The sequence below is a fragment of the Pyrus communis genome, chromosome 17 (genome assembly GCF_963583255.1).
Source record: "Pyrus communis chromosome 17, drPyrComm1.1, whole genome shotgun sequence".
Classification (NCBI taxonomy): domain Eukaryota; kingdom Viridiplantae; phylum Streptophyta; class Magnoliopsida; order Rosales; family Rosaceae; genus Pyrus; species Pyrus communis.
In genome coordinates, this window is record NC_084819.1 from 12,750,235 (window position 1) to 12,822,323 (window position 72,089).

The following is a 72,089-nucleotide window of genomic DNA, read 5'->3' on the forward strand; positions in this document are numbered from 1 at the left end:
CCCCCCTACATAGTACTTTTATTTATAGTAATAAGGGAGAGAAGAAATCCTTCATCCCCAAGTAATACAAGTCCATATAGGAAAGAATAACTAGAATCAAATCTAATCTAGGATTTACACAATCACACTTAAACTAGAAAGTTTACTACACTCCCGCTTGAGTGTGTAAATACTCAAGTAGATTCGGCATCATGTTGAGGAAGTCAACTCGTTGGTACTGATTTTGGGAACGCCCTATTCTCAATGAGGTAGGAACTTTCATAAGGAAGTAAGTCTCACAAAAAACCTATGGCTATGGCAAAAACCCGAGTAGGGACAAAATCCATAGTCTAAGGAAAAATGCGTGAGAAATGCAAAGTCAAATGAAACGTTTACGGGACATTATCAAGGATATGATCAACCCAAGGTGGGTGCCTCGTTAAAACCTAGTTAGGTAGCAAAAACCAGTGGAAAAAGTGCTCCTAATTGTAGGGAAAAAGAGTACATTAAGATCAAGCAAGTATAATTTAGGATACTCCCCCTGAGTTTGACATAATTCAAAGAAAACTAGCAATGTTACAATTTAGAAAGTTTACGCATACCAATTCCATGAACAAGCTTTTGAAACATCACCGGCAGTGATTTGGTGAAGAGGTCTGCCAGATTGTCTTGTGAACGAATTTGCGTGACTTCAATATTCTGATGTTCTTGTTGTTGATGTGAGAAGAAGAACTTCGGCCCAATGCGCTTGGTGTTGTTTCCTTTGATGTAACCCTTCTTGAGTTGTTTGATGCATGCTATGTTATCTTCATTGATCGTCGTTGAGACATCAACGACGGGGTAAAGATCGCAGGAGCTTTAAATATGGCCCACAACTGTGCTAAACCAAAAGCATTTTCGAGTTGCTTTGTGTAAGGCAAGAATTTCAACATGGTTAGACGAAGTGGCAACTAAGGTCTGTTTAGTTGACCTCTAAGAAATTGCGGTGCCTCAAACAGTAAAGACATAACCCATTTAAGAGCATGCCTTGTGTGGATTAGATAAGTATCCTGCATCGGCATAACCAACAAGGCAAGAATTGACTCGAGTTAAGGGGGTGCAGCATCACTCGAGGATCCGTAGGGATAGAACAAGCCCAAATCCATAGTACCCTTAAGGTAACGAAAAATGTCTTTAACGCCAGTCCAATGTTTGCGTGTTGGTGCATTACTGTATCTTGCCAAAAGATTAATAGTAAATGAGATGTCGGGTCTAGTGCATTGAGCTAAGTATAATAAAGTGCCTTTTGTACTTAGATAAGGAACTTCAGGCTCCAAAATCTCTTCATCATCCTCATTCAGATGGAATGGATCTCGTTTTGCATCTAGCGATCGAACAACCATATGAGTACTCGAAGGCTTCTGTTTATCCTCATTAAAGTAGCACAACACCTTCTGGATGTAGTTCGATTGAGGTACTAAGATTCCATCCAAACCGTGCTCTATCTCAAGACTGAGAGAATATTGAGTTTTTCCTAGATCTTTTATCTCAAATTCCGACTTCAGGTGCGCATAAGTTCTAGTGAGCTCTTCAAGAGTTCTGATAAGGTTCATGTCATCGACATATACTGCAACTATCGCAAAACCAGAATGTGACTTCTTAATGAACACACAAGGGCATAGTTCGTTGTTCACATATCCCTGACTAGTCAAATACTCACTCAGACGGTTATACCACATTTTTCCGGACTACTTTAATTTGTAGAGTGAACGCTTCAACTGAATTGAGAGCATGTTCCGGGGTTTAGAAATATTTGATCTAGTCAATGTAAGTCCTTTGGGAACTCTCATATCCGTATTAAGATCCCCATAGAGATACGCAGTTGCTACGTCCATCAGCTGCATACTTAGTTTTTCGGAAACTACCAAACTAATAAGGTAGCGAAAAGTAATCACATCCAAAACGGGTGAATAAGTTTCGTCATAGTCAATCCCAAGGTGTTGTAAGAAGCCTTGCCCAACAAGATGAGCTTTGTAATCCATAAGTTCGTTCTTTCATTACGCTTCTGAATGAAAACCCATTTCTAGCCAATGGGCTTCACATATGGAAGAGTAGGAGCTACAGGTTTAAACACCTTACCTTTTGCAAACGAATCGAGTTCGACTTGCATTGCTTGTTTCCAGTTTGACTAATCAGTTATACGTTGGCATTCATCAACGGAACGAGGTTCAATGTTATCACTCAACATGATCTCAGTAGCTACTGCATATGCTAATGCATCGTTAATAATCATCTCATTTCTACACCACACATCATCTAAGTTAGCATAATAAACCGAAATCTCACGATTCTCAAGAGATGGATTTGTCTTTTTAAGGACGCTTCTGTGATCTAGAATTTCCTTATGAGTTGGACAGAATGAGTAAGCGACAATCGGATTCACAGTAGGCTTTTTTGGTGTCTCTGTCATGGGTTTCCTCTTTTGGGGTGTGAATCATTTAAACATAGAGGTCTGTCACGCTTTTGTGTAGGGGCAGATGATTAGCTAGCTGCTAATGTATGTGGATTGGCCAAAATGGCGTCCCGGGCCTCCAGGAAGGAAGTCCGTCGTACATTTGGTATATCCATCTTTGCAAGCACATTCACAGCTGGAATATGTGATGTTGTCACTTGTACTAGATCGGTGGAAGCATTTGACATGCTCTGAAGATTTAATATGCGTTGCACTTTAGTTTCAGATTGAGCAATGCGGGGATCTAAAAGAGACAAAGTAGGAGTCGTCCACGATAATTTGTGTCGTTCATTGGGAACGTTGAAGTTCTTATCTCCCCTTAACGATGGGAAGACTATCTCATAGAAGTGACAATCCGCGAAATGAGCGATAAACAGATCGCCTGTCAAAGGTTCTAAGTAACGAATAATTGAAGGAGAATTATATCCAACATAGATTCCCATCATTTACTGAGGCCTCATTTTTGTACGTAAGGGCGGCGAAATTGGCACATAGATCGCACAACCAAAAACACGCAGATGCAGTATGTTAGGTTCGTATTCGGTAAGCAACTGAAGAACTCTATATGGTTGGGTTACAACAGGCCTCAGGCGGACCAATATGGCTATGTGCAATATTGCATGGCCCTAAGCAGCGATCAGGAGCTTGGTACGTATGACCAATGATCGAGCAATCATTTATAAGCGCTTAATGAATGCCTTAGCCAGACCATTCTAGGTGTGAACATGGGGTACATGATGTTCAACTTCAACCCCAACCGACATGCAATAATCATCAAAAGTTTTAGACGTGAATTCTCCAGCATTATCCAATCGAGTATATTTAATCGTATAATCATGGTAGTGAGCCCTGAGCTTGATAACCTGAGCCAACAGTTTGGAGAATGCAACGTTCCTTGTGGACAACAAGCAGAAGTGTAACCAATGTGTGGAGGCATTAACCAAAACCATAAAATATCTAAATGGTTCGCATTGAGGGTGAATCGGTCCACAAATGTCCCCCTGAATCGTTTGTAGAAAAATAGGAGGATTCGAGGAAATCTTGTCATAAGAAGGCTTAATAATAAACTTTCCCATGGAGCAGGTTTGGCATGCGATTCCTTGAATTGAACCTAAACTTCGGGTTAATGGATGCTCGTGTGAAGATTTGAGGATACAGCGCATCAATGTTCATCCAGGTTATCTCAAACGATTATGCCAAAGTGTAATTTCGTGCGCGATCCCTAGAGGTAAGGCCGGCCACATAATGGCTTTCAATAGGGCATATGGTCATAGTATACAGACCACTCGGGATACGCTCTATCTTCTATAGAATACGTTTTTGGGCATATTCGTAGGAAGGTATGCACATAAATTCAACTCCATTTTCTATATAGGTTTCAGCATGGTAATTATTGTTTTGAATATCTTTAATGCTCAACAACGTTCTTTCGGAATGTAGAGAATAAAGTGCCTCTTGAATGGTTAAAATAGTTCCATTGGACAACATTATACGGGCCTTTCCGTATCCTTTGATCAGGTTGGATAAACCTGAGAGGGTTGTCAGAGGTGCATTCTTAGGTATGAAGTTAGTGAAATAGATGCGTTCACGCAAAATGATGTGTGTGGTTGCACTATTTGCCAAACAACTAACTTTCCCACTAGTCATACGTAGAATAAAAATTAATTTGAATCGGTCACATGCATAAAAGTTTGAAAACTTAAATCCATTCAATTAATTTTGTCGAGAAAAATTTATGAACTTCAGGTTCATAGTACCTACAAACAAATGCATATATATACATAAATATCTAACAAGAAAATATGCAAATAGAACTTCAGGTCTAGAATTATAATTGAATTAATTATTTGGACTTCAGGCCAAATTTAAAGGGTGGGTGAAAAAATATAAAACCCAACTTGCCTAAAAAAAAATAAACAGTTAAACTCGAGGTCCAAAAACAAGGACCATAAACCCATGAGTGGGTTGAGCAAATCTGATTGATTGGTCCAGGCCCAAAAATTGGGCTGGAGTAAGGCATGGGTAATAGGGCTAATCGTGTGCGGTGGGCACGGATGCACCAGAAAAGCTGGGTTCTGGTGTGTAGCAGCGCATGGGGTCCACAACAGCCGTGTAGGTTGGGTTCCACTGCAACGGGGACACGAGGGACACCAAAGCCTAATTGGGCTGGTGTCGTTTGTGGGTCGAGGGAAGTGTCCAAGCCCAAAGGGCTGATACTTGCTGAGAAATAGGCCAAGCCCAATTGGGCTTGGGTTTTTGATCCAGACACCCTAATGCAAGCTGGGTGAACTCGCCGGAGAAGAAGACCGGCGCCACCGCTTTAGGCAGTCCTGTCATGGTGCAAAAAATCACTACGAAGGCCATGGGTTCAACGACAACCCATAAATTTGAATGGAGAATGAAAAACTCTCAACGTTGTAAAACCCTTGAATTTTTTTATTTTAATTTCAAAAAAAATAAAAAATTGAATTTCAAGCAAAGACTCGTCGATGATGACTTCAGGTCGTTGGGGAAGTAGATGGAGATGGTTGGGCATGGTTGTAGGCCATGCTACTCGACGGTTCAAGGGAGGCCACACCGTCTGGGCGTCGGGTTTAGGGTTTGGTCCTGGAGCAATGGCTCCAGGTTCGGGTTCTCGGCTTGGGGGAAAAAGAAGCCCATCGACATGGATGGGTTTTCAACGAAACCCTAAAAAATTCTTTTTAACATTTTTCAATTCCATATTAATTTAATGCATATTCATATAAATAATTTAATACATGAGTAGATATTTGATGCAATTCATGGCAATGTCAAATTCATATAATTCAACGATTATGGATATAATGCATATACAATTTACGTAGAATCTAAAATTCGAAAAACGTAAAGTTATGTCATGCATTATGGTGAACGTTCATGCTATCAAGGCTACAAAAATATCGAGATAAAAACCATTGTTTTGAAAGAAGTTGATTGCATGATGATATTGATGAACTGGTTTGGTGCATAAAATTTTTCTTCAATTTTGGCTTTCCATCTCCATAGCTTATATCACGTTCAACATAAAAAATTCAAATTGAATCGATAAACGTATATGAATCAATAAAACCAAAATTTAATCAATTAAAAACAATTGAAACGTAATACTCCCCTGATTGAAGACGAATAATTTTTACGTTAGATTCCTAAGCGCAGTAGTATGAGCATGCTGGTAACATGTTGTGGGCTATATTTAATTGACAGAGGAAGGGGGCCGGCGGCAGAGAGAGAGATTGGAGAGAGATATGTGTTTGTAGGGTTATGTAGAAGAATGTGTAGAGGATGATATTATTCCCCTACGTAGTGCCTTTATTTATAGTAATAAGGGAAAGAAGAAATCCTTCATCCCCAAGGAATACAAGTCCATATAGGAAAGAATAACTAGAATCGAATCTAATCTAGGATTTACACAATCACACTTAAACTAAAAAGTTTACAACAGTTCATTTATTTTCATAGTAAAATGCACGAAATAAAGAAAGTTAGACAAAAAAGCATAATATCATTAGTTAACATATATAAACATACCTCCAAGGTTTTCAAGTCCATTTTGATCAATGTTTTGTGTAATTGGAATAAACTCCACCTTACAAAGTTAGGTAGTTTGTTCTCTCAACCAATGATGGGGTAAGTAATCTTGTTTTTCCACCAAACCAAAACTATAAACATAAATAGTAGTATAATGCATCAGAATCAACAACTATAGCACTTTTCAACAAAAGAAAAAATAAAACACATTATGAAAAACGTACCAACAAAGTCGGAACAAGTCCTGTTACCAAATGTGGCTTACTGGCATGTACAAGCGATTTGTTCAAACACCCAGCAATCGTTGCTGCCCAATTATATATTTGAATTTGATCCAAGTTTTCACATATACCCACAAGCTTCCATGAAATTTGAGTAGAACTATTGCACAATAAGAGTGTGTTACAGAAATAAATGCACACTAAACGTGTAAGGTTTGCACGCTCTTCATTTGATCTTTCGGCAACTATATTTCTTATGGATGCCTCAATTCTAGTCTTTGTAACACGATCGACCATATCTGATAAATATTTAGACATGAATGTTGTTTTCTTTGTTTTCTCTCCTGCCGTACTGGTGTATTCCAATTTTGTTTCCTTCATTAGGAATGCCGAATATATCAGCAATGTCATTATGTCATTAGCTGTCACCACCCCTTTGATGTCACCAAATACAATGCACCATTGGTCTTTGTCATATTGTTCAATTATCATCTTGATATCATTGTCCAAAGCACTAAAGTGCTTGGTTGTCACAAGCTTATCTCTGTATGCTCGGTATAGTCTCCAAAATGGTGTTGTCTTCATATGAATATCGTGTCCAGCTTTAACATATTCTTCAATTGTACCATACAAACTAGCAAAGTGTAGAAGATTAGATTAGTAGTTCATGCTCCCATTCTTAGCCATTAGTACCGCCATGATGTACCTAAAACATTTTTAGTCAAATAATTTGTACCAATATATATATATATATATATATATATATATTCTAGGCTGCAAGATGTCCACACAAATCATATATATCACTACAAGAAGATGTTTACCAAGATGGCCACACGAATCATATATATAGCACACTACACGAATCATAAATTATAGGCTCCAAACGTACCAAAAGCTAGGTGTCAAACTACGAACATGTTTACCAAGTAAAAATTGGGATCAAAACCTTTGAATTCAAAAGACTATCAAAACCAAACAACATATCATATTCATGTTCAAGCATACTACAAGAAGAGATGTAGTAGCACGCTAACGAATGTACCAATCATAGCCAACACACAAAAGATCAAAACCTTTGACTTCAAAAAACAATAAAAAATGAATGCACCCAACTGATAATTTGAATAAAAATCAATAACTGGAACCTGAATACCAATGTCAACCTTGGTAAGGAAAGAAGGCTTCTGAAACTTATGGTATGTTCATAGGAAGGAAGAAAGTGCCGTTGGAAAATAGAATTCACTAGAGAAAAAAAAAACATTATCCTTAAATTGAAACCCTTCTGATATTCAACAATCAGTATTCTTCTCGGATTAAAACTCTGAGGCATTAGTTAGCAAGAATCAAGGAACCTTCTATCCTTTGGCGTGAAGAAACTGGATACGGGAAACTGATATGTTAAAAGCTATGGCAAAATATGTAATTTAGGTACATTACAATGGGTTAATCAAAATACACATGGCACCAAAATTGTAGGAGAATGTTTAATCAAGGGAGTTATATATATAGAGACAAAAACTTTCATTATATTTTAAGTAACTCCACTAGTTTTTAAATATGTCAATGAGAGACAAAAACATAAAAATAATTAAAGCCCAGCCCAAAAACATGGAAACAATGTTTAAAATACCAGTCATACCCCTAAGGCTTTAGGGCTATTAATAAAACTCAACCTATCCTCGACTATTTCTGCATAATCAGTTTTGAACCTATATGGAGAACCAGTTTGTATCATTTATTACTTGAATCAATTCAACCCATTTTTGTAGAATTAATTCAACCCATCTTCGACTATTTTTGTATAATCACTTCTACATGTTTTCGACCATTTTTGCAGAATTAGTTCAATCCGTCCTCGACCATTTTTGCATAATCACTTCAACACTTCCTCGACCAATTTTGTAGAATCACTTCAACCCTCTTCAACTATTTTTGCAAAATCAATTCAAACCGTCTTCGACCATTTTTGTAGAATCAGAATCACTTCAACCCGTCCTCGACCAATTTTGCAAAATCAATTCAACTCGTTCTCAACCATTTTTGCAAAATCACTTTAACCCGTCCTCGACCATTTTGGCAAAATCACTTCAACCCATTCTCGACCATTTTTGCAGAATCACTTCAACCCGTCCTCGACCACTTTTGCAAAATCAATTCAACCCGTTCGACCATTTCTTTTTTGCAAAATCAATTCAACCCGTCTTCGATTATTTTTTTTGCATAATCAATTCAACCTGTCTTCGACCATTTTATAAAGAATCAGTTCAACTCGTCTTTAACCATTTTTGCAGAATCAGTTTCAAATTCATGTAAAATCAGTTTTGTATACTTTTTTAGTAGAATCTTTTTGTATAGTTTTAGTAGAATTAGTTTGTATATTTTCAATAAAACTACATACATGCCATCAGTCCAACCTCTCGTTGACTATTTTTGCAAAATTAGCTTTAAATATATTTTAAATCAGTTTTGTATAATTTTTAGTATAACCAATTTTGTATATTTTTTGTAAACAAGTTTGGCAATTGGCCATCCACTTAACCTCACTTAACAAATCCAAATCTTTTTTTATTTGAAATCCAACTCTTTTTGTATTAGAAATCCAACTATGTTCTATCGAAAATAAAAATAACTAAAAAAATCAAACAAATATGATACTTCATCAAAATTGTTTCCTTCTCCAAGCATTGTTACTCATCACCGATTGAACAATTTGTTACTCCGACTCACCCAACACAATTAGTTTTCGGTTTGGATGGGCGAGTTAAAGAGGTATTTGTGTTTGAAAATTTTGAATTTCGAAGAGCCATAATGATTGAAGGACGAAGGAGGTTGCAAGCTGGTGCGGCGGCAAAGAAAAAGTAAAAGAACTAGCACCAACAAGGGAGATGAAAAATATGAAAAATAGTAAATGGCTGCTGACTTTTGGGAATAGGAGTGATTCCACGTGGTAAGCATGCCAAGTATGAAAATAAAGTGCAGCCAGTGTAACAAGTGCAGCAATGTGTATATATTGAGTAGGTTATAACAATTAAAAATAAAAAAAAATAGCTCAAACAATTAGTATTTTTAAGTTTGAAGAATTAAAAATCTTCCTATGAACCCACCACCTTAGCCTTGTTAGTAGCTGGCCCTTGGAACTTGGAGGCTCACAACACTTTGGATAATGGTTCCGGCCACCAGGATGGGCTGGACCTATGCCGTTTGGTGCCTGACGCTACGAGCAGCGTTTCGAACCATCTTAGCCTGCACCATAGTCTACACCACCACCCTCTATGGTCCACAGCCTCTCAGGCGTTTAGTAGCCTACCCTGCATACTCTTACCTCACCACAATCCTCATCGTCTCAGAAGCGACGCTGGGGGAGGCACTGAGAGGCTTCTGGCATGCGCTTTACGCTTGTATTCAGGTGTTGATCCTTTCAATCCTGAGCCTCCGGCTAATAAGGCCGGCGCACTTCAGTTACTTTGTATCATCCCTTGCAGTGGCTTTGTGCGCTTTTGTTGTGGCACTGCCGGGAGCAACCAACTTGATGTCAAAGAGGATTGCGTTCGGGCAGATTGTGATTGTGTATGTAGGCACTGCCATTCATTGTGCAGAAGCTGATGAGTTGGTACTTATGCACCCGATTCAGGTGTCGTTGAGTACTATGCTTGGAGCCTCGGCATGTGTTGGGGCTATGTTGTTTCCCAACTTGTTTTTCTATCAGAAGGCATCTCTGGCGGCTGTGTTGTCTCCCTACCTTGCCTACGACGAGGTATTTATACATCTAACTATATGTATACATTTATAACATTTGTTGTTTGTCTTCCATATGTCTGCATCATTTTGTATGGATCCTAAAATTCTTGTAAACGATGAGTGCAAAGTTTTCACAGTTTTTTTGTCGACAAAGTTATCACAGTTCAAACTTCACATAGGTTAGGCCAGTGCGTCCTTGCATGTAAGTTCGAAACTCCTTTGTCGTATATTAGAGTAGTTTAGAATCTCGTATTCTTAAAAGTTCACAATGATTCAACTCATGTGTCCCTATAATCTTTTGGTTTTTTTTTTTTGTTTTCTTGTTTTGGTTATAAAAGGCATTCATGAGGTAAGAAAATGATAAGATACAAACTTATAACAAAACTTCTAAATGAACTGAGTTAAAATTTAGTTAAAAATTGGGAAGTTTAAGTAAAAATAATATTTTCCTCAGAAAAAAACAGATCGCCTAATCCTCTATTTTAATTTAAAAAAAATTGAAAAAACACCCAAAAAAGAAGGGTCAGTGGAGGAATATATCCTAATATTCTTTGAACTGCCTGAAAATCAATCTATTCTATATTCCTTCATGGCTTCATCTTCAACTTCACATCCACCAAGTAATTCCATTCTTTTTCTAGCAACTTACACCGTTCAAATTCGAGATTTCAACATTAGTTTTACTAAAATTTCTACTTGAAATCGGTATATGATGTTTGCAAAGAATAAATACGCAAATTGAGCGATATATTACCTTCAAGTTGTTTTATTTCTTGTAACCCCCCAAAATCCCGAGCATGTCACGATGAGCCTAACGGCAATGCTTGTAACATTTACAGGTGAGACAAATGTGCCAAAAATATGCCGAGATTGCTACGAAAAGGTTTGACTTGTACTTAGACGCAATCTTGTCTCAAGACAGCTCTGCTGCACTTGACTTTATTTTACAGGCCAAGCCCTTGGCTGAAGCAGGAGAAAAGCTCCTTCGAAGTATCGAACATAAACAGGTAAAACTACCTTCTGAACAAGAGTTTGGATCCTCTGCTGGGGTTTTCGCTGCTTACATTGTGATTTTAACCAATGTGGTTTTCTTTTGGACAGGAAGCCTTACTGTGGGAGAGACCAACAATCAGAAATATCCTCAACCGTAGTCGCTTCTCTGTTCAAGAAAAATTGCAGGAAGTTGAAATACCCTTAAGAGGGATTGCAATAGCTGCAACTTCATGCCCTTCCTTTCCTGTTGCCATGATTAAGAAACTGCAAACGGACGCTTTACTCGACATGAAAAAGCGAATACATGACAAGCTTGAGCAACTTGAGCACTTTGCACCTTTCTACACAAAAAAGAAAACGGAAAGATCTTTGGATGAGGCCTTCTGGTCCCTTGAAACCATTTCTCGTGAGGATTTATTGGCCTTCTTTTTCATTGGTTGTCTGAAAATTCTCCAAGAAAATACCGAGGCTGTTGAAGAATGCAAGCATGAGTGCTCTGGCATCGAAAGCTCAAGCAGTTCACAAAATCAAAGCAATTATTGTACCAAATGGAGCTGTAGACTTTTGTGCATTATACCAAGCAAAACAAGTCTACGATTTGCAGTTAAGTGTTCACTTTCATTAGGCCTTGCAGTGCAGCTGGGTTTCCTGTTTAACAAGAGAGAAGCATATTGGGCAGGACTCACAATTGCAATAAGTTTTGTCAGGGGAAGACAAGCAACATTCACTCTCACAAATGCTCGAGCGCAATCTACGGCAATGGGGTCAATCTATGGGATCTTGTGTTGCTTCATATTGAAGAAAGTTAAGGACTTGAGTTTCTTACCTCTTCTACCTTGGTTAGTTTTGACAAGTTTTCTGAGGCACAGCAGGATGTATGGCCAAGCTGGAGGAATATCAGCAGCTGTAGGGGCACTACTAATACTCGGCAGGAGACATTATGGCCCTCCACTCGATTTTGCGATCGCTAGAATCACAGAGGTTGTCATTGGATTGATCTGTTTCATCACCGTAGAGATTCTCACATCCCCTGCAAGAGCAGCAACTCTGGCAAAACTCGAACTTTCACTTGGGCTGGGATCCCTTCAAGAATGTATCAAAGATTTAGTTCTTTTCGACAACGAAATCGCTTCAGTGGGTCCAAAGTTGAGACAGAAGCAGAACAAGTTGAAATCCCACGTAAACAAGTTAGAGAAGTTCATTGAAGAAGCTCAGCTGGAGCCTAATTTCTGGTTCATCCCTTTCAATGGTGCCTGTTATGGCAAGCTCCTGAGATCTTTATCTGACACGGGGAATCTTTCCATTATCATGTCCAACATAATAGAATCTCTCTCATTCGTGTTACAGCGCTCCGAACTTGATTTGGAAGAACTCCGAGAACCCATGAAGGGCATCGAGAAAGATTTGGAGATTTTCAAGAAAAAAATTGGGAATTCTCTGCAATGCCTCCAAGAGCTGGCTTCCAATAAGTCTCTTGCAGTCCATGGCAAACATGACATTGAGTCGGGAACATTATCAGCAAGAGAAAATGGTTCTAGGGTTTTGGATTCAGAGAAGGAAGAGACTGAATGCCTTGTAGATTCTTTTCTTCAAAATTCCAATGAATTATCCGACAAAATTGCCACCATGACTGGATTAATAGAGGATCGTCAGAAGCTTAGAGGGCAAGTAACTGTTTGTTTGGGTGGATTAGGGTTTTGCATCAGTAGTCTGCTGGGCCTGGGGGAAGTAAAAGAGATGGAGAAAGATTTTCAAGAACTTATCAAATTGGAACACCCTTCAAGCCATGTAATAGTATGAATACTCACATACTTTAATACCCTAAAACATTAAGACTTCCTACCAAGTTTAATTATTAGTCAGAGGGTTTTTAATTATTGAAAGGATCTTGCTTCCAACTTCTAATATACATGCTTTCCCACTAAGTTCAAAGTTCAGCAAATTTAAATGCCATCAACAATGGCAGATATGGGCATAGTTTAGTTGGCTCATGCAATGTGTTTCTCTTTCTCCATCAACGATCGGTAGTTTAAGTCAGATTAGTTTTTCTTTGTTATGAATAATTGTATCATTAATTTTTCGTTGTACAATGTACCCATTTTCCAGGAGATCAATTTAGTTACGTTTTTATCCATTTTTTTATGAGCATTATGGATATGGATAGTTTACACATACTTTCATGGGCACTGTGTGACACACCCCGACCGTGATCGGAGCGTGCTGGCCGTCACACGAAGGTGACGTAGCCATGTGCACGTGTAGAAGCCAATAAAGTAATAATATAAAAGTACGAATAATTTAACAACTAGCATACAAAGTACTAAACAAGTGCTAGCGTAAGTGAAAGACAATTTCAGAGCAGGTCTACAGCAGTCCAAAAGAAAGTTGGGACAAAAGTACACCCGAAGGTGACCCTACGCTGGTGAGTATATGTCAGAAAAGCCGGGAGAATCCTCTGGGAATACCACCGAAACTGCTAATCAACTAGAACCTGGAGGGGCGCAAAACAAAAGCGTGAGTGGGCAAAAACAAAGCTCATTGAAAACCATTTATCAAAAATACATTCTAACCCCTCGCCGTAAAACCTGTATACTTCCCAGAAAATAAACATATATACGTATGTATAGATATGCCAACCATGCTCAAGGGTATGCCAATCATGCTCAAGAATATGCCATGTCAGAACCTCATAATGAATGCAAGTGCTCAGGTATGAATCACATCAATAGCACAACAACTGGCAGCCGGAGTCACCTAACGTGACCTGTACGGCTGCATATAGAGCTCAAATCTCAACTCAACAACTGAACCTGCCCACGAGTCGGAACCACCTAAAGTGGTCTGTACGACAGGCCTGGGTGTAATATATATGTACGCTCTAGTGCTACGATCACGTGAAGGCTGTGCGAATAATCGCGGGTCACCTACGAGTCGGAACCACTTAATGTGGTCTGTACGACAAGACTGTGCACCTAACTTGGATCCAAGCTGAGCGTGTGGTGCGGGAGGTGAACATCACGTGAAGGACTGTGCCCTACACTGGGCGGGAGCACTAACACCGGGGGTGCAGGTTATGAGCTCTCTAAGCATCTCAAACTACTGCTGTATGTAAATATGAATACCACTTACCTGGCACTTACCTGTGCGTCCACAGCACCCAATATGCATATGTGTATGCATGCCACTACTAATGCATGCAATGATGCATAAACGATAATAATAAAGTGCATGGCATAACATAAATAACCCTTTTTTTTATCAATTTCTGGGAATATAAATGTATATAGGTATATACGGAAAACAAAAGCCCACTCACTGGTAAGTGGAAGGGTCGTAGCCCCCCTGCCTCGAGTGCGAACGCTCGTCCTCGGGGTACGTGTCACCTATATGCGAAATAACTATAAAAATGTTAACTTTAAAGCACATAACCAACTTCTCGTAATAACTTCTCATACATTGCTCAAAATGGACAAATGAATATACCAACGTGCTCTACACAACCTCAGGATCACAACCATATTTTTAGAAAAATTTTCCTCCGCCGCACGCGCCCCCACGCGCCGGCCAAGGCACGGCCACACGCGCCGGCCACGCGCAGGCACGTGTGGCGCACACTGACGGCGTCAACTGACGCCGTTAGGAATATTCCGTCAGTTTTGACAGATTCCGTTAACGGCGTCAGGAATATTCCGTCAGATTTGACGGAATATTCCGTCACCTTCTCCGGCGAGCCTCCGGCGACGTCGCCGGCGCCAGAAAACTGGAAAAACTTCAAACCTTGTTTTCTCACTCGTTTCTCAACCATTTTTCATGATTCCTGAACCAAATTAAAGCCCTAAACTAGTAGAATCACGTTATACCACTTTTAAAAGCTAAAAACCACGCGATCATACCTGTCTCAAATCTCAAACTCGGCCAACTTCGAACCAGGCCTTCCCGACGTCCAATTTCGTCCAACGAGCTACTCCGACGCTCCTTAGGACCTCACTAAGACACCTACGAGCTTAGAAATCCCAAAAACTCAATGAATAAACTTTGCATGAATAGTACTCAAATCGGCCATTGTCGAATCGACGTGAAAACGAAGGATTTCTCACCTGAAATTGGTATGGCTGTGCTCGCCTCGACCTCACGAGTTCAATGGTGTAGTTGGTTCCCTCGATCTGCTAAGGTTTGGTGGTTTGTGAGTTTGTCCGTACGTCGAAGGAAGAAGAAGAAGGAAGGGAGAGAGAGAGAGAGACACGGGACAGAGACAGAGGGAGAGGGAGAGTGTGACAGTGTGTGTGTGTGTGTGGTCCAACACATGCCACACCACACAAAACAACCAAAAACGTGACAAAAACGAACTAGGGGCAAACTTGTAATTTCACACGTGCGTTTTGATATTTCCGGGACGGGATGTCACATTGTGAATATGGCTATTTTCTTTCCGTTGATTTGAGAATGTGTCCATGTCTGGTTTGATAGTATTTTTACCATTTGCAAAAGAAGGGATAAAAACACTTAAAAATACTTGCAAGAGTATAAGGTAATCGTAGTATAGTCAACTCTAATAAGGTTGTTCTCCATAGGGATTGAATGAATAATTTATGTAAAACCGGAAAAGGTTAATTTTATGACTTATAATAATAAAAACGAATTTAATAAAAATAGTTAAATAAATTAGCAAAGTAAAGAAAACAAAAGAAAATAGTCCTACGTAGTTCGTTCACTTACTTATGAATTATGCATGTATATTTTGAAGGTTAGGTTTTCCTAAAGTATGCTCTACTTGGACCCTCAACTTAGAATGTATATCAAACGTGCAACCCATCTGTTGTATCTTGATCGAATCTAAACATGTAAGACTCATTAAGCTTTGTGAAAACCTTTTGAAAAACCATGCAACCCTTAAGACGTGGTGTTCATCCTAAGTGAAGCTACACATATTAACCACAAGAAGCCTCAATCAATTTTAGGGATAGCCTTTCGCCAAAATTGCATCAAATTACTTTTCTAAATATCCTAATGGTGGCCAATCATCAAGACATTTAGATAGTTTCAAACACGATGATTAATAATTCAAAACCTGCATGAATAATATCATAAGTAAATTAGTTACCAATTGTTGGGGCCCAAAAATGTCACACTCCAATCCAATCAAGTCGTAAGGCCCAATTGTCATGCAAAGCCTACATTCAAGTCCAAGCACATGCCAAGGCACGGGATCGACGAAGAATATATTTACAAGCACGCCATGCTGCTAGGGGTGGGCACAGGCCGGGCCAGGCCCAAATTTGGAGGAATAGGACTCGGCCCGTTTTAAAATGCAATGGGATGGGCTGGGCCAGGTATATGAATTCTAAGATTGAGAACCCGACCTAACCCGGCTCGTTTGAAACGGGCCGGTTCGAGTCGAGTCTACGGGTCCAAATTCCTTTTTCTTTTTTTTTTAGAACATGTTATTTAGATTCTGTATAAAAGTCTATAGTAAAGACTATTGAATTAAATTTTCTCATCAACCAAACATCATCCAATTACATTAGATGGATTTACAGAAACGTTCCACTAATCAACCAAACATAATCTAATTAAAAATATCCAAATCTGAAACAGAAGATTCAAATATATACAAGTCTGAAACTATCACAGGACATACATATATTCAAATTCAATTTAATTCAACAGAAGATTCAAATTCAATTCAATAAAAGATTTGAAATTCGAACATAACAGAGGTCGAGTTTCAAGAACCCAACAAAATCCCTAAATCTAGTGCACCATCAATCTCCTGTTCGAGCACAACAATTTTGGTTATGTTAATCATAGCATCAGCATGTGCGGCATATATCTAGGAAACCCTAAATCCCATATGTTTACAGAATGCAGTAACTCAGAGATGGCAAATTCAGAGAGGGCATATATCTAGGAAACCCTAAATCCCTAAATATAAAAAACTTAATTAGAGAGAATTAGAGATTGCATAATGTAGAGACTCTAGAGAGTAAAGATTTAAGAAATTATACTATCTTAATTTGAGAGAAGATAAGATGAAGGTGGTCGATTTCGATTCGCATGATGATGGTGGTCTTCTAGACGGTGGTGATGAGGTAGTCGTGACTGGGAGAAGAAGGTGGTGATGATGGTTAGTGATGGTGGTCGCAACTCGCAAGTCACCAGAGAAAGGGAGACAAAGACGGAGAATTGGCGATGGTGGCTGTCGAGGACTCGAGTGACTCGAGTTATGAATGAATGGGAGAGGAAAACTAACCTAAGTGTCTGTCTAAGATGAGTCGTGGTGATAACAAAGATCCAATCTAACGGTGAAGAGTGGAGGTATGAATACTCCTTAAATTCACCCAATATCCTAGAAACGGTTCGGGTCGGGGGCCTGTTCATCTTAATATTTGGATCCGCCCCGGCCCCATCAATTCTTCCACCCCGCCCCACTCTGTTTCTTCTACAAAATATTTAGACCCGCCCCAAACCTACCCCGAATCGCAAGGACCAACCCTTACCCGTGGGTCCAGGACCCGTTTATCCACCCTTACATGCTGCGGTGATTAAGCCGAATGTTCACGCCATGCTCATGCCTATTCATCACGCCATGCTTCCTTAGCTACAAATCATGCTAAGCCCAAGTCACATAATCGGGACTTGCCAAGTGGATTATGGTGTGGATGGTTGCAGAAGGTTATCAGGCCTACGTGGAATCGGGGTCATGGAAGACTTTCGGCTATTTGGGAGCCCAAAGATCCAAGCCCATACCCTCTGTATTCCACGTAGGCATTATTGAGAGAAAACTAGCCTAGTTTATCCCTTTCCCTAGCAATCCAACCCCCTTAGGTAGGATTAAACTAGATTCTTGCATTAAATGCATGTTAAGCCCAGCAAGTCAGGCATTTAATGCTGACTTTTCCTTCCTAGCCTGCACAAACAACCAACGTGCAAAAACTGTGAGGCACACTACCAGATTTAATTCATGTGGAAGGCCACCCCGGGAAAGCCGCGCCTCAGGAAAAAGCAATATGCAAGTCTCAACAGCGCATCTAGTTTACACCAAAAAAGGAATAATAGGATAGCTAGGGAGAAAATGAGGGAAGTCCAAGCCATAAAGGGATGTTCCCTTGAAATCTAGAGAAGAACCCTTCATCTACATAAAGAGGGAGAGAAGCCATTGGAGAGAGGATTTAGAGGAACAGAGAGAGAGAAATAGAGAAAATGCATTAAGATAGAATCACCCAGGAAGAAGCCCAGAAAGTTCCATTTTAGTCCAGAAGATGACTCCAAGCCTTAAGCATCACCATTCATGCAACCTTAGCAATTTCCACAGCCTTCTATCAAACATCTCAACCATTAGAAGCCTTGCTGTCACCGTAGGAAAGCCTAAAACATGCAGCTAAGAATGCCATGCCAACCTTCTCTCTCATGTAAATTGATAATCTTCTAGCTTCCACATCACATTTACTTGAGCAAGTCATTATCTTGATCTTTCATGTTATCTTCGAGCCGTTGATGTTACCAAGGTATTTCCTAAGACAAGCTACTTTTTCGAGATATCCTGAAACTTGTCACGAATCTGCACTAAGGGAGACACGAGGAAGTTCTCAAAGCCCAAGTCTACCTCGACCTAAAAGTCCCCTAACATAAATTGGCAACTCTACTCGGGACAAGTCGTAATCTTCATTCAATGGCTCATAGATCCGGAAGAAACATTACCAGGAGCGGCAACACCTCAAATAAGGTGAGGCTGCTTCCCGAATTGACGAGTCTCAACATGAAGGCCAATGCTAGAAGAGCTAGGATAACTTGGACGAATACGACATGCCGAACATCATTGCAGCTGTTCATGCCTTGGGTGAAGCCCAAAAAAGAAATTGATGCGTCCGTAAAATAGTTGAAAAACTCAATCCCAAAGTCAAGCGAGAAAGCCAATGATAAGGATTGCACGCCTAGGGAAAATGTTTCTCAAGAGGAGTCTGCTGCTGTTACAGGTAAGGGTCTTGAGAAAGCACCATAATTTATCACTCAACAAGACGTCATAGCCATGCTAAAAAAGGAGCTGCACATGAGTTTGGAGGACTAGAAATATATAACAACTCGTCCCAGAATTTACAGAACGAAAGGGCAATTTTGTAATTTCACTGGTTGAGTTAGATATTTTGAAATGTAACTTTTTAGGTCTTAATTGGTGTGCTAAGGGCCTCACCCTTTTTGGTTTTGTCTCCCGGCCCACTCTATCGTTTTTTCTCTTTTCCCTCCTCATTCTTCTCGGGGACCACACCCCTCTCTTATTTTTTTCTCTTCTCTAATTTCTCTCATCACTCTCTAACCTCTCTCTTTAGGAAAGCATACAAACACAACAACAATAGCAGCAGTTGCACACAACCATCCCTTACCTTCTATGTGAACCCCACGAACCCAGAAACGGTCAAGGGACTCTTCCCTAGTTTTCTGGCGAGAGCCATGCGTTTCTAGGAATTTTATGGCCATCTCTAGCCACCTTTTGGCTTCCAAATAGGTATAATCTTATTCCTCTCGTCTTAAGCTTCATTTTGACATATTATGGGTCCAATTTGGTTAAGAAATGAGGAAGTTATAACCTTTTAAAGTTTACCCAATTTCCGGGGACCTCTACCAATTTCAAAGAGATTTTCAGCCAAACCACGGTGAATTAACCATCGTGCAAGGTACCATTCTCTTCATCTTGTTTAGTACTACAACTTTGGTTTTTGAATCACTCAATTTGGTTAAGTATCGAAGGAAGTTATAAGAATTTGAAGTAGTGCCCAAAAACAAGCCAAGCTTTGGCTTGAAACAGGGTCGACCCAACCCAAATCCTCCCAACTCAGACCCAAACCTAGGTTAGTACCCGGCCCAACCTTGAAGCCCAACCCAGATCCTTTGGGCTAGGCTACCAAGCCCAAACCCAGTAAGCCTAAACCCAATCCCAAGCCTAAACCCAAACCCAGGACCCATACTCGTTGACTTTGACCCAACTCGTTGACTTTGACCTAACCATTAACTTGACCGTTGCCCGTCAACGTTGACTTTGGGTTGACTTTTTTAGGTTTCGGTCAGGAACCCTCCTAGACTAATTTCAACGTCCTGATTCTAAATATGCACTCCGTTTTCCCAAATTCAATCGTTTTAGTATGGTTTTATTGATTGGTCACTTTATGTGCTTAGGTGCAATTGTTTATGGCATTTTCATCTTTGCTAGTTTGCAAGGCTCTTTGACGGTGAAGTACCAATGAGTGGACCCTTTCCAAAATGCATAATTTTGCTATTAGAAATGCATAGATGAAAAGCATGATTTAATGGTTACGTTTTATGAAATGTTTTATGAGTAAATTAGATTTTACTTTTTATGAGATATCATGCTTTACTGAGAATATTTTGGAATACCATCCTTTATCAATTTCATGTTCTTTGTAATATATATGATAGATGACTGTATACTATGAAGATGTTTTGAGATATGATGTTTGAGCTACTAAGCTCCGTTGAGATATATGTACTTATGTTGGAACGATTGTATACAATGTTTTTGTGCTTATCTAGTGGTTACTGTTCTGCCTACGGGCATATGTTCTACCTACGGGTGATTGTTCTACCTATAGGTGTGTGTTCTTCCTACGGGCATATGTCCTGCCTACGGACGAATGTCCTACCTACGGGCGTATGTCCTACCTATAGGTGCGTGAAGAAGAGCCTTCGGGCGATTATGATACCACTATTTAGCACACTATATATGATATATATTTTATGAAAGGTTTTATGGCATGCTAGGGTTTTCGGAAAACCTATCACATATTATGCTATTAGTTTTTATACACTTTGGGGGTAGTATGTTGTGAATAGCTATGTTTGTACTACTTATATATCAACTTGATCCACTCATGTTTTGTTTTGCCACCCCTTAGGACTTAGAATCGAGGTGTACAATACCGGCGTCAAGTACTCCACATCGGCATCTTTGAGTCATCTTGGTTTAGGACCCATTCCTTTGTTCGTTCAATTTTATATTATTTGTTTTTAGTGTTCTAGATTGGTGTATGCTCTGAACACGTTCCTTATTTGCATATTAATTATATTTAAAATTTATAAGTCTTATTATATTCATCGGTTATCATGCATATTAGTATGGCTTTGTCATCTTCGGGTGTTGGCCAGCACAGGCCTACCCTAGTATTAGGAGAATATTAGGGTCGGGCGTGTCAATTTGGTATCAGAGCGTGGTTTGTTTCGAGCATACTTAGGATCTTCTGTTACTATAATGGTGTGTTGGTCATGGCATCATTTGAATGTCACGACTTCTGGATTTGTTGTCATTCGGCATAGTGGTGCAACCCTCATTCTGCATGAATAGTCATATCTAATTGAAGAAGAAGAAATTTCGCGTCAAGATTGTGCCTCATCGGTGACGAAATGGATTGTTGTGCGACTTTCAACATCGAGCCGACACTCTGCAACATGTGTTCCTTAGGAATTACGGGCAGAGTCGTATCTACATAGAAGTGTGGTGAAATGAAAAACCTAAGTGGTTTGAGTTTGAAGACCTAAAAACGGTGATGTTGCTCTATGACATGCATTCCCTAAGAATGGCGCGCAGAGTCATTCTATATGGAAATTATTCGAAACATTGGAAGTGCGTGTTGGAGAAGGCGAGTAAGCACTAGATGTTGTGAAGTTTGGTGGGATCGAATCAGTGTCCTCGGATTTGCTCCCGCTGAGGAAATTGTGTGGATCCTTAGAACAATTCTTGGTGATTGTTCTATCGATAACCTTCTTGCTTACTCCAACCACGAAGTCAAGTTCGCTCAATAATGATTGTCAACTGTACGTCAAATTCTTTGAGCGTTGTTTTTGTCTAGAGTATATACTTTTCCTAGGAGTTTCTTTGGTAGCAGAAGTCATTCTTACCAAAACCAAGGTTATGACAGTTGGAAATCGAGAATCTTCTCAAGTGTCGTGAATTACGAAATATCATTGGTCTTGTCGATTTTTATTGACAGTTGCCAACGATTCTTCGACCATAGCCCAAACCCTCATCTTCGGCTAGGGAATAAATTAGTTTTGTTCGAGAAGTTGTCTCACCCTACCATTGTTCTTATACTCCTCGATGACACCAATAAATTTTGAATCTGTCGATGATGTTTAACTGAAGGTGTCGTTGTGCACTGAGGCAGCATATTGGGTGATGCTTTTACTTTTCGACGGTTGGGACTACTTGATGCGAACCGCCCTATTTTTGACCTAGAGTCTATAGTTATTGTCTTGACTTGAAAATATAAGGACATCTTCAACGTGCTGAAACGCGTCAGATCTTTATCAACCTCGCAAAACTTCATAGTTAGATTCTCAGTCGAAATGAGCTAAGTCTTTAGCGACGATGATTGATAGAGTATATAAATGTCTATGACTGCACCATCATGTACCACCCTGATTGTGCAAGCGTAGCTGCTGAACACCTCAATAGAAATACACATCAATACCCAAATATTCTTCAATCAGTTATATTTTCCCCTTGTACAAAACTCTTGGATATTTTGCGACATGATTATGGATCATCAGGAAATTAAGTTTGCTAATTTTTAGGTTTGACCATTTCGAGTTGTTGCTACCCATTCATGCTAAGAACTTGTATGAACTCAAGCATACGAGTTGTATATTCAAATCCAGATATCTTGTCCTCTAGATTTAATGGACTTGTTCCGACCTCAAATCCGAGTGTTCTTTTAACCTTCTTGATGTGGTTTCTTGCTCAACCAGTGAGAAATTCATGATAGATCAACTCGGTGAATGTATGCGCCCAGTTTCATATCGATGCTAGCAGGAATATTTGGAGCATAACCTTCTCGTGAGCCTACCAGACTTATCAAGAAGAGTTTCATGTGGCCTTGAGGTTTGAGCCGCCTTTTAGTCAAGGGTTGGGGAAGGTACTAGTATGGGTAGTCAGCGGATTGCATCACTAATCACTATCTTCATGCAGGAATGAATAGCCACATCATATTATCTTGCTACAATTCATAGGCATCATATCGTACTCTAGTAGTTCTTTCCCAACGATATATATATATATATATATATATATATATATATATATATATATATATATATATATGTGTGTGTGTGTTCATTGCCCAAATATTTTAAGGGTATCTTCCACCTAACCCTAACACACCTTTTATATACAACTAATGAGATTAAATTCCATCTTGGGTTCCGACTCTGGTAATTGTGAGCCAGTTTCTGTGAATGGTGTGAGGTGGCAATTGTTATTCGAAGGAAGTGGCCTAAGTGATTGTTCTTCTAATATAGGTTTCGAATCTTAAACTTCTCAGCTAGAAGAGCGATGATCGCGGTTAGTCACGAAAGACATGTTTACGGTATGTGTTCTCTTCTATGCGTCTTTCGACTACTTCACTCAAAGACCTTGTTGTTCGCATGCGCGTGGATATCAAAGCATTTCTGGGAGCTCTGGTTGGTATGCTTTGGAGTAGTGCGGTAGTACAATCGAGGTGTGAATCAGACGATCTAGGCACATTTCACATTGAGGAGCATAATAGCGTTTTGACAACTTTGAAACTTCTCATTTGCTTACCAAGACAACGATGAGTTATCGGCATTACAGGTTGCAAACCGTAATATTGATGGCTTAATTGTTGGGTTTGCTAAGCAAGTGGGTGAGTCAGTTGTTGACAACATGAGCTATTAGTTAGCTATGATTAGGACTTGACTCAAGGCGCATCGATTCTCGAAGTACGTTACATGACTAATGTTTGGACAATGCCATTTCATTTTTGGTTTGGATTTTTAGCACAAGTATTTTAATTTATCTTATTATAGATATATATGTGTTTTTTGACGTTACAAATGTTTTGGGGGAAGTCTTTTTCCGTTTTCAGTTTTAAGTTCAGCACGAGATTTCGACCTCTATGTTATTACATAACTATTTTGACGTTATCGTATTCTACGTACTTATTTTTTACCTTACGTTATTATATATTTTCGACTTTATATCTAATAAAGTATGTTTATACTTTTTCACTGGGGAAGAAGGTATGAGCCTAGAGGCATGAAAGGAGAATCATTGCAACCCGATCGCGACAGGGTGGCATTTTCCCTTTTATGCAACCGCTCTGACTTGATTTCTTCTTTACATACATACATATATATATATATATATATATATATATATTATTTTTCCTATCTTCGAGTATTTTACTTTTAATAAGTTATTTCAAATTTCGGGACGAAATTTTCTTAATGGGGGTAAATTGTAACAACCTATCCCGGAATTTAGGAAACGGAAGGGCATTTTCATAATTTCACTGGTTGGATTAGATATTTTGAAATGTTACTTTTTAGGTCTTAATTGGTGTGCCAATGGGCCCACCCACTTTGGTTTTGTCTCCTGGCCCACTCTCTCATTTTTCTCTTTTCCCTTATCCTTCTTCCCGTGGACCACATCCCTCTTTCCTCTTTTCTCTTCTCTCATTTTTTTCATCACTCTCTCTAATCTCTCCCCCTAGGAAAGCACATAGGGATGGCAACGGTTCGGTTTAAGGACGGAAATGTTATATCCATCCCCATAACTAGGAAAATTAACCATATCCATAACCGCAAATTAACCATCCGGGATTATCCATAACCATATCCACCGGGTAACGGATTTTCAATCGGTTATCGGTTATATCCATCTTTGTCAAAAAAAAATTATATTTATCGAATTGACGCATTATAAATTTTAGTAGATACTAATTTCGTCATTAAATAGCAAGATCCAATTACAAAAAACTAAACAATATATTTGAAGTTGTTCATGATAACATGCACCAATTTCTTGACAGTGAGACTCTTGAAGAGAGATGAATCTAATAAACTTGTAATATTTGATAATTGATATATAAAATGATTCAATGAATCAATTTGGTTGAGTATAACCGAATAAAGTTCATGGTTTTTCCCCATATCCAAAACCATAACCGAATAAAGTTCATGGTTTTTCCCCATATCCATACCATACCCAAATTTTCATATCCAAATCCAATCCATTCGGGCGGTTATCCACGGTTATCGGGTTTAATGGTTAGAATTGCCATCCCTAAAAGCACACAAACACAACAACAACAGTAGCTGCACACCACCATCCCTTACCCTCTATGTGAACCCCACGAACCCAGAAACGGCGAGGGGACTCTTCCCCAATTTTCCGGCGAGACCCGTGTGTTGGCAGGCATTTTCTGGCCATCTCCGACCACATTTTGGCTTCCAAATAGGAATAATCTCATTCTTCTCATCTTAAGCTTCGTTTTGACATATTATGGGTCCGATTTGGCTAAGAAATGAAGAAGTTATAACCTTCTAAAATTTACCCAGTTTCCGGCGACCTCCGCCACTTTCAAAACCATTTTCGGCCAAACCACGATAAGTTAGCCATCGTTCAAGGTACCATTCTCTTCATCTCATTTAGTACTACAACTTTGGTTTTTGAATCACTCAATTTGGTTAAGTATCGAAGAAGTTATAAGTGTTTGAAGTTGTGCCCAGAAACTGGCCAAACTTTGGCCTGAAACCGGGTCAACCCGACCCAAACCCAAGTTGGAACCCAGCTTAACCTTGAAGCCCAACCCAGATCCCTTGGGCTAGGTTACCAAGCCAAAGCCCAAACCCACTAAGCCTAAACCCAAACCCAGTACCCAGACATGTTGACTTTGACCCGACCCATTAACTTTGACCTAACCATAGACCCATCAACGTTAACTTTGGGTTGACTTTTTCAGGTTTCGGTTAGGAACATACTAATTTCGACGTCCTGATTCCAAATTCATGCTCCGTTTTCCCAAATTCAATCGTTTTAGTATAGGTTTATTGATTGGTCCCTTTATGAGTAAATTAGATTTCACTTTTTATGAGATATCATGCTTTACTAAGAATATTTTGGAATACCATGCTTTATCGATTTCATGTTTTTTGTAGTATATATGTTGGATGACTATATACTATGAAGATGTTTTGAGATATGATGTTTGAGCTACTGAGCTCCGTTGAGATATATGTACTTATTTTGGAAATATTATATAAAATGTTTTTGTACTTATCTAGTGGTCACTGTTCTACCTACGGGCGTTGGTTCTGCCTACAGGCGATGGTTCTGCCCACAGGCGATTGTCCTGCTTACAGGCGTATGTCTTGCCAACGGGCATATGTCTTGCATACGGATGCATGAAAGAGAGCCTTCGGGTGATTATGATACCATTATTTAGCACACTATATATGATATATGTTTTATGAAAGGTTTTATGGCATGCTAGGGTTTTCGGAAAACCTATCACAGATTATGCTATTAGTTTTCATAAACTTTGGGGGTTAATACGTTGTGAATAACTATGTTTGCACTACTTATATATCAACTTGGTCCACTTATGTTTTGTTTTGCGCCTCCTTAGGACTTAGAATCGAGGTGTACAATCCCAGCGTCAAGGCACTCCGCATCGATACTGGAAGGACACAGGCGTATGTCCTGCATACGGGTGCGTGAAGGAGAGCCTTCGGGTGATTATGATACCACTATTTAGCACACTATATATGATATATGTTTTATGAAAGGTTTTATGGCATGCTAGGGTTTTCGGAAAACCTATCACATATTATGCTATTAATTTTCATAAACTTTGGGGGTTAGTATGTTGTGAATAACTATGTTTGTACTACTTATGTTTTGTTTTGCGCCCCCTTAGGACTTAGAATCAAGGTGCACAATCCTAGCGTTAAGGCACTCTGCATCGGCATCTTCGAGTCCTCTCAGTGTAGGACTCATTCCTTTGTTCATTCAATTTTATATTATTTCTTTTTAGTCTTCTAGATTGGTGTATGCTCTGAACATGTTCCTCATTTGCATATTAATTATATTTAAAATTTATAGTCTTATTATATTCATCGGTTCTCATGCATATTAGTATGACTTCGTCACATTCGGGTGTTAGGAGATTATCAAGGCCGAGCATATCAAAATATGTTCTTTACCACCATATTTAACCATCGTTCTCCACATGCCATATCCAAAGGGATACGAGGGTAGCCCTAAGGAACATATAAATTGTTTCATTGACGCTTTGGGTCTTCATGCCAGCGACTGCAACCTCCATCTCATGAAGTTTTCGAAAAGCCTAACTGACCATGCTTATACTTGGTACACCACCCTCGCACTAGGTTCCATTCGGACCTAGGAAGAGCTGGCAAGTAAGTTCTGTAAAAAATACTTCCACCATGAGGAAATGGTCATGACAACTCAGCTCAACAACACACACCAAAAGCACGAGGAAGATCCAGTGACTTTTGTCAAACGTTTCCGGGACCTCGCATTTGACTGCTATAACGAGAATGACAAGGAAGCTCTTTTGGAGATTTGTATCAGCAACATTGTAGCTGACTATAGGGTGTACTTGGAGAACATCGGTATCAGCCAGTTCTTGAAGCTGTTGGAGACAGTGAGGAAAACTAGATTATCGGTCAAGCTTTCCACAAGGAAATCCTAGAAGACTGACAAGAAGGAAGCTCATCAAGCCCTAGCCGTGGATGACATATCTGACTACAACCCAAAAAAAAAAAAAAAGGGAGAGCATTAGGGAAACCTATCCTCCACTAGCTTGCAGCAATGAGGAATTCCAAGCCATCCTCGATACCATGCCCTTAGATGGGACCATCAAGCTACCTCGACCGTATAAAACCTCTTCCAAAAAAGACAAAAATGATCCCAGGTACTATTGCTACCGTCACTATATGGAACATACCCATATTGTATGCCAAACTTTGTGAAAAATTCTTCATGCAAAAATCAGTGAAGGAACGCTAGAGGGAAAGACGCAAGACGCAAGCCATAGACACTGACCTTCTGTCGAAACATCGAGGGAAAGAGATGGCAGCTGTCATCACATGCTCCAAAGATGACGATGATTACCATCTATTGATCCACGATCCCAAGCCACCGGAAGCCATTTGGGGACCGTCTAGGAACATAGAGAAGACTTATTGGTGTAAATACTCCAAGCCGCAGAGCTATGATACACCGTGGCCTTAAGCTGAAGGATGGGGAGATGATGATGCAAATCTTATGGATTTTGCCCCAAGTCTAAGTGATGAAGTCTTCACCATCGATATGCCAGAAGAATACAACGATGAAGCCATGGAAGAGTAGTTGTTCAACCAAAAAATGATGGTTGTGACTTTGTACAACCTTTCTAACATGGAAGACGATGCATATAAGCATTACCTTTCCCCAGGGCCAGGGCAAGGGCCCACTGCAGCGTAAGTCTTCCAGGAAAACCTGAAGTTCAAATCACTCTTCGACCAACTTGAATACGGTCTGGAAGCAATGACTGCTACTGCTGAAACTCTCATGCATGTTTTTTAGGACTATGGCCTTCAATGCTATACAGCCCAACCTCAAAGGACTTTCCTCAAGAATAATTACGCCATCATCTTCACTGACGAAGACATGGAAGTGGCTTTCCTTGACCACCGAATGCCACTATACTTCGAATGAGAGATTAATGACGTTTTCATCAGGCAAGCTTTGGTTGACACTGGTTCCTCTGTTACCATTCTGCCCTTAGTAGTATTTACTGCAGTAGGCATCCCAATGATAAATATGGTAAGGTCTCAAATCTCTGTCAATGGGTTTGGGAATAGTAGTAAGGAAACTATGGGATATATCGAGATCGACTTAAGGATCGACCCTATCAAGTTCTTTATTCAGTTTTATGTGATGGACATTAATATGGCTTACCACGCTCTACTCGGTAGGCCATGGATAAACAAGCACAGATGAGGTTCATTATTCCGATGTTGAATTCTATAATGATTTCTCAAGTGCCGGAAATGGGATATCACAGGCCTCAGGGATACCTTTACCCTATTGGGAAGAAGTTCGAGATCTCAGTGACCAATAATTCCTAGCCATTGTGGAAAAGGGAAAACATATACAGCCAGAGACCAATGTCTTTGCATATACTCCACCTTAATGCTCCAAGGTTGTGCTTCCTGACGACCGCGTCATCTACTGCTTATGACGGGTTGAGGTGCCTAATCACATTGAGTGGGAAAGCCCCAAGAATGGAGGCACTGCACGCCAAGCAAATAAAGTTCCCAAGGAAGCTGAAGACATGCCTGCACCTGTTGCCGAGAATGAATCCCTACAAAAATTATGCTTGTGCCAAAATGCATGTAAGATGGATCCACTATAGTGGCGAAAAAGCTTGAGGAGGTAAACCATAGTGATAATCCCTCTATGCAAAAATTGATTTCTATTAGTGTTTACTTACTTGTTAAGGAAAAGAAAGAACTAGTTAGCCTGTTAAACGAGTTCAAAGACGTCTTTGCCTGGAGCTATGAAGAAATACCAGGGTTTGATCCAAATTTAGTGTGCCACATGCTAAAACATAGCCTGGAATCAAGCTCATCGTCCAGCAAATGAGGAATTTCAACCCGAAAATAGAAGCTAAAATCAGTAGAAAAATTTATTGCAGCCAGATTTATTAAGCCTATCAAGTACCCTTTTTGGATGACCAACATTGTCCCAGTAAAGAAGAAAAACATTGTCTAAATCCAGATATGCATCGACTACCGAGATCTCAATCCAGCATGCCCAAAAAACGAGTTCCCACTGCTTAACATGGACATCATGATCGATTCAATCTTAAGGCAAGGCCTGATGTCGTTCATGGATAGCCTCAATAGGTACAATCAAATCAAGATGTTTGCCAAAAATGCTAAGAAGACGGTTTTCCGTCCGTCATTTGAAAACTTTTACTACACTGTCATGCCATTTGGATGAAAAAACGTCGGTGCCACCAATCAACGAGCAATGACGATAGTCTTTCACGACGTGATGAGGAAGAAAGTGGAAGACTATATGGACGATCTCTTCGTGAAATCTAGGACTAGGGAAGGGCACTAAGAAGTGCTAAGGAAAGTGCTGGGAAAATGCTGAATAACCTTTGGTGTTTCCTCAGGCAAGTTCCTGGGCTTCCTAGTGCATCAGTGTGGCATCAATATATATCTAAACAAGGTGCACACCATCAGAACTCTCATACCCCCAACAAATGCAAAAGAGCTGAAAAGCTTGATGGGGAAGCTGTCATACATTCAGTGCTTCATCCTAGGATTAGCAGCAGCAACATGAGCCTTCGCCCCACTGCTCAGGAAAGGGAAGGAATTCGTGTGGACCAAGGAATGGAGTGAAGCCTATCAACGGGTCTAGCAATTAGTCACCAACCTTCCTACCATGAAGGCACCATTCCCAGGCATTCCGCTCAAGCTCTACCTAGCCGTAACAAGCACTACCGTAGGAGCCCTACTTGCCCAGGACAGACCAGTCGAGGAAGAAGCACCAATCTACTTTGTCAGCAGACAACTAAAAAGTGCTAAAATTCGTTATGAGAAGACAGAATGCCTATGCCTAGCTTTTGTCTACGTATCATAGCAACTATGGCATTATTTCCTAGCCCATAAACTGCACCCTATGGTAAAGTCTGACTCGATAAAGTACTTGTTCACTAAACCAATACTGTCTGGCCGTTTGGCTCGTTGGTTGCTCCAACTTTTCGAATTTGATATTATATGTGTGACGCCTAAGGCTATTAAATGCCAAGTTGTGATAGACATGCTAGCCTTATTCTCTAAAGAAGAAGAGGCCACCATCTCCAAATAAGTCATTGGTACACTGCCAGAGTTAGCTGCTGCGTTGTGGAAGATGAACCATGGGTCATGCATTTTGATGGTTCTTCTACAACCATAGGAGGAGGAGCTAGCATTGTACTTGTCAATCTAGAGGGCCAAGCTACTGCTCTATCCATTAAACTAAACTTTCCATGACATGCCCCAATCCCGATGTCTGAGGGACATCAGGATGGCCACGTGCTGGCCGACACCCGAGGGTGACGAAAGCTATTTAATGAATGCATATGCTAAGAACATGTGAAACATGCATATAAATTTTGCACATAAATACGCAATGTAATAGTTAAACACAAACTACTAAGATACTAAATAATATTTAGCTACTAACAATGAAAACATAGTGATAATGCATGTCATGTTCAGAGCATACATCTAATTCAAAATACAAGCAGAATGTGCTATTACAAGTGTAGTTAAGGCTGAGAGGACGACATGATGTCACTAGTAAGGGAATGCCTCATAGCTTGGATCGTAAGCCTCATTCCTATGTCCTGAGAGGGCGCAAAACAAACATAAGTATACCAAGTTTATATATATATATATATATATATATATATTATATAATACTGAAACAGTTATCAACATACTAACCACCAAAATTTCATGAAAACATCAATAGTATAATATGTAGTAGGTTTTTCCAAAAACCCTAGCATGCCATAAAACCTTTCCTAAAGCATATCATATGTAGTGTGCTAGTGGTATCAGTATCGCCCAAAGGCATATATCATTCGGCCCGAAGCCAGTACATGTATCTCTTTGCCCAAAGCCATCTACATATATCTCCCTCGGCCCGAAGCCATATATCTCCTTCTCCCGTAGGCAAAACAGTGACTACTAGATACACACAAAATCATTGAACATACTCTTTTCAAACATAGGTACATATATCTCAAAACATCTTCATAGCATATAGTCATCCATCATATATACTACAAAGAAGTGTAAAAACATGTTCATAAATAGTATATAGTCATCCATAAATCTAATTTACTCATAAAACGTAACCATTAAATCATGTTTTTCATGTATGCATTTCTACTATTAAAATATGCATTTAGAAGGGGGTCCACTCATAGATACTCCGTCGTCAAAGAGCCGTACGAAATAGGAATGACGGAATCGCCACTAGTAATTGCACCTAAGCAGATAAAGGTCCAATTAATAAAACTATACTCAAACGATTGAATTTCGAAAAACAGACATCAAAAATGAATTCAGGACGTCAAAAAAACATAAAGGGGGACCTCGGGTACCCCCACGCGCCGTCGTCGGTCGCTGAAAAATTCGTTGGCGCTGCCGTAGACAATGGTGCGTGTGCTCCACATGCCACCCGCGCGCGACTGGCCTTCTGGGCTTGAGTTCAGTGGGCCTGGGCTAGGTTCTAAGGCCCAAAATCCTAGGTTTAATGGGCCAAAAGCCCGTGTCGTCTCAACCCGAAGGCTTGGGTTTTAGAGGGTTTGGGCTTAGCTAAATGGGTTCGGGCTTTGGGGGGTCAACAGGCCTGAGGCCTGAGTTCTGAATGGCCCAAAGGCTTAATTGACATAGGGTTATGGGTTTAGGCTAAAAAGGTTAGGTAGGCCCAACTCCACTCGTGGGTCGCCGGACCCAATGGAAGAGAAAGCAGGAATCCGACCGGAAAACTCTTCCGAGCTCCATATAAGCTCGATTTACTACTTTAGGGTACGATCCTAGTACCAAAATGAAACTAGAGATGAGAGGGAGAGATTTGGTACCTTCAATTCACCGTGGAATGGCCGAAGGTGGCTGGAATCTGGGTTTGAGTACCACGGCTCGCCGGGGGTTCTCTGTGCTCCATAAAGACGAAGAGAGAGAGAAAGTTAGCTCAGTGATGGTGGTAGTGCTGCCGTCATTGTGGTGCGAGTGGGTGTGAGAGTGGTGTCTAAGTGTCGCCAGGAAATGGAGAAGGAGAGAGTTCAAAAGAGATAAAGTGAGTGTAGAGAGAGAGTGAAAGTGAGAGAGAGAGAGAGCTCAAGGAGGAATGAAAGAAGAGAGGAAAAAGATTGGGGCTTGCCACATGGCAGATAAAGAGAGATGAGGAAAATCTAGAAAGGGGATCCGAATTGGGTAGGATGTGGGGGTAATTTCGTAATTTCATTAATCTTTTAACAAAAATGTGAAATTACAAATAGTTTTGGGGGTGGGGTTTAACATTCCATGCACAAACAACGTAACCGAGTATGAAGCTTTCGTTATGGGTCTTTCCACAGCCAGGGAAATGGGCGCAAGGAAAATACAAGTCGTAGGGGATTCAAATTTGGTCCTGAGCCAAGTTCAAGGAAGCTTTGCGGTGAAGGAAATAACCTTGGCTCTATACCGCATTATGGCCAAGAAACTCATGGAAAGCTTTAAGCATGTGGTGTTGGAACATATTCCTAGCACAACCAACAGATATGCGAATGCCCTAGCAACATTTCACTCCAAGCTTACCTTCGTCAAAAAACAAGCCAACGTTGTTGTAATAAGAAGAGAGGCCTCATCCACTGACGCACCCTTCCTAAAGGAAGCTCCAGAAGGTGACGATTGGAAAGAAACTGTCAGAAGGGAACTTTCCAAGCTAAGTGAAGCGTTTAGCATCAAATGCCTTAAGGAGTACATCAATGTTACTTGGACACTCTATAAGCGCCTTCCCGAAGGAGTGCTAACCTGATGCCTCAAACCAAAATAAACACAAGAACGGTTGCATGAGATCTATCAGACTACATGCGAAGTCGACTAAGTTGTGAGTTTCTATCGCCGACTACAAAGAAAAGGGTACTACTAGCCAGAGATGAAGCAGCAAGCCACATGCATCCAAGTCAACTGTGCAAAATGTAGTACAACGCTTTCCCCAGAAGAGGAATTTGCAGTTTCCAACACCGATGATTGGAGGTCCCCATACCTGACCTTCTTTATTGATGGAACACTGCCAAGCAATGTTAGGGACACATGCAAGTTGAAAGGGACAGCCAAGAGATACTTCATAGATGGGGCAAAAAAAAAAAAAAAATTAGCACTTCTCTTTTTTATATGATTTGGTGAAGATGCTCATCTGGCTTGTAAGATGTTCTATCATTACTTGTAATATTGTCACGTCTAGTAATAATCGTGGCTTGCCACCAGTTGTTCCTTTTTTTTTTTTTTTTTTAAAAGTCAAAAAAAGAAGAAGAAGAAGAAATGCTAAGAAACTCTCTCAAAAGTAAAACTCTCCATGAACTCGATGAATACTTGATAGGCCAAAATATATCTTAATTGATATTTGAAGATTTTCTGCCAATTGAATGGTTTTTCACAAGATTTACTGCAGCGGGAATTGAAGCGTCCATTCGTTTGCACTTCACCATAGTAATTAAAGTTATTAAACCCGAAGAGCACAAATTAGGGTTTGCCTCTGCATCCATTCGTTTGCACTTCAACAGAGTAATTAAACGCAAAGACCACTAATTAGGGTTTGCCGTTCTTTTTGGTAACAACAATGGATCTCCAAGAATCGATCAACAACCAAGCCAATATCGTACTGAGAATCACAAATCACTTGCTTCATACTCAAGGCAAGGACAAGAACATGGTGTTCTCAACGCTGTCAATCCACATGGCTCTAAGCCTTATAACGGCTGGTTCAAAGGGTTCCACCAAGGCAGAGTTGCTTTCTTTCCTCAAGTCAATTCCAGTGAGCAACTCAACACGCCTTCTATCTCCTCCTTCGGATCTTTTATAGCACCCATGAATCTCCCTCTAATCTACTCGTGAATCCCCTATGTGGGGCATGCCCACTCCCCCGCTTGTCCTAGGCATAACTTTTGGGTCGACAAGTCCACCCCGTCAAGCCTTCTTTCAAACGAATAGTGGACTTTGCTTATAAAGCTGCTATAAATGAAGTTGATTTCAAGACCAAGGCTGACCAAGCAAGAATTAAAGTGAACACATGGGCTAAAAAAGAAACCAACGGCCTTATCGAAAAGGTTCCTTGTGAGTCGGTTGACATAGAAACCAGGATCCTATTTGCTAAATGCATTATGTGATAAACCAACTATTCAAGATATCTCTCCACGTCCGAAATGCATGGTAAACGTCTCTCCAAGTCAGCCACACAAGTTGGATACTCTTCAACCTCTTCAACAGATAGCAAGGAATCACACTTCTTCCTTATCTAAAACTCATGTGTAACTTAGTTTTGAATTTCAAATGTAATCAGATGATATGTAACCAACCTCATCTTGTAATCTCTATATAATGAAGTCCATACCTCACTCATAATTAATTGAGTTGAGTTTATACAATCTATGTTTACAATCCTAGCTTAAATTCTTTCATGGTATCTCTGAGCTAAAAGTCTAACGACAGATTAATTTTTTTTTTTTTTCTCTTCTCACATGGCTTCTCCCATTCCCCTCCCAAATGTCTCCAACTTTCTCACGATCAAACTTGATCGTACCAACTACCCCCTCTGGCACGCCCAAATGCTACCTCTCCTCCGCAGTCGTAATCTTGTTTCCTTTGTCGACGGAACCAGTCCGTGTCCTCCAGCATACTTGAAAGATGATAATGGCAACATCACTGACAAAGTCAATCCCGACTTCGATACTTGGATCCAACAGGATGCCACTGTTATGTCCTGGATCAACTCTTCTGTTCACCCTACCGTACTTGCTGCTTTAATTGGGAAAACTAGCTCCCATTCTGCATGGACAACCCTACGTGATCGATATGCTTCTCAGTCAACCGGTCGCCTTCTCCAACTCCGCAGTGAGTTGATGAATACTCACAGAGGTGATTCTTCCATCTCTGAATTCTTGGATAAAGTTAATTGTCTCGCAGATACTCTCTCTCTCTCTGGTGCTCCTGTTTCAGACTCCGATGTTGTTGCCATCATTCTCAACAACGTAGGCCCTGCCTATGAAAGCACCGTTGCCTCCGCCCAAGCTCGTGATGAGGCCATTACCTACAGTGCTTTGGAAGCACTTCTCCTTGGCGCTGAAAGACGACAGAAAATGCATACTGCATTTGGTACTGACAACGGCCTCACTGCCCTTGTAGCAGGCCGCAATGGCAACCGTGCCCCTGCATCTTTTCGGGGACGAGGCTCCTCTACTGGGTTTCGCGGTCGTAGTCATTTTCCTAGTGGTCGTGGCTCTTCAAATCGCCACTGCAACTCTCCTCACTTTCACCAAGGATCTCCCTCTAATCACGGATCCCACTCTCACCACGGGTCCAACCCTCACCCAGGCTCCCACTCTCGCCAAAATGATGGGATTCTCGGCCCAGCTCCTTCCCACAGTCATTTCACTACTGGACGCATTCAATGTCAAATATGCAGTCGTCATGGCCATTCTGCGATCGACTGCTTCAACCGCCTAAACATGTCTTATGAGGGACGCGTTCCTGCACCTCGCTTGCAAGCGTTTGCTGCTACGGCACCTTCTGCATCTGCCACAGCACCTGCCATACAGGAGTGGTTGTTTGACTCAGGGGCTAATGCTCACATCACAAATAATTCTGCCAGTCTTTCGAATACTCATCCTTATAATGGCATGGACCAAGTCAATGGAGTTGGTGGAACAGGTTTGCCAATTTCACACATAGGGACCACTTGCATTCGTACACCTCACTCCACCTTTAGCTTACCTAATACACTACTTTGTCCAAATGCATCCACCAATATTATTTCAATCCATCGCTTTACCAAAGAAAATAATTGCTCTCTAACCCTATATCCTAATTCGTATTCTGTTCAGGATCTTCACACGGGGAGGATGCTTTTACAAGGCCCGAGTAGAAATGGATTCTACCCCTTCTCTGGTGTTTCATCAACAAATAAAGGCGTGTCTGCATTTTTAGGTACTAGAGTGTCCAATTCAATTTGGCACTCTAGGTTAGGTCATCCATCTTCTCATATTTTACAAAGTTTGGTTTCTAGGAATAAATTGCCCATTAAAGGCGTTGTCACTAGTGAGTTCTGTCACTCATGTCCCATGGGTAAGAGTCACAAGTTACCTTTTCAATTGTCAACTTCTAGGTCTTTGTCTCCATTAGAATTGGTTCATTCCGATGTATGGACTTCACCTTCATTTTCTATAAATGGTTTTAAATATTATGTAGTATTCATTGATGATTATTCCCGCTACTCTTGGCTATATCCATTAAAATTAAAATCCGATGTTTTTTCTACTTTTGTGTCATTCAAGAAACTGGTTGAAAACTTGTTTAATACTAAACTAAAATCACTCCAAACCGATGGAGGAGGAGAGTACGTCAACAATACTTTTAAAACTTTTTTAACTCAACATGGAGTTTTCCATCGCTTTACATGTCCACATCATCCCGAACAAAACGGCATTTCTGAACGAAAACATCGTCATATAGTTGAAACTGGCCTCACCCTACTTGCTCATTCATCCTTACCTACTTCATTTTGGGATGATGCTTTTCATACAGCAACTTATTTGATCAATCGTTTACCAACTAGAGTTCTCCATGATGAGTCTCCTTTTCAAAAGTTGTTTCACAAACCTCCTAACTATGATTTTCTTAAAGTTTTTGGGTGTGCATGTTTTCCCTATATTCGTCCCTATAATACTAATAAGTTACAATTTCGTTCCAAACGTTGCATTTTCTTAGGATATTCATTAAATCAACATGGTTATAGGTGTTTAGATATGTCCACCGGTCGCATATTTTTGTCACGTCATGTCTTATTTGATGAAACCATTTTCCCCTACAATGAATCCATTTCTACAAAGCCTTCCTCCTCCCCGTCATCTACAATACTGACCATTGATTCCCATCCTTTAATAAATCCCCCTAGGACTCCTAGCTCCACTACTTTCCCACCAAATCCGCATCCCACCTTACTTTCCACTCAACCTAACCCTTTTTCTCCTACTTTTCCCCAAAACCCGCACCATCCCACCTTACTTTCCACTCAACCTACCCCTATTCCACCTAATTTCCCACTACATCCGAACCCCACCATTCCTTCCACTCCATCATCAACACCACCACATATTACCTCTTCACCTATATTAAATAATCCTATTCCATCCCCATCACCCCTCTCACCTGTACACTCTATACCTGCCCTTTCCCCACCTCTATCCTCTACGAATGCAGTAGGTGTTGCTCCTGTCTCATCTTCCTCTCCACGCCACAGTCAACCTGTTCACTCCATGGTCACCCGTTCAAAGGATGGCATTCAAAAACCCAATCCCAAATATGCGCTTATTTCTGATGTGACTAATGACCTTGTTGAGCCTACTTGTTTTACACAGGCAAATAAGTTCCCTGAATGGCGTATGGCAATGGCAGAAGAGTTCAATGCTCTGCAACAAACAGGAACGTGGTCCCTGGTTCCTTTTCATTCCACAATGAATGTTCTCCCAAATAAATGGGTGTACCGTATTAAACGTAAATCTGACGGCTCCATTGAAAGGTTTAAAGCACGTCTTGTTGCCAATGGTTTTCGTCAACAGGAAGGACTCGATTACAGCGAGACGTTTAGTCCTGTCGTCACTCATGCAACCATCAGACTTATTCTCTCCGTGGCTCTTCATTTTAACTGGCAAATACGCCAGCTTGATGTCAAAAACGCATTCCTCCATGGTTCCTTAACTGAGGAAGTCTACATGCGCCAACCTTCTGGCTTTGTCGATCCACAGTTTCCAGCACATGTATGTCGTCTTCGACGGTCCTTATACGGCTTAAAACAGGCTCCACGTGCTTGGTTTCAGTGTTTCTCTCAACATTTGGAAGAGCTCGGGTTTCATGCATCAATGGCAGATTCTTCACTGTTCATTTACTTCAATGGAACTACTGTTATTTATTTACTCATATACGTTGATGACATCCTTGTTACAGGTAATAATCCATCTCACATCTCCACCTTGATTCATCAATTGGGAAACAAATTTTCAATGAAGGACCTTGGGGCCTTGCATTATTTTTTGGGAATGGAAATTACGAGAACACCGACGGCCATGTATTTAACCCAGTCAAAATATATCCTGGACCTCCTCAAACGAACTAACATGGCTGACGCCAAACCATTGTCTACTCCAGCCCTCCCTGGCCGCAAGCTTAGTTTGTATGAGGGTGAGCCCTTGGATGATGGTACAAATTTTCGCAGTGTTGTTGGGGCTCTCCAATATCTCTTATTCACACGGCCTGACATTGCTTTCGCTGTAAATCAAGTCTGTCAATATATGCATTCACCCACAACTACACATTGGGCTGCAGTCAAGCGCATTCTTCGCTATTTGAAAGCCACTCATAATCACGGTATCGTTTACAAACCCAGTTCGTTGTCCCTCACAGCCTTTGCCGATGCCGACTATGCTGGTGACCCCGATGATCGTCGCTCCACTGGTGGCCATTGCATTTTTCTAGGGGATAACTTGATCTCTTGGAGTTCTAAAAAACAAAGAGGTGTGTCTCGCTCAAGTACAGAGGCTGAGTATCGCCAAATGGCCTATACCTCTGCCACCTTGTCTTGGTTCCGCCACATATTCCGCGATCTTCATCTCCCTCTAAATCCACCACAATTGTGGTGTGACAATATCAGTGCCTTGGCAGTAGCTTCCAATCCAGTCTATCAGGCTCGTATGCGTCATGTGGAAGTTGATTATCATTATGTTAGAGAAAAAGTAATTCGCAAAGAACTAGTTGTGGGATATGTTTCTTCCGTTGACCAACTCGCGGATCTCTTAACCAAGGGTTTGTCCACAGCTCGTTTTAGTTATCTCATCTCCAAGCTTCCTGTTTGTCAACGTCCACTCAGCTTGCGGGGGCGTGATAAACCAACTATTCAAGATATCTCTCCACGTCCGAAATGCATGGTAAACGTCTCTCCAAGTCAGCCACACAAGTTGGATACTCTTCAACCTCTTCAACAGATAGCAAGGAATCACACTTCTTCCTTATCTAAAACTCATGTGTAACTTAGTTTTGAATTTCAAATGTAATCAGATGATATGTAACCAACCTCATCTTGTAATCTCTATATAATGAAGTCCATACCTCACTCATAATTAATTGAGTTGAGTTTATACAATCTATGTTTACAATCCTAGCTTAAATTCTTTCATTATGTACTTCAAAGGAGATTGGGAGGTCAAGTTTTTTTCACATTAAACGACGGAGTATGACTTCTTCCTTCTCAACGGGAAAGTTAAGGCACCCTTCATGACCAACACGAGGCAGTTTGTAAGTGTCTTCGATGGCTTCAGAGTTTTAAAGCTTCCTGGCATAATGGGGAGGTCAGTTCAGACGCGGATTTTCTGCATGTATTTATTACCTCCCGATGCAGAAGATAGGCTGCCATCTTTAGTTGAGAGAGCTTATTCTGAGACCGGTTTCTTAGACCGCCATCTCCCTAAAGAACAGGTTATTGTGGGTGATTTTAGGATTCTGAAGTTCAAGTTTTCTTCGGGATTTAACGCTTGTGAAATTCTTAAGGATTTGGGACTAGTTTCGCCTTTTGTTGTTGATTTAGGAGGAGGAAAATTGACAGAGATGGTGAAGAAAGTTGGGGTTCCACCACAATTGGCAATATATGGAGTAGCCCAGCTTCTTATAAGCTCATGCAAGGTCCCTCATTCTATCAATGTGAGACTTATTCTCAACACGCCCTCTCACGTGTGGCAAATTTTCGAGCCTAATACGTGGACAACACAACAGGATGACGTGGAGCATATGTGGCCGTTTGGCTTCACACGTGGGACAACCTGCTCTGATACCATGAAGAAAATTGAGGGTCCACCATAAAACTAATTGGCAATATGGGAAGTAGTCTAACCTCTTATAAGCCCATGCAATGTCCCTTCTTCCATCAATATGGGACTCATTCTCAATAGATTGCACACTCGCCTCTGGAATAGGACCCTTATGTGTCCAATGTACACCGTAAATCGGTTGTTGAATTTAATGAACATGGAACCATAGCTACAGCTGTTTCCCTTATTAGAATAAGGGGGCGGCGGGGATGAACCTCCATCTGTTGATCACTTTGTGGCTGATCACCCATTGATGTTCCTCATCAGAGAAGAAATAACAGGGATGGTGCTGTTCATTGGCCACGTGCTTAACCTGCTTGAAGGCGGATAATTGTTAAAGGATCGGTGATTTTTGCTCATAACACTAAAGTTGTGGCGAGTCCTTACCACCGGTTTTGTTGCTGTTAGATGATTTTAGATTTTGAAATTTATGCTGTAGAATCATATATTAAATCTTGAATTTTAGAATATTTTATTTGCAACAAAAGTGATGATGGTGCTCACTATCACTTAGATTGCTGAGCAAAAATGTTTCTTTTAGAATCAGGATGGTTTGTTCTTGTTTATTTTCTATGCTTGATTTATACCACTATTCCCATATTGTATTTCCTTCTTTTTTTTTTTCCTTATTCCCATATTGAATATCAGTTGTCCTTGAATTTTCTTTGGCCAGATTTCTATGCAAAGTCTAGGAGAAATAGTTGTAAGTTGAGGTAGATATACCCTATATGATTACCAAGTTAAGCTTTATGTATGAAATATCCATCGTGGATTTATTTCTATGTTTATTTAGGCGATGGATTTATTTGTTTTACATGCATTGCAGCATTAGGTGGGGCAAGGGTGGTGGGAACGAAGTGGAACAAATGTACATGGAAGAACCACAAAGTGAAAGCTAAAAATTTGTATTGGTGTTCTTTTAATTTCTAGTTTTTGTTTCCTATTTTCTCCTTCATTTCTCCTCCTCATTCCTTCAACATTCTTTATTTTTCTTTCCTTAATTCATACTAGTATATACCTACACACAAAATGTGTGTGAAGTTTTAAATTTTCGTTTTTAAAATTGAAGGAGAGAGAAAGAGAGGAAGGGGAGAGAGTGAGAGAGGTTTATTTTTTTTTAACTTAGAAGTGTTAAAATCACATGTAGGTGAGGTTTAAGCAAAAAAAAAAAAAAAAATAGCAAAATTTTGTTTTGTGAAATTATGTTACTGACCTTAATTTTTTTTTTTTGTGATAGAAGATTAAATAATCTTTCCACCCTCTTTTGGTTGACAAAGAAAATTCTAATTAATATGTAGTTTAAACATGTCCTTGTTTCCACCAAGAAATAAAAACTAAAAACAAAAATTATCAAACGAACTCTTAATTATTTTTACATTTACAGTCTACTTTTGTTAGGAGAGGGAGTATTGGGTAGATACTAGCACCATACCCAAAAGATAAGAACCACAACTCTTGGTTATTTTTACATTTACCGTTTCCGTGATAATGCATTTTTGGACCACAGTGTCATAGTGGAAGAAAACTATTTCAAGAAAATTGCTCTCCACATATAAGGGATTGCGACATAATAGAAGGTGGGTAGGGTTGTCGTGTGTGTACCGACGGACGAGCTCCGTCAAGTCAGCTATACATCATTCATACCAAGCTAATTTTGGTGGTGCCTAAGGACGAGGAGGCTAGGACTACTCCAAGCGCACAATGTATAAGAATGTTTGTGGTCACACTGCCATGTCAAACCAAAACACATCCTAACAAACCCGGCATGTGGTAAAATACTACAATTAGTTTACATGTTATAATATGTGTTTGTCTTTTACAAGGAAAAATGTGAGAATATATATTTTGTATACCATATTGTACCACGTTTCTGATAAAAATGAAACCTACTTGTATTGATGTCCTACCTCTATTAGAGTAGTGGTAGAATGTGATCTACCAAAATTAAAATTTGTCTCTATACTATCACCCACTTTTTTACCATATAACCATTTATACATTTCTTCCGCACTTAAGTGCAAAGTACAAACACATTACTCTAACAAACTGACCTAATTCCAAATATATCCTTTATGATATGAATTGGCAAATGATTTAAACTTTAGGGTGGAAATGCATCCCACATCAGAATATCAGATCATTAATTATTGGATTCATTTTAAGATCTGTAGAGCCTGCTCTTATTTTGTATATATTAGTTGGGTTTTGTTGTTACTAATCTAGTTTGTTTGTTTGTTTGTTTCGAATTTTTTTTTTTTTTTTTGAACAAACAATATTATCTACATTAAGGGGAGGAAGTGGGCTGAACTTCACATTGGGCTAGCAACAATGTGGTTCAAATTTGTCTTTGACAAGAATCGAACCTAAAACGTCTCACTTACCAGTAAAGAGGATATCGTCCGATATAGTAGTCATTCCTCAATATTATATGTCCATGTGTTATTTGTTCCTCCTTTCTTGTCTTTCTACATACTAGCATATGCCTACACACTTTGTGTATATGAACATTTTTTATTTTGTTTTTAAAATGGGAAGGAGATAGGGAGAGAGAGAACGTGGGTGGGAGTGGAGTTGGAGTTTCTTTTTTTATTTTTTATTTTATTTTTTATATTAGATATATTTTAACATCATCTGTAGGTAAGACTTCAATAAAAAATAAAAATAAAAAGTAAAATTTGGTTCGATCATATTACATTATGGCCATCATTTTTTTTTTTTTTTGTGATAGAAGACTAAATAGTATTTTCATCCTCTTTTGGTTGACAAAGAAGATTTTATTAATAGGTAGTTTAGATATTTCTCCTTTCTTGTTAGCATTTTAATCACATCATACATTGTTTAATTATCATCCCTTTTTCTTAATACAATAATATTTTTTTATGGAAATTCGGAAACGAATGTCGTTTAGACTATCGATCACAATATAGTGTGAAGGATATGAACAGAGAGTGAAAATGAAATTGAATAAATTTGACAGAAAAGGATTCGACAAATATATAGAGATAACCTTTATGGAGGAGTTGTATTCTTCAGAGGAAGTTATAACTTTTTACGTTGACATACAACTATTCATATCCTTTTAGAATTAATTAATTTATTTATTTATTATATTATATTATTTTCTTTATTAATTAATTAACTTATTTCACTACAATCATATGTTTATTAGTACATCAATGTTATGGTGTACCTTCACATATGATTACACATATTGTGAAAACCATGTTATCATAATCATATTCCAACATTTCCCACTTGATTATGATGACATAAATGGTTTCCTATTCTGATTTGTTTCTTAAGAGTATTACTCATAAACAAATTGAATGTAACATCAGATATGTGGCTTCTTTACCTGGTGTGCACAATTCCACTTTATCTGACTTTTTAGTAAAATGACATCATACTCAAGTAACTAAGAAAAACAATCTGTATCTGGTTACAAATGAGGACTTAGTCCCGCACTATATGCCACAATGTTATATAAATTATTTCTTGAAGTTTATAATAGATTTTACTTTCAAAATGATTTATTATAACCTGGTTACCTCGCTAGTGCCTTCTATCTTTAATCGACCAAGTACTAAAGAACCAGATAGAGTCGTATCTACTTGTCCATGTTTCAAGCATCCATGAAACCATACAACGATGCCTGCCGCACATCTCACACTACAACACATCTAGGTGTTTTGCAAACCCATTGTAATCACATGCTCTCTGAATTTTTCCAAAGATAATCCCTTGGTCATGGATCAGCCACCATCTCTTCGAAGGGTATGTAATCGACCTTTACCTTTCATCTCTCCATTATATCTTGTATATAGTGATATTTAATATCAATGTGTTTTCCTCTAGAACTATTTGCTCCACTTTTTATCAGAAAAATGGCGGACTTATTATCACAAAACATATTGACGGGCTTTTTAAGTATACCTATATTTAAATTATCAATAAAGCGTTTAGCCCATACTACAATACTTACCGCTGTGCCACAAGTTATATATTCTGCTTCCATGGTAGACCTTGCGACATAGCCCTGTTTCTTACTTAACCAATAAAGAGTTGTTCCACCAAACAAGACAATGTTACCACTTGTTGACTTTCTGTCATCCAAATCGCTTGCGAAATCTGCATCATAATAACAAACTAAATCTAGATCATTTAATCAGAAACAAAGTTTCATACCTTGAGTGCCTTTTAGATATCTAATAATTCTCTTTACTGCCATCCAATGTTTCTTTCCAGAGTTTGATTGATATCTACTTACCAATCCAACTGCATGACATATGTCAGGTCTTATGTTGGTCATAACATACATCAAACTTCCAACTGCTTGGGCATAAGGAACATTTTGCATATCAATGATGTCTTGCTTCTGTCCCGGACATATATTTTTGGAAAGCATCATTCCTTTACAAACAGGTGTACTAATTGGCTTGCAATCTTGCATCTTAAATCTTTTAAATATTTTATCCAAATAATTTTGTTGATCCAAATAGAGCGTTTTGGCATTTCTATCCCTAGTAATTTTAATTCCTAGAACATAAGATACTTCTCCCATATCTTTCATTTCAAATTTGGATCCCATAGATGACTTAGTCTTTTTAATCATATCTATGGAGTTACCTGCAAGTAAGATGTCATCTACATATAATGACAACATACAGAAATTATCTTAGCACTCCCAAGAGTAAACACAATTATCTAATGGATTTATTTTATAGCCCATTTCCATAATGGCTTGGTGGAATTTTAAATACCATTGTCTTAATGATTGTTTAAGGCCATACAACGACTTTCTTGATTTGTAGACTTTGTTTTCATGTCCTCTGACATGATATCCTTTTGGTTGAATCATATAGATGTCTTCCTTCAAATCTCCATTTAAGAATCTTGTTTTGACATCTAACTAATGAAGTTCTAAATCCATTCTAGCAACAATTGTCATAAGAATCCGAATGGATGTAAACTTCGCAACTGGAGAGTAAGTGTCCACAAAATCTATGCGGGGTTTCTGAGTAGAACTCTTAGCTACAAGTCGAGCCTTAAACTTATCTAAGGTACCATCTGATTTGTACTTCTTACGAAGTACCCACTTATAATCAATGGGCTTTCTTCCATCAGGTAGATCAACCAATTCCCAAACTTCATTTTTCTTTATGGAATCTAGTTCTTCATTCATGGCTGGTTGTCATTGTTCAGACTCAAAACGATCAATTGCTTCTTTATAATTCCTTGGGTCTGGATCTCCCACTAAATGATCTACCTCCTCAAGATTGAAAACAAAGTGATCTTTTAGTCTTCTAGATGGTTCCCTTTTTCTTTTACTCCCACTAATTTTTATCATTTCTCCCACTATTTATATCTTCCATGATAATATCATGATTATCATCCATGTGTGTGTCATGATCGACCATTGTTATGATCATCCATGTTTATGTCTCCCACTTGATCATTGTCAATGTCATGATCATGAGACAAGTCTAAATTACAATGGAAATCTTGATCTTCCGTATGAGAATTTTCTTCTTCTTCCAAAGATTCCAATTCTTGTATTAGATAAACCAAATCAGTAGTTTCAATCAAATTAGCATCTCTACTTTCGATCAATCTTTTCTTAAGATGATAAAACCTATATCCGACACTATTATCAGGATATCCTATGAATTCACATTCCAAAGTCTTTGCTTATAATTTATCTCTTAATGGCTTTGGAATGAGGACATGCACCTTACAACCCCAAACTTTTAAGTTTGGTAAATCGGGTTTAAATCGGGTTTTCGTCCATGCCATAATTCATATGGAGTCGATGGCTTTGCCTTTTTATGAACTCTGTTCAATATATATGCTGTAATAGACAAAACTTCACCCAAAAAATGTGGAGGTAAGTCAACATAAGACATCATAGATCGCATCATATCCATTAGAGTTCAATTTCTTCTTTCTGCAATTCCATTTTGTTGCAGTGTATAAGGCATAGTATAATTATGCCTAATACCATTCTCTTTGCAGAAATTATCAAAGGCTTCAAATTCTCCACCTCTATCACTATTAAGGTTCTTTATGGATCTTCCCAGTTGGTTCTTTACTTTTGCCTTGAACTCTTTAAATTTGTCTAAGGCTTCATTTTTATGCTGCAAGAAGTAGACATGTCCATAACGGAAATAATCATGGATGAAAGTCACAAAATATTTCATTCCTCTATGAGTTTTAGTTCTCATTGGTCCACATAAATCTGTATGCACTATCTCAAGTAAATTTGTAGAAGTCCAATGCTGAGAAAATGATTTTCTAGTCATTTTTCCTTTAATACATGATTCACATGTATCAAAATCATGTGCATTTACTTATGGCAACATTCCATTTTTACTCATGCATATCATTTTATTTTTATTTATGTGACCTAAACGTAAATGTCATAAATATGATAAACTTTGAACAATAAAGACAAGGGCATACTCAAAAGAAATACTTTTATTAATACAAACTTAGTACATATCATCGACTCTTATTCCCCTTACATAAATATAACCATTTTTCCCAATAGTGACAGCACCATTCATGAACCTTGTCTCAAAACCTTTCTTTTCTAGGACAGAGACAGTGACAAGATTCGTTCTAATATTTGGTGCAAGCAGAACATTTTTAAGCACAATGGTAGATTTACTATTGTTGATCTTGCAATCTCCTTCACCCAAAACATCAACATAAATATTGTTGCCCATGTAGAGACAATGTTCTCCTAGTGCTTTCTCCTTGAAGTTGATGAAGCAACTTTTGTCCTTGCCTACATGACGAGTTGCTCCTAAGTCTATCCACCATTTTCAGCAATGAGTGCTTTGGAGACAGTCAAAATCAGTTCTTTAGGATTTTTGTTATTCTTGCATCGTTTTGGGCACTTGTACCTAAAGTGACCAATCTCTCCATAGTTGTAACATGCACTTTCTTTTCCTTTGAAATTGTTCCACTTGCGGTGTCCAAACTTTTTGAAGTTTGGGCACTTGTTACTACTATGTGGCTTGTGCATGTGTTGCTTGTTTTTCTGAGAATCTTCCGCTATGAGGAGGTTGGCTCTGCCTTGTCCAATTTCCTTTATCCTATAATTTTTATGAACTTCCTCAATAGCCAACATTGCAGGCAATGTATCCATCATTAATTCCACTTGACTATAAGTCATGGAAGTAACTACATTGTCCCAAGAATTTGGGAGACTACCCAGAAGAACACTAACTTGCATTTTATTGGAAACTGGATGGCCAGCATTGGCTAAGTCTTTTGCCATTACCTCCACTTAGTAATATGATCAACCATAGAATCAGTTTCCTCCATTTTTGTCCCATTGTATTTCTCAAGCAATAACTGAATGTATGTTTGAGATTTGGGGCCATACTTATTTTCAAGTACATCCATGATTTCTTTGGCCGAATCATATTCTTCATAGAGATGTATTAATTTATCTTCCATGTAATTTAGAATTGTAGCCTTTGCCAACTCATTATCTTCCACCCATTTATTATAAACTCGAGAGGGCCCAAGCGGCCTCTCGTCCTTGATAGTGTATAAAGTCTTGTCATGGGTTAAAAGATAAGTGATCCTTCTCCTCCATATTCGATAATTAACATTGTTCAACCTCTCTATTTTAAAAACTTCAGATTTGGAATATTTAGTTGCCATAGCTCAGAAAATTACAAAACAAACACAATACTTAATACAAACTTAAATACAAATACAAATACAAATACAAATACAAATACAAATACTACTAGTGTACTTTTAATTATTACAAGCCACAAATACTAAATGTTCTTAATAAATTAAAGACTAAAAAAATAAAAATAAAAATAAAAATAAAAGATAGAAACTTATTTATTTTTAGTAGCAGATACCGCACACACTCACAAAAGCTTTGTCCAATCAGTGAAAGACAAGTACTTGTTTAGCCGATCACATCGATAGAAGTTTCATGGATTTCTTGCTTGTCTACTTGGCTAGGTGTGATCAATTCTTCCTTTATTTTTGTACACAAAAGCAATCTCTTCTCGTCTACTGGATTCTCTTTCAATTCTCAGTGGTCTTGGTCCCCTTAAATTTCTTGCAGTTGAAATTTCTCTTTATGACAAATCAAGATATATAAAACTGTAACGAGTATTATATTGATCCAAATAATTAAGCACTTTGACTCTAGAATTCCGAAAATTAAACCCTTGCTTCCATTTTTGATCTTTGTGACTATTATTCAAAGTATTCCACAAATCAACCTTATGAGTGAAATTATTGGGGTAAATAGAATTAATATCACCTGAGTTTGAATGGAAGAGAGTTACCAAGGTTGTAGGAAAAGGCTGCAGGTGGCTTCTCGAATTGGGCCTACTTGAAGATAAGCCCACCTTAAATGACCAGCGAATTTGACTTTCTGATGGACAATAATCTTTATTATTGTCTCCTAGTCCTTCACATGCACTATCACAGTGCTCAGTACTAAAACAAAATCCCTTATTTCTTTGAACCAAGGAATCTTGAAAAATGGAAGAGTTCCTTCCTTGATTTCGACTTTGTGAATCACGCTTCTCCTTCTAAAAAAGATGCGATTGTTCCCCCTTCTGAAGAAAATTCGTCCCGCAGCCCGGTGGGAAATCACGAACGGTGAAAACAATTCGTCTTGAAGGAAATCGGTGTTGTCGGTGTTGTGTATTACCGCTAGAGGACGAGACCACGGTTGGATGAACACGAACATGCTACTTCCTGCTATGGGTTAGTAGGGTGCTACGGTGAGTCCACGGGGGAAGGCGAGACCACGGTAGAAGAAGGCGCGAAAATTGCAAGTTCAGTCTCATATTTGCAGTAGTCAGCAAATGATTATGAATCAATCGCGATGGTGCAGGTAAGACTCTTGGGTTTTGTGACCAAATTTCAGGAAAAGGTTTAGAAAATATGGGTTCAATGGGACGCTGCAAGTCTTCGAGTTTCTGTGCAGGTTTGGTTTTTGCAACCAACAATGCCCACTGCAATTTTTCTAAGGTTCTAATAGGACTGAATAAACCTTCTGGGATGTGATTCGTTCAAATTCTGATAATGGTAATTATAGTTAGGGAGTGAACTTAGTGAATTTGAACGTTGAAATGGTTCAATTGCAGATTGAGTTTTGTTCTCTGTCGAATGAAATGGTGTGGGGGAATATAGTTCGAATTGTTGGGTTAATTCAGGCCTGGGTTCAAGGGGGTTGTAGGATGGGATTTCAGACAAGCTATAATGTTTGAACGTTTGGGGTATCTTTGTGGGTTTTGGGTTCTGCAAGAAATTTCTTAGATGCCAGTTTTGAACTTTCAATCAAAATCGGTTGAATATTTTCCTTATCCACCAATGTCCTCTTCCCTAATTTCTTCTCAAGTTGAAACTTAGTAAGAACATTGTTGGATTCATTACTTGACGAAAAGGAAGTCTCAAATGTAGTTCGAGATGTCCTCGGATGAAAACTGGGCAAATTGTTTTGATTAATGAAAACCTGGCTTTGAGGCCAATGACGGAAATTAGGTAGTTCATAGGATCAGAAACGGATGTCGTTTAGACTATTGATCACAATATGGTGTGAAGAATATGAATAGAGAATGAGAATGGAATTGAATGAATCTAACATAAAGGGATTTGACAAATATATAGAGATGGAAATAACCTTTCTAGAGGAATTGTATTCTTTAGGGGAAGTTATAACTTTTCACGTTGAAATACAACTGTTCATATCCTTTTAGAATTAATTAATTAATTATATTATATTATATTATTTTCTTTATTAATTAATTAACTTATTTCACTACAATCATATGTATATTAGTACACCAATGTTATAGTGTACCTTCACATATAATTGCACATATTATGAAAATCATGTTATCATAATCATATATTCCAACAATTTTTACACTAAATCATCCAATAATTGGTATCCTTAAATAATTAACTTGATTGTTTGGCACAAAAAAATAATAATAAACTTTGATTAATATATGCATATTTGTCCTCAAGAAAAAAATAGTCCACGTGTTAATCATTCTCATTCACATTACCATGATAAAAGTACGTAACGACGGATAAGTTAAAAAATAAAGTATATATCGACAAATGACGAACAACAATCACTATATGACACCAGAAGCAATATATAAGCAGAAATCAAATGAAGTTTCTCATTCAGTTTTTGGAACGGAAGCTCCATCAATCAGTTTGTTGCTGAAGTCCCAAAGTTTATTGGCCAACTTTTCATCTCTAGCATATGAGCTGGGTTTCATCTCGTTGCAGTCGACGTAGTATTTTCCGGTCAAACCTTTCAGTTTTGGATCCAGAGCAACATACAATGTTGTGGCTGCTCCCTGACAAAGTGACAAAGTGAAAAACGCGTACCATTCAGAAAATGCAGCATGCAAAATATATAGTCCAGGAGCCATAGTTTTATAATACTAGCGTCATAATATAAGCTCTCAAAAATTGATCATATTGTTAGTTATAATTGTCAATGATGTATTCTCATATTTTAAAAATGCCATACACACCAAGAGACAAATAGGAAAAAAATTACTAATATAGAGCCAAAAAGAAGACTAGCTATGAGAACACACAACAAAGGACGGTGGAAATCTTTTGTCAAAAGTAGAGAGTGATTTTAACATATGCCTTAATAAAAGTGTAGCAAGTTGTATGTTCTTTCATAGTTCTTACAAGATTCAAAGGAGATTGAGTTCAAGCTAAGATAAATCATAAGAATTAGCTCGGATAGTGTGTTTAATTTGAGATTTAAATCAAGTTCAAGAAGAAGGAGAAAGAAGAAAATATAGAAGTAAAGAGTTGTTGTGCCACAAAAGAGAGAACGACCGAGATAAGATGAGCTTGAAGTATAGTATGTTGGCCAAAAAACGCTGAAAATCACCTACAAAAAATGCTTTTAATGAACTTGTTATAGGGGTCAAGACACATTAACAAAGGGGATTACATTGAGTTGTTAGGATTATGGACACTTAACGCCCACATTGTAGCCCCGCTATTGCAATTAACTGCCTTTTAACCGTTTAACCCCTCTGTTAGAGCAAAGAGTAATTAGTTAATTACCTGAGGTACATTCTTCCACATCCAAAAGGTAAACAACTTTAAAGTTTCTGCGTAAAAATAGATGGCAGAAATTAATTAAAGGCATAATTCATTTTGCATGAAAATATCATGCATGAACAAGATTTTGTTATTAGCATTTTAAAAATATAATCCTCCACTCTAAATATATAAAAATATAAAGAAAAAAAATCACTTGGAAAAATGCAATATATATAAGTGTAGATTGCAGGGGAATATGGGGACGTTAGCATGCATACTCATCAAAAGTGTCGAATGCCTCATGAGGGGTGTCATTATGATTCCTGGGTGGACCGAGTTGACAGTTATGTTCACACCTTCACCCTACACAGTACGTCAAGCAATCTGTTAAAATTTTGTTTACAACTATATCGACATACACACGTTTAATTAATAGTAAAATAACGTAACATACAAAATAATTGTTTAAAAGTACATAATGATGGAAAAAAAATTCTTGTCGGATTCTTTTTTTAAGGATCTTAGAGATCTAGTGATTTAATCTGTTTATCGTATATCTTGTGTTCAATTTTTGTTAAGTATTATTCATATTTAATTTTAAAATAATTTTTTATCACATAATATACGATGAATAAATGAAATCATGGAATCTCTAAGGATCCGATGATGGTTTTCCCCGTAATGATCACACTTTTGAATATGGGGGTATGAGTCCATGGGACCCTAAAATTTTTTTTTTTTTTTTTTTACCCTTTTAAACTCTGTTATGGACCTCTCTAGTCCAGTATTTATTTGACTTTTCATTTTTTTTGGTAATCTATTTGACCATTTTTTTTCCTACAGACTGCAAAACATTGAAGGCTCTTAATTTAAAGGTACCAATCTCTTTGGATCTACTCTTGTAGCTTGTCACTTCAACGCCAGGGAATATTTTTTGGAGTAGGATTCTCTCCTCTTTTATTCTTATTCCCTTCCTTTCTCTCATTTCATATATTATTTTTTATCTTATTATCTCTATAAAAAAAAAAATCAATATAAGATGTTGACGTGGTTAAACCGTAACCGTTCAAATTAAAGAGAATGGTAGGGGAGAGAGATTAGGAGGGAAGAGAATCTCCTTCTCCTTTTTTTGGGGCAAAATGAGAACGACAAGGCTATTTAATGATAAAAATTAGTCGTGACGGTTCACGTGTTAAAATATATATATATATTAAAACGAATTTTAACGAAAAACTTTCGGTACTGTTTACTTTAACAAAAAATCACATTTTTACACTAAAAAATCAATCCTGGTACTATTCAATTTACCCTTTACTTTGTCTTTATCATTAAATCTCAAAGTTTTCAAATCTTTTTCATTAATTTTCCTTATATTAAAATGATAAAGGTTGATGTTATTGAGCAATACACATTTTATAATGTAATTAGATTAAACTAGTAAAATAGTGTGATTTGAGACTCATAATGTAACAGTATATATATGTCAGGGGAGACTCATTACATAACCGTATGTATGCAGTTACAAATGATCGTGTTTGTACATGTGTAATAATTGCTAGGACCCTTTTGTAGAGTGAAAATTAACGTAAGAGAATCTCGTGATTAAAAAAAATAAATAAAATAAAATTTTACGTAAAATTTTAAGTACTATTCATTTTAACGGAAAAATCATATTTTTACATTAAAAAATCAATCATAATACTATTTACTTTACCCTTTATTTTGTTATTTTCAATAAAACTCAAAGTTTTCAAGCTTTTTTTATTAGTTTTTCTTAAAAAATAATAAATAAATAAAGGGTAATGTGCTTGATGTAGGTAACAAAATCACCTGCAATCGACGAGAGAGCTCATTGGCATGAAGTATGTTTGCTAATTTGGATTGCCCATATGCCCTTTTGTCTGAGTAACTAGTAACACAAAACAAGAACTTTATGTATTGTGATCTAGCTGGTTTATAAATGATCACAGTGGATTACTCAGATCGTTACTTACCTGCTTCGATCATTGATCTCTTCGAATCGAATCCCGTCTTCATAAGAGTGTATATGAGCAATTGATGACAAGTTCACAATCCTTCCTTCTACACCAGTAGTTCTAGCAGTATGCTTCATTTTCTCAAGGAGATGGTTTGTTAAGAGAAAATGACCTGTAAAATAGGTAATTGGCTCAACTTGAATAAAATAACTAAAAAGGTTTTTATAAGTAATCATCAATGACATCTGATAGATCCCAACAAAAATATGAATCATAGTAATTACCAAGATGGTTGGTTGCAAATTGCATCTCAATTCCATCTTCCGAAAGCTGGTATGGGCAGAACATAACACCAGCATTGTTTCTGCATTATAACATGAACCAAATTTTATGAAAGTGAATAAGATGCAGAAATGGAACTGGTTATGCAAAACGCCATGGTGTCCCTTCAGTTCTTTTTAGAGAAAAGTTTGTAACCGGTTCTGTTTGTGTATATTTTTTTCTGATACGGTGACTATTTTAATGATCAAAGAGAGAACGAGATGATCACATTAAGAGGTTGAGCGGGAGATCAAGAGCGCTGAAGCTATCGACGAATGCTCTAACAGACTTGATAGAGCAGAGGTCAAGTTTGAGAACATCCACTCGTGCAGTTTTATTTTCTTTGAGAATAAGTTGTTTAGCTTCGTTTGCAGCCTCAAGGTTTCTAGCAGCAATGATGACATGGGCTCTGCGAAGTGCCAACACCCTTGCAGTCTCAAATCCAATCCCACTTGCCCCTCCTGCATAATCCAAGAAAGAGGCATGTTCGATAGCTCTTTATATACATATTACCACAGTTAATAATTTCATTTTTCTACAAGATATTCTTAAACTACTCGTATCTACGAGGAGAGGATTGAAACTTGGGTGCAAAAACTTGGCCAGAGTGTCTTAGTCAACCGGCCCTAACACATTATCATAGTTAATTTCATGAAAAGTTATTTCATGTTTATTGTGCCATGTAATTTTGTTCCCACCTAAAATAAATGGTGCATGGTAAAGTTTTATGTAAGAGAACTACAATGGGACGAAATAGATAGATACTCGTATACAGTCGATGATATGACATATTTTTCTTGTTGCTAATGATAAAATTTTAATGCAATTTATCTCTAGACATGACTGTCTAACTAGATTTAGTATGCCAATTAATTACTGAATGCATCTGAAACCAACCATGTGTGCTTAGACTATTACTCTCAAATTGGGGATAAATTTGTCTACACCTTGATTGTCACAATAAAGATATTCCTAGTTTACTTGATTATAAATGCGTGATTCACTTGAAATACCGTAATTGAATCCCACGATATAAGAAAATTCTTCAAAAGAGACCAACAGATCAACATCCTGTGAACATAAGGACAAAAACAGTGACCACATATATAGACTCGTATAGCTGTCTAAGATTTACTGTGCTAATTACTCTCTAATAGCGACAGGAGATAAACCTTACAATTCCTGGAATACCAGCAAAATTTACTTACACAATAACAACATTTCAAAGTCAATTAGCACATTCTACCATACATACATGAATATGCACTATATATTATCTTTGCAGACGTGATTGACTTGAAATACTATCATTGCATCCAAAGTGCAAATAAAAACTCCCTAGAGAAAAACATAATTGAAAGAGGAAACTGCAGATAGACTGACCAGTCACAATAGCAGTAAGGTTGGATGCATCAACTCCTTCAGTAACCTGCTCAGCAGTGGAAGCTGATCCAAATCCACTAGGCCCTGGCCTTCCTGTCACCAACGAAAAGATGCCCATTTCCTAAAATCCCAGAAAACAACCAATCAGAAACTCACACAGAAGCACCGAGCTCTTTCGTCCCAGACCAGAATCTGTGAGAAAAAGCTGAAGGGGTCTGTGGTTCTTTAAATGGAAACAAAGCAATGGGGAGGGCCACATAACAAGGGTGGCTGCTCAGAGGATAGGATGAAGAAAAAAGGAAGGAAATGCATGGGGAATAAATATCAGCATGGAAGGTTGAATGTAGGTAACAAATATTAATACTCCCAACAACCCCTCAACAATTTGCTTTCTTTTACTTTTACTATTTCTGATGCTTTTTGGATATTTTGGGAAACTGCAAATTCATCAATTAGGTCAATTGGTTTTTCTTGTGATTCAACCATAACTCTTTTGAACACTTGATGACTAAAGGTGTGCCGTCCTACTTCTAAGTGGGACAATCGTGGGCACATGGACAAGGAAGAAGGAAAGTGAATAGTCACATTGTGTGATATGGGTATGAAACCGAAACTACCCAGCAATGCCCACTATTGCTATAACTGTGGAATGATGTTGATCCAAGCTGGTCCCAGCTTGGAAAGATAAAACATCATCAACTTTCGATGGGGATAATTTTTTTTCTTTCGTTGCTATTACTCAAGGTTCTATAAGACACTAGGTACTAGTTAATGGTGGATTGAGGCCTAACACCTAGACGGTTAGACGGGGGCTTAAGCGCAATGGCGTAGCAAGGAATTATTCGGTGGGTGGGCTAAGTAGTTTTAATCTTTTGTTGTGTACATAAAGTAATAATTTGAAGTAATAAATTTATACTATGTTTTCTAGGCTTTTAGCCTTCAAAACTTTCAAGTGAATAAAGGAATGAACCATTTGTAGTATGGAAGTTTTAATTTATTACTATTAAATTATAATATTGGTTAAAGTGATTAGTTTACTTAAATAAGTTTATCAATAAAAAAAATTAACAATTTATAACAAAAATTAATAATTTGGCTGTTAAATGGTGACGTGGTGAAGGAGTTCGTTCCTGCCACACCATCATTTAATAGCCAATTTGACAAAAGACTTAACGGAGGTTTGACATTGCAATATTATAATTTAAGTGCCTAAGCAAACTAGGTGGATTAAGTAAACTATTAAATTATATATCGTGTAAATAAATGTCTATTTATACTTAAAAAATACAGATTTGTATTGGGACATATAAATTGAAAAAAAGGATGACATATATATTAGAAACTATTATAACATATTGAAAACATGGGCAACCAGAATATAATTAATAAGTGTTCATCAAAGTATTCAACTAGTATTCAATAAATCTCTTATAGTTGTATAAAAACACCTAAATTGAAAAAATGATGACATATATATTAGAAAATATTAGAATATATTGAAAACATGAGCAACCATAATATAATGAGTGATCATCCAAGTATTCAACAAGTCTCTTACAATTTATTAAAAAAAATAAAGGGTAAATCTCAGTTTACTACCCTCATGTTTCGTGGTTTTTAACATTTAGTACATCAAATTTTTCTTGTCCCAGATTCATGCCTAAAGGTAAATTTTGGGACAATCTCATACATCCGTTAGTCAAACTGTTAAGTCTCCCGTTAACTGATGACATGACACCTATGTAGACAATGACTAGGCACCACGTATCAATAGCAGCCCACTTGAATATTAAAAAAATTTAAAATTTCAAAAAAAAAAAAAAAAAAAAAAAATCTGCCCCGTCTCCTACCTCCCCCATCCCCACCCTCCTTCCCTTCCTCTGCAACCCACACCTCCCTCCCTTCCATCTCTCCTCTGCAACCCACAACACCTCCACCATTCCTCTCATAATCCCCACCCTCCTTCCCTTCCTCTGCAACCCACACCTCTCTCCCTTGCATCTCTCCTCTGCAACCCACAACACCTCCACCATTCCTCTCATAATCCCCACCCTCTTCTTTCTCCTCCTTCTCCTACAACCCAACCTTCATCGTTGGCGATCCACAGCCAACCCGTCCCCTAGCCATGTGAGACCAGAATCTCCCCCGACCCTAGAGACAAAGCCATTTTCCATTTCATCCAACGATTTCATAAACCCAAGACCCATAATTTTTCTTCTCTCTCTGAGGCCCTCTACTCGAACCTTAACCCTCAAATTTCTCAGCAAAACCCCGGCTTTCTTGGAGAATCACGGAGGAAATGCAGCATCAAAAACTAAAGCAGCAGCAGCAACAAGCTCCGATGCAGCAGGTTTTTCTCCAGCAGCATTCTCTCTACCACATTGGCCTCTTAGCTCCTCCTCCGGTTCGACCTTTCTTTCTCTGTCCTGCTACTCCAATTTCCCATCCTCCGACTTCAATTATGTTTTTGGGTTTGATTTTGGTGTTAGTCTTCCATCTTTAATTGTCTTTGTGTGTGATTGCAGTATGAAAGCTAGGGCTAGTTGAGTTCCTCTTCCTTCTCAAGTTTCGGAAGTACCGATTCCGTAAGATGGGATTTTTGGGAAATTTCCTTTTGTGGGAAAGTTTTGAATTTTATTGTTTTGGTTTTTTATTGCTTCTCGATAGTGAAAAGGCGGAGGGTCGGGGGCGATTCTGATCACTACTACAAAATTGGCTTATTTTGTCGGTTAGTGGTGGCAGTTTTATACCGTTACTATCCGATAAAATGTTTTCCGACAACATGTTTAAAAAGTGTCAAAAAATAAAATATTACTGTTGGTTATGTCCAACAAGAATATTGAAGTGGGCCCTTAACTCCATTAGATACATTTTTAAAAAAAAATTAACCAATTCTGGTGGATATATCCGACATGAGTAAGTAATGTGTCAAATTTGTCAATTATTTTCGAATTTTTTATACTAACTCTGGCGGTTATAACCAACACAAATATTTTCAAATTTTTTATACTAATTCTGGCAATTATATCCGACACAAATTGTGTCAAAATATTATATTATTTTCAATTTTTTTAAACCATTACTTTTGATTAAAATTTCCTAAAAAAAAAAATTATATTATATTAAACAAATAGTGATTTTAATGTTTATAACCGTTGAAATTAATACCTAATCTCTGAAAATTTTTTTTTTTTGTTTTTTTGTTTTTTTGTTTTTTTTTTTTTTTTTGCGATTTTCTACACATGCTATCTCGGAGTATATACAAACATATTTGACGGTTGGATCGTTGAAACTAGTTTCTAGAATGCATATCCTATCAAATTGATAGATTTAACAAACACTTAGGCCTCGTTTGGCATGCCGTATAAGACCACCGAATAGTATTAATAGTACGAAACGGGTGTTTGGTGAACTTCGTATTAAATAAGCACCGGATTATTTAATCCGGGCCCACTTATTTTATACACCTCCCGCCCGCTTGTTTATCCCAACCAAAACCTTTGGGGTGCATTTGTTTGGCTTCACTACCCTTCACTGGACTGGACTAGACTAGTTTCTAATGCAATCTCATGTTTTTCTACACCAAGGATTAAGTTTAATGATATTACGTGGGACTCGCGTCGACTAATTCCTTAGTTAGAAGGTCTTAACAAGGCCCCCAAAATACGAGAGGACTAGCTAAGACCATCATCTTCGTGCTCGCTCGCTTCTTCCTGCTCGTTATCCTCGTCCTCTTCGCTCACCATGTCCTGCTTAACTACTTCGATTTCCCCTTCTGCTCGTCCTAATTGCATGTTTCCCCTTCGATCTCTCTTTCAATTTCCCGTTCTGGGTTGTTATGAAGTCTAGGTGTGTTTCATGATGTTGTTGTATGGATTTGATTTCCCCTTCTGGGTATTTTGTGATTTCCCTTGGTTCAGCTTTCCATGCTCAAAGTCATCATTGGCGAAGCCCCAATTTCAGAAATTGGTGAGGCTGTGAAGAAGGAATCGAAACCTGCTGCCTCCAAATTTGTGGGGTGATGAGGTTTGAATTTTTAACAATTTTGGGACATTTGAGTTGCTGATTAAATTTAAACAGTTAGGTCACTGCTTTCAATTTAAATTCTTCAATTCAACTATGGAAACAAACTGAGACAAAAGGTTAATTGAAAAAGGGAAAAAAAAGCTAGAGGCGTTCATCGAGCTCGTGGTGTGGAGTATGAGGTGAATAAAGAAACCTAGAAAAAGTATGAGATAATAACCTTTTATGTTTCTCAACTATGAATTTTCATCTTTTCCCCAAAAAAAGCCTTCCATTTTCTTCCCCAAGTCATTATTTCTCAGCATTGCAGAATCTGGGTTTTGTTCTTTATACTCTGTTTTGGTGAATTATGAAAAAAAATTCTAGATGGGTATTTGTTGTTGTAGTGACTGATTGGTTACGGAGAAAAACTAGAGAAGGAGGATAATTTTTGTAATTTTTTTGTGTCTTCATGGTGGCTTATAGTTGAAATGGTAGTATGTTTATGCAAATTGCAATGATACAGTGCACAAAAAACTCGATATTTTCTTTCATTTCCAAGCAATTGCAATTAAGTTTAGTGTAATTTTATCATTTGATTTAATTGTGGGTATTGTGCAGTTGAGTTTGATGCTTCAATTGTTAATTTGCAATTTCACTCATTTTTATTTTCCTGCTTCTTAATCCGACACTGCACCAAACGATTCATTAAGCTAGTCCAGCTTAGTTTAATCTAAGCAGTCCAGCTTAGTCCCTGAAGCTAGTCCAATCCGAGACATTACGGTGCAACAAACGCACCCTTGGATAATTAGTCGAGTAGAATGGCTCTCCTCGCTTACTTCGTCCCTCTCTATCGCTTCTTTGTCCTTCTCCTTCTCTCCCAGCACTCTCCTTCCACTCTCTCACATCGCCTGCACTCTCTTGTCTGGATCCCAAGTTCATCATCGCCTTCTTCTTCTTTTCTCTCTCTGTTCCTCCCTTCTCCTTACACACGCACACACACCTCCCACCTCCTCAGTTCGCCTTCGATCTCTGACAAGTGACAACAAAACCTTCCATGGGTTGAAGGAGGAAGACGATGATTTGAATTCTTCCGATCTAGGTTCTGACGAGGAAGGGAGCCGGGCTCCAACGAGGACGGGGATAGCAATTCGGATCTGGGCTCCGACGAAGAGCCTGTTGGTTTATTACCATTGAAAATATTCAATCTGGGATTTTAATTTTGGTTGGTGAATCGATGAGTGGGTTCGTATGGAGGGTGGGATTTGATAAGTTATAGTAAATATTTATGTAAGTCTGTAAATATTTCTGATATTATTTTGGGTATTTTACCATTTGGAAGAGAATTACTCCGGCGTGGGACACAGGTTTACTATCAAATCTTGTTCTTATGTTCAATGCATCTAGTTCTTATGTAGAAACCCCAAATCTTGTTCTTAAGTTCAATGCATCTAGTTCTTTAGCATGTATTTTCCGAACATGTTTCTTCCTGCCAAATAACAAAAGGCATGAAATTTATTATGAATGCTTTGTGAATGAGTTGCCTTGCTGAGCATTTTCACATGATTGCCTCTTATTATGCAGGTTGTGTTGGCAGCTAATGACTTGCCTTCTATCAATGATGTAACTTACACTGAATTGATTGAGATTATATCAATGATGTAACTTCCCTTTTCTTATTCAGTTCAGTACCAAACACTATAAATAATACGGTCATTGTCTGATACTGCACCAAACGCCAAACTAATTTAGTCAGTACTATCCGGTTGCTATTTATCCTATCTGACAGAGATAGTCAGTACAGTCCAAGCCGCCAAACAAGGCCTTAAGAGTTAATGTTATGCTTCTATTAAGTATAAAATAAGATTTATCCACTAGTGTAAATATTTTAAATGGAAGATCGAATTCATTCATTGGATTCTTATAGGGTCGAGGAGTGTAGCTGTAAATCATCAAAATCGAAGCTAAAATAACCATTAAATTGTGATTTTTCGTTTATTGAAAACTTTTGTTCGGTTACCTAATCTATGAATGTTTGTTTTTCGTAATTTTTTACATATGCGATCTCAGAGTGTGTACAAATAAGTTTGATGGTTGGATCATTGAAAAATGTTTCGTAGAATGTGTATCGCATCAAAACGGTAGATTAAATAAACACTTAAGAGTTAATGTTATACTTCCATTAAGTATAAAATAAGATTTTGTGGTATCCATTAGTGTAATTATTTTAAATTGAAGATCAAATTTATTTATTGCATTCTTATAGGGTCGAGGAGTGTAGCTGTAAAAAATCATTAAAATCAGAGCTAAAATAACTGTAAAATTGTGATTTTTCGTTTGTAACCGTCGAAAACTTTTGTTCTATTACCTAATCTCTGAATGTTTGTTTTTTGTGATTTTTTACATATGTGATCTCGGAGTGTATACAAACAAGTTTGATGGTTAAATCATTGAAATTTTTTTTGTAAAATGTGTATCGCATCAAAACGGTAGATTAAATAAACACTTTAAGAGTTAATCTTATACTTCCATTAAGTATAAAATAAGATTTTGTGGTATCCACTAGTGTAAATATTTTAAATTGAAGATCAAATTTATTCATTGCATTCTTATAGGATCGAGGAGTGTAGCTGTAAAAAAATCATTAAAATCGGAGCTAAAATAACCGATAAATTGTGATTTTTCGTTTATAACCATCGAAAACTTTTGTTCCGTTCTGTAATGTCTAAAATTTATTTTTTACGATTTTTTACGTATGCAATCTCGAAGTATGTACAAATAAGTTTGACGGTTGGATCATTGAAACTAATTTCGTAGAATGCATATCTCTGTTAAATTTGCCTAAATTTTGAAGTGGGAAAAGTAATTTGTGCTAAATTTTTACTTATGTTTTTCAAGTATTGATTAGACAATATTTAGTTTGTGTGATGACATTTTCATTATACAATTATCTTTTTGTTTCTTTATCGAATATTTTACATGGGTTATTATCTATTAAACCAAACAATTATTTATTTAATTTTTAAAATCGTAACAAAATTGTGGAGGGGAATTTAAAAATTTGGGAGGGAATTTAAAATTTTGGAAGGGAATTTTGGAGGGATTTTTGCTGCCATTTTTTTATGTTGGATATAATCGACAGTAATGAAAATTTTCTGTCAGTTTATATTTTTAAAAATGTTTCTGTCGATTTTAACCGACAATATTCCAAAATAAAACCCCTCAATCTCTTCCTTGCGCCGGTGCCTTCTCCCTTTCCCCTTTTCTCCTCTCCTCATTTCCTTCTCCTTCTCTTCTCCCCTTTTCCTTCTCGCTTCAATCACCATGGATGAACAATTCAAGGAGCAATATTCTGAAACCAATACGTTTTAAATTATTTGTATTACGTTCAGTTTGTGTTTTAAATTTTGATTATGTTATTAAATCGAGTTTGTATTTTGAATCTTAACTTGAGATACCTTATCAAATATTATGCATAAATTGAAAATTGGTCTTTGTTTAGAGCTTTTATGTAGGTTTTGTTTTTGTAAATATGCATCACCAATGTTTTTTTTTTTTGTTATTAACAAATAGTCCAATTTGTACTGCCAATTTTTACGATCCGCCATCTCCTCCACAGCATCCACGCCAGCAGAACGCACAGCAGTTGAGGCAGCTGGCACACGCAAGACCAGTGAAGAGCTGAGTGAATACGGTTGCACATTAAGGATTTACCTTGGAGCAACACTGGGTGCAGGCCGTGCAGCAGCATCTGTTCCATATTGCGCCACAGCAACTTGAAGAACAAAAATTTCAGCAGCTTCCGGGAGTTTTTTCTTTTTTCTTTTTTACAAATTGTATAATTAGTAAAAGATTATAAACGTAATTAACAGACTTATATATATATATATGAATATATGTTTTATTTTTAGTATTATTTATTCAATTATTAGTTTTTGTTTATGTTTATTTAAATTGTCCTTTTTATATTTTTTTATTATTAATATATTTGATGTCGGTTTTATACGACAGAGAATGCTCTTATTTATTCATTATTAATAAATTATCTGTCGGTTTTAGAGTATTTTCTGTCGGTTTTATCCGATAGAGAATGCTCTTATTTATTCATTATTAATATATTCTCTGTCAGTTATATCCGACACAAATTCTGTCGGTTTTAGAGTACTTTTTGTCGGAAAATTCACTTCTTGACGCTAGCAATTCTGTTGCTTATTATATCTACCATTGCTTCTATTTTCTGTCAGATTTTGCTTAATATCGGACAGTAATATACGTTTTTGGTCGGTTATTATAGCGACACTAATAAATGGTTTTGTAGTAGCGGGTCTCGCGGGGCTTAGGAGAGGAATGGTGGAGGTGTTGCGGGTTGCAGAGGAGAGAGGGAAGGGAGAGGGGTGCGAGTTGCAGGGGAAGGAAGGGAGGAAGGGGGATGGGGGAGGTAGGAGATGGGGGGATTTTTTTTTTTTTTTTGTATTTGCAAAATTTTTAATTTTTTTAATATTCAAGTAGACCCCTATTGACACGTAGCGCCCAATCATTGTCCACATGGGCGTCATGTTATCAGTTAACCAAAGACTTAACAGTTTGACTAACGGATGTATGAGACTGTTGCAAAATTTACATTTTAGGTATGACTCTGGAACGAAAAAAACTTGATATACTAAATGTTGAAAACCATGAAACATAAGGATAGTAAACTGAGATTTATCCAAAAATAAATTACAAAATAAAAGTTATCTATTTTCTTTTTGAGTGAGAGTCGTGACCTAAATGTGTATCTAGGTAAGTCTATGTGGGGCTAGACGAGTGCCTAAGTAAGCCTAGGTGCCCCAAGTTAGGAATTAATTAAGATAATGGTCAGCCATCTAACATTTAGGTGACAATTTTTTGCTTAGATCGATGCAAGGACCACCCCTCCATTATTTTCCCTGGCAAAGGATGGAAACACAGGGAAGTAGGTATATTTTAGATTATAGCATGTTTCGCACTATTTTTGAAACAGTTAAATATCGATTTGATTATGTTTAAAAAAAAATTTGTTGTGTTAAGAACTTTTTGGAATAATCTATCCTATTGGAAATGCTTTTTAAAAAGCAATTTGCTCAGTAGCAACACTTATGTTAGGTACCCATCGATATTTTCAATAAAAATGCAAGTGCTTCTTTCTAAAAAAAGCACTTGATATGCTAATACTTCATTTTATAGAAGGTACATAGCAAGTGTTTCTTCTTGAAAGCACTTGAACTATTTATTTGAATTTTTAAGCACTTTTAACTTTTTATTTTAAATTACGATAAATATTTTGAATAATCTGAAAGTGTTTTTTTAGTTATTAAAAATAATTATTAGTACTAAAGGGAGTAGAAAGGGGTCGAAATTATTACAATAATTTATGGATGATGAAGTTTCAAACCCAAGATGTATGGATGGAAACCCAGCACCCAACACCCAAATTATTTTAAAAACATTTTCAAACAAACAATCAAAAAGTCCTTATTTAGCCACAAATATAATTATTATACACGACGATTAAACAAATGTACATAGCACCTCTTATCACAGTAAGTTGTACTCCTCATTAAAATTGTTGCATGGACGGGTGATTTAATCATAAATTTTTCCTCCTAAAGAAAAAAATGAAATTTGCACGTCACTTTTGATAGTTTCCCTACCATTCGAGAGCCCCTTTCAACCATTTGTTAGTTGAATTGAAAGAACATATGTACTAATTAATGTCTATCAATAATGGGGCTGAGAGCAATATCCTATGTGGGTCTAGCTCCCGTAATGTGTCCCTTAAGTTTACATTTAATGGCCGAACTGAAAGAGATTTTTTAGTGGTCATTACTTCTCGTGATGATAAGGATACGTTTATTTACCAAGAATTAGTACGAGGTGAAATTGAGGTATTTTAATTTTTACCTTTCCCATGTTTATTGATGCATAAGGTCTTCTACAATGCTTCAGGCGAGTTTCATATTTTTATATATAATGTTGAGTTTGATTTCTATAACACAATTGTTGAAGACTAATGAAGTGTTTACGTGTTAGTAATTGAAATTAATTTACAGAGTTAGATTCTAACTATAAGATACTTCTTTGTTTACCTAACTTTGGAGAATCAAGATGTACATTCACCGCACAGACCTCAACAGACTTTGAATTCTGTAAAGTTTTCAACCAATCTAGAATATAAATATACGAATTTGAAATTTCATGAAAAGGATTATCAGGAGCTAGGCACCAGACATCTTTAGCATACTTGCAACTAAGGAAATGATTTTGTTCTTCTTCAATCACACCACGGAAAGGACACTTGTTATCTATATCCTTGATGAATCCACTTAAACATTTTCTTGTTTGAAGTCTGCTTTTAATTAAAAGCCAAATAAACATTTTAACTTTAGGAGGAATGGTAGTTTCCGCTCCTTATTTTGTCTTGCTAAATTTTGCTAAATATCATGCTGGATCCAGGTTGTAGACTTAAGTGAGAACATACCATTAGTATTAGCACCCAGACAAATATGTCTTGAGTTCTCTGTAAAAGAATAGGGATGCTGCAAATCTTCCTAGTAACATCAAAGTCTACAACCTGATTTAGTTTGTTTTTATCCCAGCAGTTATTTAAAAACCAACTTAGAGGTCCTAATTTAGAGAAGACCTATGGTTTCCAGGGATCAAGTAAAAAAGTGGGTAAGGAAAAACTCATTGATGGGTCCGGAACAAAATGTCACTACTGCCATCACCCACAATCCATCTCATCTGAAAGGCCTAATATCATCGTTGCCCGCACCATTAGCTGGTGGCACAACTTCCAATCTGTCTTTATCACTGTACGTCATGCCTAGCAATCTGGGGCTGTCTCCAAGTGGTTCAGAATCGCCAATGGGTTTCCTCAAGATTAACGTGGATGGGGCTTGGAGTGAATCTCACAGAGTTGGGGGCAAGGTTATTATCCAGGATGGGGATGGGTGTTTTGTTGTTGCCTTCTCCAAGTCATTTAAGCATGTCTCGTCACCCATTCACATTGAAGCTCTTGCAGCTCGCGAAGAGTTATTGTTGGCTTCGCATTTGGGACTTCAAAATTTGATACTTGAGAGTGATTCCCTCCAGATCGCAATTGCCTTGCAATCGAGTTCTCCCAATTCGCCCTTTATTGGTCACATCGGGAAAGACTCGAAGGCTTTGCTTCATGAGATCACTGGAGCTACTGATGCCCACGCGCGTCGCCACGCCAACGAGGTTGCTTATCGCCTTGCTCAATATGCCCTTTTCCTCCCCATGTGAGTGTGAAATTAGTACCAGATGAAATATCTACAAATAAAAAATTTAACTTTGCACAGTAGACTAGTCAATTGAGCTAGTCAACCAGTTACAGTTTATCAGTGATAGAAAGTGCAGTTGCAAGAACAAATCCTAATTGACTAGTATGTCCAACTATTCAGTGTATGCCCGTATCAACAACAAATCTTAAACTTGAACACATTCACATATCAGTTCATTATGCAAACAACAATGACAAAGCAATTATGAAGTAAGGTATTCAAGCTCATCAGTCAACTAAGTATAGATTAGTCAGTTAATCACACGCAAATCTATGAATCAAAATTAGTTCACTACAAGTTATCCTAGTCAACGACAGTTCAATTCATTGCTCATAAGGTAAACTTAGTCGCAAACACATATCAAATAACAACTCATATAATGCATGAAATATATGTTAGTAAATAAGATATGCAAACAAGTTTAAGAGACAAAGAACATAAGAAGTTTTTGGCTGGAAAAAAAAAATCCACCTAGACTGGATATTCTGTACTGAGTCTAATCCACTAGTGTAAACAAGATTCATACAAATATCCACAAAAGCTCAATTCGTAGATCCTAATCTACAAAGAAGCTTATACCTTTGTGCAACATTGCCTTATACAAGAAGAGGATTCCTTCGGTCTTCACAAAGTGGTAGCTCCTCTTGAGCTCTTCACCTTATGGCACCAAAATGGAGTCGCCTCTAGTCTTCATAAGATGGCAACTCCTCCTGAACTCTTCACCTTGTGGCACTGAGACCAACACCAATAAATGCACATGATATGATAATGATGATAATGTGCAATTTGGATTCAATGACTAGTGTGTTTCTTAACAGTTGAAAGAAGAAATTGACGAGAATAAAAAAAAATTAGTCAATAAGCAGATTTGAAACTTGAAAACTTGACCACAAATTTAAGGCAAAACCATGATGAACTATGCAACCCTATTATGCAATGATTGAGTGTTTAATGCATGAACATGGTTTTATGGTTAAGGTTTCTAATGAGGAACACAAGAGGCAACCCAAGGCTTTAAAAACACTCTTTGAAAATGTAAAATTTTCTAGCCAAAACAATTGAGCATATCAGAAGATTTAAACAAGCATTTTCAGAGATAGATTTATAAACATTTAAAGAAGAGTATTGCCCAGAAAAATGCTTTGATGCTCCTAGAGAGATCTGAGATTGAGAGAAAAAAAAAACCCTCTAAAAATATTATAAACTTTCTCTCCAAGAAGGAAATGAAATCATCTAACCCCATTAAAAGAAAACCTTTGATTACTGCAAACAAATTACAAAGAGACACTTGTCAAATGTAAAAGCAATCTGAGTAGGTCAATGGTGAAAAGCTCAATCCCGTATAAAAGGTGTCAGTCAACCCATGTGGGTTGTCTTAAATTGCATGCCCAGCTAGTTGGACAACAGTGAGAAATTCTGACAAGACAAGGTCACTAGTTGAAGTGCATCAGTAAGTTAAACCTGAAATGCATATGCATAAACATACCCTTGAGGTGATGTGCCACAACTTGAACACTTATTCCCAGTAGCAAAAGCCCATAAGGAAATATTCTAAAAACTAAATGGAGCATGTGTGGTACAATTACAATATTGACAAGCAAAGCCAACACACAAAATTCTAGACTTCACAATCTCCTCCTTTGGCTTTCCTTGACAAAATACCCCAAGTCTAAAACTAATTTCACTCGCCCCACACTCAAGAGAAGAACCAAGGAACAAATCCTGCACAACAACTCTTGACATGAACAAGTGAAATTTATCGTGGGTAAAAAGCTTGTAAGGTATGTAACACAACTAGAATTTTTCTCCCCCTTTTTGTCATGGTAAGACAAAAATAAGGTAGAATATCGCACACAAGATCCAAATTTGCAGCAAATACACAATACAAGGATAGCAAAAGCATAGCAGATAACAAATAGTAATATATCATATGAGTCCGCCCAAGCAAAGTGTAGTAACGATTAGACTAAAAACAAGTAAGCACAAATCATACAAATAATCTCAATTAAAGCACAAGTTATGCAACTTAGCACGAAGTCCTAAAAGAAGAACCACTCCTCCAAAATTAGTGCTCTCATAAGGCAACATGACTCCACTGTAATACCCAGATGTGAAGATGGATCAACACAAAGTGATAGAATGATACATATGTGCAACTACAAGAAAATGAATTATTAGAGGCAATTTTATTTGCCTCTATTTGCTATTATTAGGGGCATTTATTATCAAATTCTGCCTCTTAAAACAAGGAGGGGCGGATAAATGATTCGCCCCTAAAAAATGTGTAATACCCCGTATTTAAAAAAAAATGATTATATATGTGTGGGTGTGTGGATAGTTATTTTAAGTAATGATTTTTTTTGATTTTTTTTATACAAGAATCTTCTTTCAATATGTAAAATAGTCTCAACGTAAAATCCTTTATGCTACAAAATTATTTCAAAAACTAGCTAGCATCACTACAACAAAAATGGACTATGGATACAAAATTGAGGACACAGAGGAGCAGTTTGTGTCCCTTTGAACACTAATAGGGTGGAACAATGCACATTTTATAAAGGGCACCAAGTATTGTGCCCAAATGTAAAAAAAGTTGACACAAACACATTATTGGGCACGAAAACCGAGACTTTTGTGCCCAAATGTCCTCCAACTTTCACGTGACCCTTTAATGTTAGAAATGAAAATTTAATATTAATTTACAAAGACACGATAGCAGTTTTCGTGCCCTCTATTTAATATATTTAAATAAAAAGTATGTTCTTTGTGTCCTCTACATATTTACTTTTTCCTATTCCACAATAATAAGATTGTTTATTAATTTCAAACTGACACAATAATACTTTCGTGCTCTCTTTAGACCAAAAAAAAATACCACTCTCTCTCTCTTGTCAGTCTTCACTCCTCACTCTTCTCAATTCCTTCCTTCCGCCTCTCCTCTCTCTTTCCCTTCCTTTTCAACCCCAGCATTTCCTTTCAATTCCTCTTGCCTCTCCTCTGTCTCTCCCTTTCCCAATCAACCCAAGCCTTTCACCAACCCCGGGCTCTCCTCGTCAACCACAGCCTCACTTAAACTATCCTTCATTTCCTCCTTAATCATCTTCCTCCCTCTCGTATCCTCTCTCTTCCTCTTCTCTTTCACGCAACAACGTCGCCATCCACTAGTCACCAACGGCCGCCAAATTATACCTCCAGAATTATCTTCCAGTCCTCTTTCCAACCCCTAAGTTTGTTTCTACAAATTTGTAACCGATTTTTCTCAATTTCAGATCTAAGAAACGGTGGCCGTGGGTTTTCCGGCCAATTTCTGGCCAAGCCTGCAGGAATTGGACCTCGACCTAAGAGGTAAAAATGATCCTCTCCTCGTGGGCTGTCCTCTAATGTAAGTGCTTTTCCAAAATAGAAATTTCAGTTTTGGGATCAATTCTAGATTTCAAATTTTAATTCCATTATAGATGTCAATTAGTATTGTATCCCATATCTAAAATGTTGTAAATTGCTTCTGTTGATCCCAAATTCAATAATCTATGATTTTTTTTTAATAAGATATATGTATAAGATTTGCTAGTGTGAACAAGAAACTTAAAGTCCCTTTAAAAAAAAAAAAAAGCAAAGCACGAAAATAACGAATGGAGTATTGGTAGTCCATCCTGTGGGAATGGTTTTGCATTCAACTATATTTGTCTTGGTTTCTGATGAGTGATGGCAATATAATCCATGTGTACCGATGAATATTGTAGTCTGTTAGCCGAGTGGGTCTTTTAGTCACTAAGATCAAGCATGAAATGATTGATTGCGTTTGAAAATTTGTATGAAATGAATGGTGGGTTTTGGAATTGTTGATGGAATAAGTCATGGGTTTATGAATTTGGGGTTTATATGTTGTCAGTCTCTGGTGTATTTTGATTTTGTATGCATTGATATTAATGGTGGGAACTGGAATACCCATTTCTCCAGTCCAGATGAGCTACTAGACAATAACAGAGTTGCAAGGAGGACAACTTCTCACTCCTCTCTTCCTCTTAGACTTAGATATAGTGGCAAGGCTCTTCATTTTTTCATTATAATCACCCATTCCACTTCCAAATAAGTCATATTTTTGGGTATTGTGTTTATTCATCTGATTGTTTATTAGCTTTTAGCTCATTTGTTTCTAATATAGGAACTGGGATATAGTTAGACTTAATTTCAAGTCTATTTTGTTTTAAATTTCGAGGTTGAATTTGGGGCTTGTGTTTAAGAACTGTGATTTAATATGTTGTCAAATTAGATTTGGGAGTTTATGTTATGGCTTCGAAGTTCAAAGTTCTTCTTGGAGAGGTATTAGTAACTGTTAAAAACTGAGACTTTTCATTAAAAAAGAAAAGGTTGTGATCTGTTATTTGGGTGTTTTAACTTTCTCTTTGCTGGTGGGGAATTGTTCAGCTGATGGAAAAAGTGCAAAATGCTTTGTGTTATGTTTCTATGAAAATGGGATTATTTATTTATTTATTTTATTCTGGATTTGATGGGCTCTTTTCTTGCTTTGGTTTTCAGTGGGAATAGTTGTGGTTCACGTTTGTCTTTTAGCAACAATAGAATTTTCATTTTTGTTGTTGATTATTTTCTTTCAACCAGTTCTGTTGATGTTCCTTGATCTAGTTTTTTTTTTTTTTTAGTACTTTACCAATTTTCAGACCGTTAGTGGTCTGGCTCTTTGTTTAATTATGCTATATTTTATGATTGTTAGTGAGTCAAGGAGTGAAGCTGAGATGCTGAGAAAGATCAGTGCACTATTTGAGTATTTTTTTGTGGAAACTTGGAGAATTTACTTCGAAACATATGAATTTTTTGTAGATCATATCATACATGTGGTAATGTAAAGTCAAAATGAAGATGATAAGATTTATCTATGACGAATTTGAACCTTGAGCAATTAGCCATGTAACCTTATGCAAGGTCTTATGGGACTGAACAACATAGTAATGCATTTTTAAGTTTTTTGTTTGAAAGTTTTGGTCGTTGAACATCACTGGAAATATGTGGTAGTTTCCCCTCTTGTTAGTTGTGTGAGCTGCTTTATTTGTTTGTTTTTTTTATCTTGAACACTCGTAAACTAATTTTTTTATGAGGAGCGTTTATATACTTTCATTATTAATCTTCCGCTTCCTTTGTTGGCTGTTTTGGAGGGTTGAGTTGTGATATAAGAATCATCTTTAAGCAAGTGGTGGAAAGGCCCCTGAAGCAAATAAGAGTCCTCCCATAGGTATTTCTTTCTTTATCCCTTCATTTTCTTTGCTCTTGTAAATTGTGTGGTTTTTCTTTATCTTTGAATTTGATATTTAGTCATGACTTTTGTGAGAGGTTCAAATATTGCACATTTTATCTTCATTAATTCGTTTCTGGAGCAACAAAGGTTTGATGAAGTGCAAGGCTTGTTGGGGAAGATGCATCTTTCCGAAAATGTTTGTTTTCAATTCTTTTTGTATTAGAGATAAAATATGTAACATTATAATATATGTTTGTGAGATTGGAAAGTGAAAGTTGGTTCATGGTTGTAG

At 37.8% G+C, this 72,089-nt stretch overlaps 3 protein-coding genes across 3 annotated transcripts; 2 read left to right on the forward strand and 1 right to left on the reverse strand.

Moving 5' to 3' along the window:
- The first annotated feature begins 9,406 nt into the window (after positions 1 to 9,406).
- On the forward strand, positions 9,407 to 12,774 carry LOC137722025 (uncharacterized). Its single transcript, XM_068461029.1, has 3 exons — positions 9,407 to 9,997; positions 10,821 to 10,988; positions 11,083 to 12,774. The coding sequence occupies exons 1-3, from the start codon at positions 9,407 to 9,409 to the stop codon at positions 12,772 to 12,774; spliced, it is 2,451 nt and encodes an 816-aa protein (XP_068317130.1).
- Positions 12,775 to 32,938: 20,164 nt separating this feature from the next.
- On the forward strand, positions 32,939 to 33,370 carry LOC137722026 (uncharacterized). Its single transcript, XM_068461030.1, has one exon. It carries the CDS (start codon positions 32,939 to 32,941, stop codon positions 33,368 to 33,370), a length of 432 nt encoding a protein of 143 aa, XP_068317131.1.
- A 17,212-nt stretch (positions 33,371 to 50,582) lies between these two features.
- LOC137723436 (short-chain dehydrogenase TIC 32 B, chloroplastic-like) lies at positions 50,583 to 55,523 on the reverse strand. Its single transcript, XM_068462634.1, has 8 exons — positions 55,223 to 55,523; positions 54,069 to 54,300; positions 53,803 to 53,882; positions 53,537 to 53,690; positions 53,373 to 53,451; positions 51,821 to 51,905; positions 51,564 to 51,610; positions 50,583 to 50,830 (listed from the first exon to the last, which is right to left on the reverse strand). Exons 1-8 carry the CDS (start codon positions 55,338 to 55,340, stop codon positions 50,648 to 50,650), a joined length of 978 nt encoding a protein of 325 aa, XP_068318735.1. The 5' UTR covers positions 55,341 to 55,523; the 3' UTR covers positions 50,583 to 50,647.
- Positions 55,524 to 72,089: the final 16,566 nt, after the last annotated feature.

What these genes read in the sequence shown, in the direction of transcription:
- LOC137722025 (XM_068461029.1), top strand. Translation starts at nt 9,407, where the DNA reads ATGGTTCCGGCCACCAGGATGGGCTGGACCTATGCCGTTTGGTGCCTG. An exon ending in CCTACCTTGCCTACGACGAG is followed by an intron (nt 9,998 to 10,820) that starts GTATTTATACAT and finishes TAACATTTACAG; the next exon opens with GTGAGACAAATGTGCCAAAA. An exon ending in GAAGTATCGAACATAAACAG is followed by an intron (nt 10,989 to 11,082) that starts GTAAAACTACCT and finishes TCTTTTGGACAG; the next exon opens with GAAGCCTTACTGTGGGAGAG.
- LOC137722026 (XM_068461030.1), top strand. Translation starts at nt 32,939, where the DNA reads ATGGGCGCAAGGAAAATACAAGTCGTAGGGGATTCAAATTTGGTCCTG.
- LOC137723436 (XM_068462634.1), bottom strand. Translation starts at nt 55,340, where the DNA reads ATGGGCATCTTTTCGTTGGTGACAGGAAGGCCAGGGCCTAGTGGATTT. An exon ending in GAGATCAATGATCGAAGCAG is followed by an intron (nt 53,452 to 53,536) that starts GTAAGTAACGAT and finishes TTGTGTTACTAG; the next exon opens with TTACTCAGACAAAAGGGCAT. An exon ending in GCATTCGACACTTTTGATGA is followed by an intron (nt 51,611 to 51,820) that starts GTATGCATGCTA and finishes ATTTTTACGCAG; the next exon opens with AAACTTTAAAGTTGTTTACC.